Below are 65,201 nucleotides of genomic sequence, written 5' to 3' on the forward strand. Positions count from 1 at the left end.
CATGGCGGCACCGACTGAAGGCGCTGCCCTCAGCCTGGCAGGGACGGAGCGGAGCCATGGCGGCCCCCGGGTTCCAGGGTTGGCACAGACACACGACATGTCACAGATGAAATATTATGTAAATGACAACTTTATTGAAATACATGATAAAAAGCAAAGTATCATCATTGGTCTCCATATACTGAAATAATAGCAATAGTTTCTAGCAATTCCTAGATTTATAGGTGTTATATACTCTATGATATCTATTACATGAAATTTGCCATTTACAACTCATAAGATACAGATTAAAATATACTCTCATGTATTATTAGTAATTATACCGCACTATATATCATACATAAAACACATACCATATATTACATACAATACACTGCTACATAATACATTTTTGTAATAGTAATATTAAAAATTCTAAATTCCTTACTAATATTTTTATATTCGCCTCAAGAAAAATTCCAGTATTGCATTTTTCTAGCTTGTACTTATAATAATTAATTATTACTACTAATAATAACAGTTAATATATTGTACAATAGTATTACTCTATAATAAAGTGATTTAAATATAATAATAAATTTAGAATTGTTTCTAAACTTTTCCCCTATTGAAATCCATGCGCATCCATCCGGCCCAATCCTCCATCAAAGGCCTCCATAATCGAGCAGCTCTAAGGCTTCTGCAGGGAAAAGTGCTAACAGATACATTAATATAGATACAATTCAGAGATACAGCGAAGAGCTGCAGGCTCTGGCGGGAGCCCTGAGCCTCTGCCACGGCGCAGCTCTGAGCTCGGCAGCAAGGGGAGCTCTGTGCGCTGGCTGCTCACAAAGATGCTCGGCTCGCCTTGGCCAGCCCAAAGAGCATCTCCAGCAGGAAGCTTTTCTTCCCACAGGCCGCTGTCTGTGCTCCTCTAAAAGCCTGCCGGGCTCACCTTGGACGTCCTGCTCATCTTCTTATTCATTTAAAGAACCTGGTAATTTTCTTCTTCATTACTTTCATGGTCCTCCACATTTCCTTCATGTCCTTGTACCTCCTCTTGAACAGAAGCCTTCTCCGCTCGATTTCCATCCTGACCCTTCTCGCCTCTTCTCGCGCTCTCCTGGCTGCCTCTCTCTGCCTCATAGCTGCTCTTCTGCGCCTGAACCACAGGCCCAAAGGCAGGAGCAGCCCTTCAGCAGCGGCCAAGAAGGGCCAGTGCTGCAAGGCAGCCTCGAGCAGGGCTCCCCAGCCAGGGTCAGGCGGCTGCGGGGTGGCCTGCTCCAGCTCAGCCGCACGGCGCTGCACATCCTCGTCAAAGCCATTCACCACAGGCTGTGGGAACTGGAAGAGGAGCAGCACCACCAGGGCAAGGACTGATTGGTCCGCCATGCTCTGCAGGAGGAGAGAGACAAGGGCTTCAGTGGGGCTACCGAGGCAGCTTGCGGTGGGTGCAGTGAGGCGCGGAGGCGCAGGGATGTGAGGGCAGGAAGCAGAGGGCCCCAGACAGCCGGAGGGCAGCAAGGCCTGTGCCAGTGGCCCAGCAGCAGCCCCGTGCCCTGCCCAAGGCGCTCGCACGAGGGGCTGGCCCTGGCTGCAGGGGGGACAATCCAGCCCCGGGTGCGGCGCTTGTGCCCCGGCCCTGGCCCAGCCCAGCCCCGCCACGTGCGCACTCACCGCTTGCCGAGGCTGTGCTGGGGCAGCGTTACCTGCGCGGCCTTTTACAGCTGCCCCATTGTGACACGTTCCCCGATGTCACACGGGCCAGAGGCATCACAGCCGGGCCAGCCGCGCCCTTCGTCCCCAGCCCAGCTCAGCGACTGCGAGTGGGCCCAGCAATGGAAGCCCCGGCACGCAGCAAGTGCAGCCCCTCCGGGAGGGAATGGGCCCCCAGGGGCTCCCTTCACAAAGCAGGCAGAAGCCCCCGACCTCTTGTCAAAGAGAAACAAACATCATCAATACTGTTTAATAGACTCAATAATATCAACTAGGAAAGCACCAGAGGTGCTTTTGTGATTCCACTGGTTCTTCTACGCGTGGGCTGGGTGAGGGTGGCTCAGTTCTTGCTGCTTGACTATTCCCGCATTCAGCCCCTCTGAGACCTCTGTGAAACTCCCCAATTATCAGACATCCTAGATAAGGGACTGTAGCCAGACCAGCTCCAGGCTCCTCAAGCTCAAGAAGCAGCAGAGGCGGGTGGTTCCGGCAGGGAACTTGAGCTGCTTTGCACAAGAGTAGCACCCGTGTGTGAGCAGGGATTGGCCTCTCGTGTTGTACTGGAACGCTGGAGCAAGGGGTGAGAAGCCGGTGTCAAAGTGCATTGAGGTGCTCCGTGTGGCATGGGATACCCGTGTGCAGGAATAAAGAACACCTTTCCCTCAGAAGGGATCTGCTGTGGCAAGGACACCTGTGGTTTTCTCCTCCATGGAGCAGTTTGGATGCAGAGTTGGACCTGACATAATCACAGTGACACCTCCGAGCGGGGTGCAGCACCATTCCCCTCCTCATCCTTGGGTTCCCCGTGCAGAATCTCAGCCCCAGCATTCTGTCAGGGCCCTGGGGAGGTGGGATATTCCCTGAGGGGATTTCCCTTCTGTGTCCCCATTCCCCCTGTCCCTTAAGTCCCCGCGTTGAGTGGGGCACAGAGAGGATGGGGACTCCTGCCTGCCCCGTGTCCTGTCAGCGTGTCGGGCCTGTCCCAGGGCAGCCGGGCTGTGGTTCCAGTCCCGTGTCCCGCTGTCCCTGCTGTCTGTGCTGCCCTGCTCTCAGAGCCCTGTCCCTGGGCAGAGCCGTTCCCTCCCCGGGCACAGCCCCATGGGGGCTCCCTGCTGCGGCCTGGCCTGGCCCCAGAGCAGGGTCCCCCTTTGGGTGGCCCCGGGGTGGCCGCGTGTCCCCAGCCGGCTGTGCCTGGGCAGCGGCCTCAGCCGAGCGGGATGCAGAGCTGCGGGAGCCCACGGCTCTGTGCCGGCCGCACACCGGAGCTCCCAGCTCCAGCTGGCAGGGCCTCAGAGCCCGCCCTGTGCCCTCCCACACAGGCAGCTGCTCCAGGCCCTTGTCAGACACTGAAGTATTATAGTTAATGACTGAAACATTTTTATGAAGGACTTTTGTCTACTGGCACTGCGTAGCAAAGTTGCAACAAAGCTGCACCGGACGCTGCTGCACTCTTGATGGGTGCCCAGAGAAGCTGTGGCTGCCCCATCTCCTGCAAGTGTTGGAGGCCAGGTTGGTTGGGATTTGGAGCATCCTGGTCTAGTGGGATGTGTTCCAGCCCATGGTAGGAACTTGGGGTAAGAACTGGATGATCTTTGGGGTGCATTCCAACCCAAACCAGACTGTGATTCTGTTATTAGGTGGGATATCAGGAGGAGGTTCTTGCCCCAGAGAATGGTCAGGCACTGAACAGGCCCCTGAGGGAATAGTCACAGCCCCAAGGCTGACAGATCTCAATGAGCGTTTGGTTAATGCTCTCAGGCATCAGTGTGGGATTTTTTGGGTTTTCCTGTGCAGGGCCAAGAGTTAGGCTTGATGATCCCCATGGGTCCCTTCCACCTCAGGATAGTCTGTGATTTTGTGTGAGGCTTCAGTAGCTGCTCAGCAATCTCGCATTTCTGTGGTGTTTGCTGAAGCCCTTGGTGAAAATCTGCAGTTTTATCTTACGAGTTTGGTGTTCAAATCATTAGTATAATTCACTAGAAGTTGGGTCTGAGATGTGAAGGCTGCATCTGTACTTTCATTCTGAGTGAGGAAAGCAATTATATTCTTAAATCCTTTACGGAATGACTGAAAGTGCATTTTTCTCTGCTCTAACAGCACCTAAAATTGTGAATGGCATGGAAAAGACCAGATATTCACTCCAGCATTAGGACAGCCTCACACCAAGGCCCCATTAAAGAAAAGCAGTGTGTGCCCATCTCTAGCTGGTCCAATTTGACTTGTCCAGGCCCTGCCGGACTTCCAGAATTACACTCCACTTACACGCAAAAAGCACCGCGAGCAGCACAGCTTCTGCTTCGCCTCATGTTCCAATTTCAGCGTTTAAACCTTCCGTCCTTGACCTTTTTAATGGATATTAAGGGCTGTGAAGCTGAACCCGCCCTATCCCTCCCCCGTTCCCTTAGATCCCCTCAGAGCGAAATGGCGCCTGGGGCTGAGCCCGCGAGTTGCCACGGCAACGGGGAGGGGGTGGGGCCGGGCCGGCACGGCAAGGAGAGGAGCGTGGTGTCGCGAGGTCACGTGATCCTGCGTTTTCCCGCCCACGGCGGCCTTGGACCTCCCCGCTGCCCGTAGGCGCGTGATGGCGCCCCGCCCACGCCGAGGGAGCGGTATTGATTGGTCGGAGGGCGAAGGAGGGGGCGGGGCTTGCGCCGCGCAGCCGCGGTGAGGGAGGGCGCAGCCCAGTGAGGAGGAGGCGGCGGCGCGCGAGCGGCGGCGGCGGTTGGTGCGCGCGCCAAGATGGTGAGGGGGGAGCGCGCGCCGCTCCCTCAGGGGGGATCCGGCGGGATGGGGGGGATCCGGCTGGGAGGGGGCTCATCCCGCTGAGATAATGCATAGTTAACTGATTCAGAAAGATTCGGTAGAGAAATGATAGAATAATCAACAGAAAAACGCGTGATCTGACCTCTGAGGAACTGATTATGTGTCTGTGAAACGATTGATGGCTTGATCGTACGTGGTTGCTGCTTGTCTTGTAATGTTTCGAGCTAATTCAGTGAAGAGTGTTATAAATAAGAACGTCTGATTGTTGCTTATTGAGCTAATTCACCCGAGTGGTGAATTTGGACTTGAGCTGTGATTGCTGGTTGGAACAGACCAAGAGAAACATGGACTGGTGGATGAATGCTGTGGGGTACTTTGCATTAGTATTGGCTAATGGGTAAAGAAATGGTTGTGGAAAAGGAAGAGTCATGCTTGCTGCTTTTAGTAAAGGTTTGGGGAGGTGAACCCTCCTGTGGACGGAGCAGTTGCAAAGCAAATTTGATCAAATCTTAGGCTGTTTTGCTGTGTGCCTGTCTAGTGAAAGGAGAGTCGTGCTTTGAGGCGCATTTGGGAAATTGGTGTTTACTTGTCAGCCTGATGGTGAGGGGAGCGGGTGTCCCGAGGCGTATCTGAACAGGACGGTCCAGGGAGCAGCAGCGTCCAAGGGGTGGTGGCGGCCGGTGTGTCCGTGTCTGTGCAGCAATCCTGCCTCGGCTTTCTTGAGTTTTTGTTAAGCCAAGCGTTGGTGAGCTGGCTTAGCTCCGATAAACAGTCTGAATCTGATGTTACCAAGTGTTTTCCTTCAGATTCCCTCAGGGATTTGTGTTTGTGTAGCTGCACAGGTGTGAGCAAGAGCATGGCTTGTCTGCAGGGAGAAGCTGGCGAGCCCAGAGGATTGGGAGAAAAGCTTCCTTCACAAAAGAGGATTTCATATAAAATATAACCTCAGCTTTGAAATGCAGCCATGAATCCTGTTGGGTTTTTTAATTGAGACCTCCTCCTGGGCTAGTGAGAGTGGGTATTAGTGACATTTTATATGAAATACAACTTCAACTGTGAAATGCAGCCCTGAATTCTGTTTAGTTTTTTAAATATTTTTTAGGTTTTTTTTCTTGAATGAGTGAGACTGGGTATTAGGGATATTTCACAGAATCAGTTAGGTTGCAAAAGCCCTCTGAGATCATCGCATTCAACCTGTTTGGGTCAGAGGGGTCTACTTGTTGATCAGAGGGAGCCAAGAACAGTCTTTGACGTTTAGGGTAAACAAGCAAAATCAGGGAGGCTGCACAGGCAGTACCTGAGCTGTGCTGTCACAGCAGAGCCTGATTTCCTCTCCAGCTGTCCAGAGGAAGCAGAGTGATGAGACTGTGTGCCAGAATTTGGTCAAGGTGGAAATCTTTTCAGGAGCAACAACAAACGCGGGGTATTGGAAGTGGGGAAGCAGAGCCACCCGTCTGCTTTTTGAGGGAAATCTCACAATGTTGAACACGAGGAGACAGAACTGAGAGCTTAAATAGTAACATTCTTCTTATTAAAAAGCAGTGATTTGTCTCAATGCAAGAGCTCTTTATTAGAGCTTTTGATAGGTAATCTTGCACATTTTTTTTATCTGAGGAATTTTTTTTAGGAAACCTTGAAATACAGTTAACTTCGGTACAAAGGTCTCGATGCCATGGGAGTTTACAAATACAGTATAAACTGCAGATTTTTAGTAACTTCTTTATCAAGCTGGCATGAACCCCTTGGTTGTATGTATAAAATGTTGCTCAGGAAATGGCAGTGCTTGGCTTGGTGCAGTTCAGAAATTGCATGTGTAAGGGAAGATAACCTGCATGGTTGCTTGTGAAACAGTAACTTCCTTCCTCATCTTCATTGTGATGACTAATATGGTATCTGAGCATCTCTGCTGAGAGCTTGGTGTGCACAGGGGGAAAATGCTGCATGTTTTTTGGTTAAAATGTCTGAAACCCTTTCTGTGTGTGTAAATCTCAGAAGTTCAATTAATATTTTTGTGGGTAAAAATAAACAAGGACGATGTTCTTAAATATTAATAGTAGCTCCTATTATGTTAAATGCTTAAATTACTTTATCCCATATGCTGCCACTCTAAGGGACTCCCTTATTTCAAGGCCTGGAAAATGAAGTGTAAAATTTACTTTTAAGTGTAGAAGTGTAAAATCTACTTCTGAAGTGTAAAGTTTGCTTCTAAGAGCTCTGAGAATGATCCCACTTCAGGAGCAGTTAATGAAATACTCCTAGTTAACTGTGGCTTTGAAGAGGGAAATTAAAACAGATAAAAGTTCTGTTAATGTGTTTTGTTATTTTTTTAAAATCTTGCTTTCACCCATGTTTTTTCTGGCTTATGTGACAAGCTGCATGCAGGCCAATGTCAGTAGGCTTTATGCACAGATGTGTGTGACACAGGGATTTTTTTGTCTGTTTCACTTTCTAGAAGGATTTATCTCTCCCTTCCCTCTGCCATTTCCTCTTTGCAGAGCGAATCTCTGGTGGTTTGTGATGTTGCTGAAGACCTGGTGGAGAAACTGAGAAAATTCCGGTTTCGCAAAGAGACCAACAATGCTGCCATTATAAGTAAGTTCCAAACATGCCTGACAGAAATTGTCAGAAAATCCTCTCTCTCACCTCTTTTCTTCCCTGTGTAACGTTGCTGCTGTAACAGGTAAACATGAGTCAGGAGGGTGTTTGTTTTGTGAGCTGCAGCACTTCCAATTTTGTCTGTAATCTTAACAATCTTAAAACAATGCTGTTCTTAGGATAGAAGTCTCCATCTGCTCTTACCAGAGTATTTATATTTAATTATGGCTCAGAGTCTACCACTGTTTGTAAAATGATTTTGGGAAGTCATGGGATACACTGAAGAAGCAAAACAGAATCACAAGGACTGTAATTGTTGAGTGCTAAAAAGCTTCATGCATCCGTTGTATAAATCAATTGAAAAAAACATTGATCTGTGTTTTATTTTGATTTATAGTGAAAATCGACAAGGATAAGCAGTTGGTGGTGCTGGATGAGGAGCATGAGGTTTGTTAAATGAATTGTAAATAAGAGTATCTTCAGCCTGCAATGTATTGTTGTCTCTAAGGTACTGCCTTAGTTTCAAATTGTTATCAAACTCTTAATCTAATTTGGGTCATGAGCTTATTTAAATGCATGGTCACTCTGCATGTAAAGCACAGCACCATTAATAGTGAAACTATGCAGAAGCAATTGAGTTGACTAATTATTTGCACCAAAAAAAGAGGTTATTTTAAAGCTGTTTTAACGATGTAAAAAGCATCTTTGGCACCTGCTGGCTTTTTGAAGAGATTTCTGCTGTGTTTCCACGTAGATCTGCACATTTGCCTCTGAGCTGGTCTGCCATCAATTAGAAGCAGGATTGCTAATCCCCTGCAGACTCTAAATTTGATGGGTGGCAAAATAAGGTCAGCCCAGTGTGTGGTGTTTCTTAATGGTCCATAGGGCAAAATTAAATCCTTCCCAGGGATTTGAGCATTAACCATAGCTCTTGTTCCCTAGAATGTAGATGTTAATGTTACACTCAGATGTAATGGGGACTCTTTTTTGTTTGCTGAAAGAGGAAGGAATGAATTTTTCAAACTTTTGATCTATGTAGCTGATTTTAACTGACTTTATGATGTGTGCTTGCTTATTTCTGTTTAGCACTAGGGTTGGCAAAGCATGGTAGCTGCCAGCATAGCCAACTAGAGCCAAAAATGTTTGCTAAACTCATTATGCCTAAAATAGGGATGATTATTCATGTTAACATTAATTCTGTGTTTAGTCATAGGAGTCTGTTGGCACACAAGTCTTCCTAAACTGCTCTAGTAATTTGGGAGGTCCTTATCAGTTCACCTGTAGATGAACATCTGCCTTACAGGTGTTTCACTGCCCATTATTCTGCTTTAACCTTCCAGTGCAAGATACTTGCTCAAATATTGCTTGTGTTTAATGTCACCAGGGTATTTCTCCCGATGAGCTAAAGGATGAGCTGCCCGAGAGACAACCTCGATATCCTTCTTATGCTGCTGCCATTTGGATTTACTCACTCCTGGAAGCTGTTCAAAATGTTGGACTTCACCTTTTTAGGCCAATAATTGCTGTAGTGTGATCTTGCTGATCCTTTATTTGTGAAATAACCCAAGGATCAGTTCTCAGGCTGCACTGAACTGTTGTACCACTTGTTGAAACAATGACTCATTTAAGCCTTTCCTGACATTTTATTTCATTTTAGACTGTATAATGTTTGGGGAAGTAAAGCAAAGCCACGCTGCTGTTAATGTAAAGAAGTGAGTAAAACGTACCAGTTGGTGGCTACTTCTAAATATAGGAATCTGCCTGTGTAACTCTGGATCTGTTTTGGTACTTTCTCAGGATGTGGCTGTTGTTGTTTTGCTGCAGTTATTGATTCTGGGATATGATCCAGGGAGGAATCCCTGTTTTGAAAAAAAAAAAGGAACAAAAGAGGGTCAAGTAAATTACTCTTAGGAGGTACTTAAGTTATATGTGAAGAAAATACCTGTCCTATTAGCTTCAAAAGCCGGCTGGCACCATTCCCTGTGCCGTTCTGAATCTTTTCTTTCATGCCCACAGTGCAGTGGGAGGCTGTAGAACAGAAGTCGTGGCTAAAACTGTGGTTCAAATTCAGCAAAACACCTGAAACAATGAAATTCTTGGTCAGCAAAGAAAGAATTGGACTTTCATTAAGCCAAAACCACACTGGTGGATGTGGAAGTATTTTTACCAAGCTGGGAGAGGAATATTTGTGATGAGAGGGTGATTTTAGCTCTGATGTGAAACATTACTACAGAGACAGCCCTTACACAGAGGTGGGGCCAGTTCTGAAAGTCAGATGTGGAAGTGAAAACAGAACAATGAGTTTATTATTACTGAATTAAAACATCATCTAAAATGCAACACTTATTTGTGCCTGCATCAGGCTCTGATAACTGAGGATTATATCCTACTAAAATAATTGATTTCTTAGTTTCTTTAACCTCAGAAAAAACATTTATTGTGTATAGTTACAAGTACCAGCATGAAGATGGAAGAGTTTCCTATCCATTGTGCTTTATCTTCTCCAGTCCAGTTGGTGAGTGAACATTGTGATTGGTAGCTACTGAGTGTTGTAAATTTGGAAATATTATTTTCTAGGGAAGATAAAACTGAGTGCTTAGTGCTCTCAAGGAGATTTTCCTGCCTTTGAGGTTCACATTTAGGACACTTAAGATGTATGATAGAAGAGATTCTCTCTTTTTCACTTCTGAAGGCTGAACTGGAGTGTTGGTTTCCTGCTTAGCTGGCCAAAAGGTGTCTGCCTAAATATGACTGTTCTCAGTGTGCTCACCCTCCTCTGAAGGACAGGCCCTGGAGCACTCTGCATCTACTCATGGAGGCTTAACCTAATTTAACCTGTTTACTGCTCAAATCTTGGGGAATCCTCAAAACATGACCCTGTAAGGCTCAGGAAATGAGTGGAGAGAGACATCACCTCTGTTCCTGAGGGATTCTGTTCACCTGACTCTTGCTATTCAGATATTAGTGATTGGGAGGGGAGAAATTCCTCTCATCTCAGAAGAACATGGGAACCCATTTCTTTGTGAGGGTCTTAGAATGCTATTCCTTTCATTCTACCCAAGAAAGGAACAGGACTCTGTAAGAGGGTTAGGATGAGATATGAGAGTTTTCAGGGGGCCTGGATGTAGTGGGCAGCAGTAGAGGATGCTCTACTCAACTGCCCCTCAAACAGTGCTGTGAGGGGACAGTCTAAAGGACTATCAGAGCTGTGGGTGAAAAGGAGGAAAAGAGGGCTTCCTAACCCAGATCTGAGCATGTGAAAGTGCTGGGGGAACAGACTGTTCCAGGAGAAACAGACTCTCATCCTGGATCATCCCAAGTTTGCCGAGAGCAGTATAGAGCATGCTCTGCTTGTGTCACAGCAACCCTCAACATCAACTCACCTGCACAGGGCACGGTGTAATTTTAATAGAAGCCAAATAACCTGGGTCTTGGTTTGGGCTTACAGAGCTGAATTGCTCCTGGGCTTCCATCTGTGTTCTGTATTAGTGTAGCTTGCTGGTATTACTGGATTATCCTTGTTATCTCCTGGAAGAAGATTGTGCTGTTTTACCCTTCATTTTTCAGAGCTAGAGTAACTAGGTATATAAAAGAGTTTAGCAACTACTGAGCATATTCTTCTGTAGTTACCTGAGAATCTGTCTGTGAATGTCTTTAGCTTTCAGTTTGGATTTTTAAAAAAAACCTTAGTTTTGAAGTGTTGTAGTCAAAATAATGAAGCAAACCCTCTTTTTTCCCCCTCTCCCCCCCATAACTACAGGATGTAAGCCTGAGCAGCAGATGATGTATGCTGGAAGCAAGAATAAGCTTGTACAGACAGCTGAACTCACTAAGGTATAACTGGCTTTTGAAATAACTCTCTCCCCCTTCACTGCAGGTTGTTGTGTTGTGTCTTGCTTGAACTGATGGCAAGAAGGGTTTTGTGAGACTTTGTGATTACAGGGAACAGAGCCTGGTTTAGGAACACTAAACGAGGAGTATGTGTGGAGATTTCTATACCCTAAAACACCAGGAGGAACAGTGTTCTCTAAAACAAAAATATCCCTCAGTAGGATGGACATCTTTGTTGTGGGGGAGGAATTTACTGATGGGAAGAATAGACTGAAGCCTTAGTGTGGTGTGGAACAGATCAGTGTAGCTGGTTCCTGGGGCTGGATGCTTGCAGAACAGCCTGCAGAGCAAGTGACATGTGCCAAGTGATGAACAATTTCTTCCTCTGTTGGGTTCTTCCAGTACTGGCACCAGAAGAAATCACTGCATTCACCAGGCCTAGCTGCATGTATATTTTAGAAAAGAAATGTCACCTGTTTTTCATTTTGGAGATCTTGGAAATCTTTGCTTAATTGGCACCTAGACTCCTTTTAGCCTCAAGCAGTAAAGCTTAATAGAGTCAGTAGCTGCTTCAGGTTTTTCATACCATGTGAAATTACTTCAGCACTTCTAACAGCACTGTTCCCTTTAGGTCTTCCCTATCCTGCTGAGTCCTTTAACATCCCAGTAAAAATGTCTGTTGGACCAGTAAGAGAACTATGAATCATAGAATGGCTTGGGTTGGAAAGGACCTTAATGTTCATTCGTTCAAACCCCCTGCCAAGGGCAGAGACACCTTCCACCAGACTAGGTTGCTCCAAGCCCTGTCCAACTTCTGCTTCTTCCAGCTGTACCTTTTAAGAAAAGACACCTCTGTTTTAAATTAGACCTCAAGTTCACAGGAGGCAATAGGAAGGAAGCAGAAGATGGTAAAAACAATCAGCACAGCCCCAAGAAATCTTTTTTTAGATCTGTTGAAACTGCGTCTTGGAGGCTTGAGAACTGTAAGCAAGCTTACTGGAAAACAGTAAGCAAGAAGAAAGGAGGGTGAGAAGAAGGTGAAAGCCTGGGAAGTAGTTCAGTTGGAGTTCCTGACACCTCTGAAATGGAGAAATTCAGCCTGAATGGCTTTTGAATGCAAGTCCATGACTGGGTATAAAGGTTCCTGATCATTCATCCTCCTCCTGAAGCAGGAGAACACAGGCTGTCTCCAGTTGGGCTTGCCTGCTTGCTCTTCAAATATGCTTTATTCTTGCCTCTCGCTGAGCTGTGTTTCATTTTAACTCATGCTGAGACTTCCTCCTGGTGTGATTTTTGCACATGACTCAGCTGAGTTCTCTAATCAGTCTCCAGTGACTCGCATATTAGCTTGGCTTCTGTTAAGCTGTTCTGTTCTTGTAACACTGAATTTTGGGGTTTCTCCATTTTGAAGGCCTGTGAATTTGTAAAATTACCTGACTTCTGTCTGTGGGCATCTCATGGACTCCTGTGGGCAATGCAGAATTAACATTGTTTCTCTTCAGGCTACTTAAAAAAACCCCAAACCCCAGCCAGTTACTTGCCCAGGTGGAATGTAAAGAGTATATTGGTGTTTTGGACCTTGTTTTCTGCTTCAGAACTGCATTACAGGTTCATTTAAGATTTCTCAAAGCTTTGGGTTGTTTTCAGGTTGTTTTGGGGGTTTTGCCCAGAGATGTTGTGGCTGCCCCATCCCTGGAAATGTTCATGGCCAGGTTGGATGGTGCTTGGAGCAGCCTGAGAAAGTGGAAGGTGTCCCTGCCCATAGCAGGGGAATTGGAATGAGATGAGCTTTAAGGTCCCTTCTAACCCACCCATTCTATGCTTTCAGGATTTTGTTGGGGTATTTTTCCCAAGTTTCCTATTTTGAGATATTTTACAGGTAAAACAGTATGCTACTGGATATTACGAATTTATTTCAGTTCAAAGAAAAAATAATTGTGTGTTGGACTGAGCAAAATTGCTGAACTTTGGGCTTAAATCAACCTAGACATTAAATTAATTTGTGTTCTTCAAAATACCATCTTGCTGAGATAATGCATGTGAGATGGGGCCACTTCAGGGTTATTTTAAAATGTAGTACATGTGCTTTTCTCATATTCTTAAGGGACAAGAGTAAAGCCTAGAAATAGAAATTATGAGATTCTTATTTAAGTTAGTGATGTTCTTTGCCACTTAGTCTTGTATATTTTCCACTGATCTGGTGCTTTCAAGAAAGCACCTGAAAATTGTAGGTTGGTTTATCGCAGCTCAGACAACGCGTGTGGAAAGGTGCTGCTTGCATTGTGTGCTTATCCCTTTCCAGTCCCATACCCCAGGAACTGATGCAATGCCATTTTGTTTAGGTATTCGAAATCAGAAATACAGAAGACCTAACTGAAGAATGGCTGCGTGAGAAACTGGGCTTCTTCCACTAAGGAAAACCTCTGTTCTAAGTATTTATGTACCATCCTTGTGATACTGGAACCAGACATGAATACTTACACCCAAGCAATGCACTGTATTCACAGCTGTCTCCTGCAGTATCTCTCTTGTGCAGAGTTTGTGCAAAGAATAGCAGGTCTGTCTCCTTGAAGTAACAAATCTTTGCAGGTGTTTCCTTATTTGTACCTGCTAAAAGGGAATACTCCTCTGCAGGGACTCCTTTTGCACTCCTGTGACTAATATTTCTGTAACTAAAATAGTTCAGTTCTGGATTTATAACCGTGTACAAACATCATTTGGAAGCTGACGCTAACTTTTTCTGAGCTACAAACACATCCTTATGACACACATTAGCCGTTTTTATGCAGAATTTGTGTACTGTCACTCACCCGATTTTTTGACTTAATGTCTTCTCAATTTTGAAAACTACTCCCTGGAAGCATTCGTTTAGTATTAAAAATCAAAATCCTTGTACAGCAAATCCATCCATTTATCTTTCCATCGAGTCCATGTGAACTGTCTCAAATTCTTGGAACTAATTTTTGTCATTCCAGTAATTCCTCAGTTGCCTGAGTCAATCTTTCTAAATTTCAGGGCAAAGCTTTGACTGTCCAGTTCTCATGCTAATACAGTTTCACAGGAACTATCTGATAACTAAGGGCTGAACTACAACTCTGGTTCCTCTTGTACCAGATTTCTTCTTGCATCTCTATTCTGACACTGTTGAGAAGTTTACCTCTGCTCATTTCCTGTTATCTAAACACCTGGTGATACTGTGTGCCTTTCATTTGTTAGCTTTAAAAGGACTTGAGAATTTTACACTGCCACTTCTTACAAATTTGGTAAAAACTTTGTTAAAGAATCCAAGTAATATTTGTTCCTAGTGCCTCGTGCTGCAGTTGACATCTGTTAAAACAAAAAGCCAACCTCCTTTTCTTTGAAATTCCAATCATCTGCTCCATTTGTAGGAGTCAGGAGGTTAAAGCTTTTCATGATAATGAACAATTTATAAAAGCTTTTTGTTACGAGAGTTGGCCACACATAGCTTTTGAGTACTTTAATTACAATCTCTAACTTTCTTAATGGCTTTTTGGTCAAAATTACATTCCAGATGAAGCTTTTGCATAAGTGATCATTTGATTTTCATCTACTTAACGGTTCATCTCTTCGAAACAGCAAATCTAATGTGAAAATAGTATTTAACTTTTATAAATGACCAGTCTTTTTACAGGTCTGTTTTATATTGAATAGAGTAGCTGTCTGATGTGGGACACGTTCAGCCCGTGCCGTGGCAGGAGGAGCACTCATGGGACAGTCTCTCCCTATCTTGCTCGTGAGTGTTTGTTGTGCTACTGAACAAGTATCTGCGTAAGAGCAGCTTCCTGTTGATAACATACCTTAAAATACAGCTGCCCCAACCAATCTGCTCGCTGGGAAGGAATGCAGTGTTAAATTTGGAGGCCAGTATTTCATGCTGTGAAACCTTTGCTGAAAGTGGGGTTATTTTTCATTTGTCAACGTAGGCTGTGTTAGTGTTAAAACACTAATTCCTGCAAGATCACAAGGAATTTATTTGCAAAGGTCCTCAGTGTTGGCAAATCTCTTCTTAGTTTGATGTTATTGCTCATTTATTTGTATATAAATCTGACTTGAGAGGAGCTTTTCCAAATACATGTTGGAATGATCCAATTAAATCGATCTTTTGGTGTGGGAAAGAAGTGCTTGTAATTAAATTTCTGTGTTAACATACTGAACTGGAAAAACAATTTCATTTCCCTGGATGAAAAAATGTTGATTATGAAACTGTTGCTTGATCATTCTGTACTGCAGATCAATAAAAACAATGTCTTTTGTGACATACATTGTATAAATAAGACTTTGGCTTAAAGGATAGTGTCATTCCAAGCATCAGTCTAGAAACAGCTAGAATCTCTTTTGAGGTTTTTTTGAGATTGTACTAAAGGTGAGGCATGTCAAAGTACAGTGTGGGCAAGAGGGAGGCTGCTGCTTGGAATGTTCAGCTTGATTTGCAGTGGGGAAAAACTGGATTAATCGTGTCTGTTGTACTTTGTACACTGGTGGGCTGCCAGCAGCCAACTGCTGCCTGCACAGGTCTGCACAAAAATAACTGTACAAGAGGCCTGTGTCAGGAGGGAAAGGAGGAGCTGCTGCATGAAATGATTGAATTTGACCTTTCATCTCTGGATTGCTCCACCTTCTGCCAAGGAAACATTGCTCCTTACAGCTGAATCTTCAGCTGAGTTCTTCCACTTTACATGCTCTCGTGCCTCACTTAAGCACTTTCTGCCTTGGGTGCTGCCCCTCCAGCCTTGCAGGAAGCAAACAGATCCTCATGAGAGTGTTAAAGCCCAGTTTCTCCTGAAAGGTGCTGTTGATGCTGCTCAGCCCACCAGTATGACTCTTCAGCCAGCCCTGCCTGGCAGCTGTTCCTCCCTCCCCTGGCTGAGCTGTGGAAGCAGCTGCAGGTACTGGGAGGACGTGTGTGCAGAGGGTGTTTGCTGTTCCAGCCTTGTTTGTGTTCTCCTTGGTCTTAATGCAGTGTTTTGACACAACTGGCTGCTGCTAATTGTCCTGGGCTCTTGAGATGCAGGTAGTGCTAACACTTGATTAAACAAAGACATCATTATGTCCAGGTCTTTCCTGCACAAATAATCCTTGTTTTCATAACATCCTTTCCCCACCTTATCTGTAGAACTGTGTGTTCTGTGCTGCTGCCCCCTTAGGCTCAGTGGGAGGCAGATGAGTCCACATTCAGGCCAGTATGTTCCAGTTGGGCTTTGCTGGTGAGTTGCCCATCTGTAATCACACATTTCTCTTGAATTTTCAGACCTCTAAAGAGAGAATCTAAAGGACAACATAAATTAACCTAGGGGAGCCTTTGTAGCTAATGGTCTGAGAGTCAGCATTTTCCATTGGGAGCTCCTATTTTTCAGGAGTTAGTAAGTTGGCCATAAAATCCCTGGTCTGGAGTTAGAGGTCTCTCCAAGGGAGACTTCTGCCACAATTAATCAGGTTTGCTTTAAATATTGACTAGATGGCTGGGATACAGCTCTTGTAATCCTATTCATTGATGGTAAGCTGAATTAAAGCATGAGTTTGCATGTCAGCCCATGAAATAGACTTGTAGTGTTTTGAATATTTTTAACAAAAAATGTAAATGCTGGTATTTGATGGTTTAAGTGTATTTCTAGTATCATGAATACTGTTCTGATCTATTAAAGGAGGCAATAATGCAGGTGTTGACACCTTTTTCACTTCTCTAAAGGAGCATCTTTTGCATTTGTACCAGGATTCCATTTTTGTATCTTTAACTGTAAAATAGCTGGTCCAGAAACCATGTTAAACTGATGACAGGGGTCTGACTCAAACAGGCAGAAGGAAGAGAATTCAATTCCTTACTTCAGTGCATTCCAAAAATAAATATCATGCAACTTCTTTTTTATACATACATGTAGTGACTGTGAAATGGAGCCGTGGTGGGACATGAGAAGGGGCTCGGTGAAACTCTTGTGTTTGTTCTGTGGTTCAGACTCATCTTAAAAGGTTTGAGAGGTTCACGGCCAGATTTGAGAATTTGGCAGTTCCATGAAAATACCAGTAACCAGTACAATTTCCATACGCTGTTAAGTCTCTGCTACTTCACATTGCATGTTTACTTTAAACCAAATCTTTTTTTGCTAAGCATGGTGCTTGTATGGGTTTAAATAAAATGTTTCATTAAGAGGTGGTGTTGCCCTGTTTTAATTGCAAAGTGGTTCCTGTGTGATAGGGGAAATCTGGTACTGCTTGGTATCACCTTCTTCCTCTTTCTCAGCTTCCTGAAGTTTGCTTTGGACTTGTACCCTATCATCAGTCTTGAGTGCTCCCTCATTTGCTGTTCTACCTAAAATAATTCCTGTTTCCATCTGTATGATGGGGAGGAGAGGAGCTGCTGGAACACTGCAGGGAGCTCCTGTGCTCTGCTGCTTTGCACCTTTGTGTCACAGACCTCCCACTGCCTCCAGGTGAGGTGCAAGGCAGTGTGGGGCTCGATGTCAGTCTGGAGTGTCGCATAAAATTCCCTATTCCACCTCTTCCATGAGGCCAAGGCTCCTGGCAGAACCTGGAGCTGTGGAATACAATACAGAGAGCAGGTGCCCCCTGAACAGTGTCAGAGTAGCTGTCAAGGAGACAGAAGAACTTAGTACTTTTACCTTCCCACAGTTGTTGGCTCATCTCCTGCCCAAGAGACCACTGCATTAATTTGATCTAAGCACTCCTTTTCTGCCTTCTTGCTGTTTCATGCTGTCATGATCTTCGGAGATTTTGATTCTTCTATTGTTGAAAAAACTGCCAACTATAATGCAAGGAATTCAGCTTCAGCACCTGACATAGATTGTTTCTGCCAACACTGAAGAACAGCATTAATAGGCCACAGATTAGACATGATAGAAATAAACCCCTTTGCTCCCAGGTGAGAGAACTCTGTGAAGGAGAAAAGGCACAGCTGCTTCAGCACATCTGGCTCCTCAATGGCATCTCTGTCACTGAGATGGCAAAATCTGTTGCCAAAAGCTCGGGGAAGTAAAAGCTGCTGTGGGAGAAGAATGGTTCTCCAGAAAAGGAGATTTAAAAAAAGGAATAAATATCTCTCCCATGGGAGAGGGTCACCTGTGGGGTCTTTGGCATTCTCTGCTGGTCACTGAGTGTGCTTCACTAGGAAATGGGCAATATTTTATTGGTACTGCCCCATCACAGGCGGTAAAAACAACAGCGGAATAAAGGAAATTGCCAGGACATCCAGGGATGTGAAGTGAAGGGCAGCTGCTTCCATTCAGGAAAGGTCATTGGCTTCTAATAGTTACAATGGAAAGGTCAGTTGAGTGGTAATTAAAATCAAAGCAAGAGAGGGAGTAGGAATCAAAATGGGAAACCTCTGCACAGCAGGACAAGCCTGCAGTGTACCTGCAGCCTGAGTATCTCGCAGCTGGTGCTTTCCCTTCCAAGGTGTGTGAAGAGATGGCTTGCACAGGGCTGGGAGTTTGCTAAGGAGATCCCATGGCTTGGCAGGGTGTCTGGGAGTAATACGGAGGAGAGCTGTAGTTTGTTCTGGAGGAGCTGGAAGGGGAATCATAGGGTGGTTTGGGTTGGAAGGGACCTTAAATACTATCCAGTTCCACCCCTGCCATGGGCAGGGACACCTTCCACTATCCCAGGTGTCTCCAAGCCCTGTCCAGCCTGGCTTGGAACACTTCTGGGGATGGAAGCTGGGGCAATCGCTGTCTGTGTGTGACAGTGTGTGAGTATGCCTGTGCCTACTGTTCCATGGCTTATGGGATTGATTGGAATACAAGCTGGCTCCCCCAAGCTCCTCACAGGTGAAGTTCCTGCAACTTCCTTTTGGTGCAGCTTGTTTAGGTGCAGGTGAGGGGGGGAAGCCAAGCACAGGCAGGTGAGATTCTGATATGGTGCCATTGAGAGGCAGAATGGATATTAATCAGCCTTGAGAGGGAGGGCTGGTGGGGCTATGGGAAGGACATGAGGTGCTCCTTGGGTGTAAGAGTGGTTGGAATCTGTTTAGCTGCGCTCCTGTATGGCAGGGGTGAGGATTTAAGATGGTCCTCACCCCTTGGAACAAAACTGAAGATGTGGCAGGTGGGTCATCCCCTGCACTTGTTAGTTGGCACAGTTGTGTTGATGCCTTTTCCTGGTCTTAAAATCAAGAGTCAAACACGGTTAGAAGGGAAAAAGGGATTTTACCTTGGTATTTATTTTAAGGATCCTTAGGTGCACACATCCAGGTCGAATGCACCTCAGTGCCCACTGCAATGCCCACTCCCAAAAGATCTGGTATAACATTATAGGACTTACTAATTATCACATCTATCAAAAATTCCCCAATGAGAGGCTCGAATGATCCCCCCCTCCCCAAGGAGCCTTCCCTTGGATGGTTCTATCTTAGTTTACAAAATGTGTTCTGGAGAGGACCTTGGGGTCTGGGGCACACTGATCCCTAGCTACGAAGCTTCTAAAATGTTTAGTCTCCTAGCTGAACAAACAAGTCCAAGAATGTAGGCAAAAAGCACTAGGAATACAGAAGTTGTAAAAAGGTATAACAGGGGTTTAAAAGAAAAGGCAAAAATCATCATGGCATCAGTGTCAGCTGCAGTTTTGGTGATGTACTACAAGGTCTAAAAAAATTAAGCTCAGCTTCCTGTGGGAAAGCCTGCACAGAGGGGCTTATAAATGCTGGAGAGCTTGGATTTGGCTTCTACACATGTAACTCCAGTTTGGTTACATTCTCTGCAGGGGCTTCCCTTAGGGCAGGTAACTGCTTCTCTCTGGCAGCAAAGGAAGAGCTGTGGAGATGATGTCATTTGTTCCCACCTCCTCCAGAAGGGAACTGAGCCCAGGGAATTGGTCGTGGGTGCTGAGCTGGCCTTGAGGCTGATCTGAGCACACAGTTTAAATGATAACTACTGGGGAAGAGAGAATTTTTCTGGGATCTGAGAGGCAGCTCTGGTGTTCTTGAAGAGCAGCCTTGAACTGCCAGACATGCAGGTGTATAGGTTCCTACAGCATAGCAGGGAAAAGGAGTTGTAGTTCTAAAAATACATATCTGGGATCAACATCTTGGGGAATTGGCATCCTCTCTCGAGCTGCAGAGTAAGGGAGTGGACTGGCTTGGTTTGTGCTGTGTCCAAGGCATTGGAAATGTCAATTCTAGAATTTTTTAAATAAATGCAGTTCTAAATACAGTTCCTGGCTTTAGCTTTTAGTTTTTCCAATTAATACACATTTGCATCTGGCAGGTTTGGATATTGAAAGGTTGAGCATAAGGCTGAGCAGTTGCATACTTGAAGTTTTTTATTAACACCAAATTTTCATTTTGTGGGAAGCAGCAAAGGGTGAAATACTAAACAGTGAATATTCTCTAGTGGTGGTTTGGACACTGCTGGCATGTCATCAACCTGTTGAAGTGAGTCCACAGGAGGCCACCAAGTTGATCAGAGAGATAGAGCACCTCTGCTCTGACAAAAGACTGACAGAACTGGGATTGTTCAGCCTGGAGAAGAGAAGGCTTCCAGCACCTGAAAGGAGACTACAAGAAAGATGGAGAGAGAATGTCTACAGGGGCCTGGAGTACCAGGACAAGGGGGAATGGCTTCAAACTGAAAGAGTAGGTTTAGATTGAATACCTGAAAGAAATTTTTGACTCTGAGGGTGGTGAGGCCCTGGCACAGATTATCCAGAGAAGCTGTGGCTGTCCCATCCCTGGAAGTGTTTAAGGCAGGGCTTGGAGCAACCTGGGATAGTGGAAGGTGTCTCTGCCTAGGGCAGGGGGATTGGAACCAGATGATCTTTAAGGTCCCTTCCAAACCATTCTGGGATTCCATGATTCTAAGTTCACATCATTGTAAACTTGGGCACTGTTCCCCTCCCAGGTCTGGTAGGCTTTTTTTTGTATCTGCTGTTCCTTTGGGTGCTGTTAAGATGCTGTGATCCTGCATGGATAATGGACTGTCTGATGCTGTGTGTATGGGCAGCATCCTGGGCAGCCTCGCTGTGGTCTGTCTACCCTCCCTGTCTTTTCTCTAGCCATGAAGTGAAGGGGATGACTTCAATGCATTTGCACAGATGTGGTTAATCAGAGTGGCCCATTGTGTCCCACCGCAGGGGGATCGTCTCCTCTGGACTGTGCTGTCATGTTTCATTCTTTCAAGGACTGCAGACACACTCTGGGTTAGCCCTGTTCACCTCTGGAGCAGTGTGAGGTGTCTCCTACAGAACGTGATGGAGCTCAGCTGAAACTCCCCTGACAGCTCTCACAGCTCCTCAGCAGGGGACAGAGGGGAGACAGGAGCAATTATCATCCAGAGGGACTCTGAATGCAGAACAGATGTAAACACTGGGAAAACAGCACGTCTGTCTTTCACGGCAAATTTACTCCTGGGACGGGAAGTCCCATACAGGCTGTTTGAAAGGCACACACTGTTACCCCGTTCCTGCTGTTCTGTGCCATGAGCCCCATGAATGGAGCTTCTCTTCCCTTTCCTGCAGCCCTCAGCTCAGCAATTAATATAATGCACCCTTGAAATCCTTGTGCCAAACAGCAGCTGGTGTTGTCACCTCGTTTCTGGGGAAAACTGGAAGACAGCAGAAGAAAATGGGGCAGAAAACATTCAGTTGAAAGGGGCACCAGCCATCTTGTACTTTCAGTGAGCCTTAGAGGATGGAACTGGAGCAAAAATCAGGGGTCATTGTCCCCATGGAGCTGAAGAAGGAACAGGCGAGATCTAGCGTTTCTTCAAAATAATGTCTAATTTTAAATATATACTGTTGGAAAATGCTGCTTGATAATTGGAAGGAGAACGTGCCCGCCTTGCTCACAACTGCAGTCTGCCTGGCCATCTGCTCTGCCAGCAACAAATCCTGGATTGATCTGTGAGTGTGATTAATTCAGCAAGGACGGCGGGATCAAGGGATCAGCCAGAGACAATATTTATACCCTACCTCCAACTGTGAATGTGCAATTGTTTGGTTCAGGAGTACAAAACAAATTGTATAGCTGTATTACTGAGAGAATAGAAAAATAGAAGCGTCCACTCAACAGCCCTTCTTTCCTTGGATGGCCCCATTCCAGGGTCTGTAAGTACAGTTTAATATAAGCCCCCCTTCCCTGTCTGGGAGGTGAACAAAGCCGTTCTCATCTACAGAAAACTTCTGCATCTTTAGTGCTGCTGCCTCATTCCTGTGGTTTAGTCCTAAAATCTTGGAGGTACTGGCTCTGTGCCCTCATCCACATGGCCTGTGGATGTGGCGTGTGAGGCAGCCACTCCACCCAGCTCCCCGTGCCTGAGGTTACTGGTGGGAGAACTGGTGCGGACACAGGGACCGAGCAGAGCTGGGCTTTAAATATCAAGAACAACCAGTGGGGTGGATTTCTAGCACTGGTACAGCTTTGAGCTGATTTGATAATACAGATGTAGCTGGAGAGATCAAAAGCAAAATTTGTGAAGGAATTTAGATGTGGATGGAGGCTTTTGAAATCCAATTTAGTGTGATTCAAGTGTGTAAATACACATTGGGCCTGAAGGTGCCCTACTCAGGGCCACAAGGAATGTCTGTGGGAGAACAGGAAGACCAAGGTCAGAGCCCTCCACAGCTTATTTTTTCTGATACAAAGCTGAAGTTGTGTGTATCTTGCCTCCTTTTGGGCAGAAACAATAAGGATGTTAATCCCTGGAAGTGTTCCAGGCCAGGCTGGACAGGGCTTGGAGCAACCTGGGCTAGTGGAAGGTGTCCCTGCCCATGGCAGGGGGTAGAACTGGAGGATTTCAAGGTTCCTTCCAACCCATGCCATTCTGGGATTCTGGGATTCTAAGAGCTAAGGACTAAGGGTGACATTTTTGGAGTCACCAGTACTACAGCTAGGCTAATGCAGAATGTTTTGGAAAATACCCCTCTTTGTTATGAGCAGCCAAATCCTGAAATGAATTATAATTTTTTTTTTTAAAATACAACCCTTTTTCTGTCCACACACTGTTATCATGCTCAGAATTGTGCGGACAGCCATTAACTGGAGCACTACCCAGCATGAGAAAAACAAACCCTGTTATTATGAGGACAGGGTGAGTATTCAGTATTTAGCCTATTAAATGAAAACTGTTGCCATCTGACCGTGAATGTTGGAGGGATTGAGGCCATGGGGGGATTCTGTAACGAGTCATGGTGAGATGCCTGGCAGAGACTGTGTTTTGAAATTGGATTTTAAATGTGATTGTTTCTCTTGAGACTGGCTTTCATGTGCAATGGAATTTATAATGTTAATTTGTTTATGTGATCACTACTAAATGGGAGAGCCTAAGCAAGGATTCTGGAGGTGAGTTAATTAGTGCAACAGGAAAGGGTATTTGCCGGTGTGGAAGGGAAGTTGGGGCACTTACAAGTGCAGGGATTTGTTCATGCTGCTGATCAAAGACTGAACCAATGTCTGTTAGTGGATGAAGGAGGTAAGTGGGTGAGTTCTGTGCTCTTGCTGCTCCTGATGTGTATTTACAGGTGTGCAGGAATGTGAACTTGGCTGGACTCTGTTACAGATACTCAGAGAGTCTCTGCTAAATTCACAGAATCACAGGATGGTTTGGTTTGGAAGGGTCCTTAAAGATCATCTCATTCCACCCCTTGCCATGGCAGGGACACCTCCCACTATCCCAGGTTGCTCCAAGCCCCGTCCAGCCTGGCCTTGGACACTTCCAGGGATCCAGGAGCAGCCACAGCTTCTCTGTGCCAGGGCTTCACCACCCTCACAGGAAGGATTTCTTCCCAATATCCCATCTAACCCTGCCCTCTATCAATTTGAAGCCATTCCTCCTTGTCCTGTCCCTGCCTGTCTAAAAAGTCCCTCCCCCTCCTTTTTATGAGCCCCTTAAACTGTAGATAAATATTCCGTTTTTCCTTTCCTGAAAACCCAGTAAGCCAAGTCTATTAAAGTCAGCGGGATTTTTATTGCCAAGTTCAACTGTATTAGATTTCTCCTTGATATCTATAACTGAAATGACAGTTTTTAATGTCGAAGGATGTGGTTAACCTGTGCATTTCTACCGTGATAATTCAAAGAAATTGCTCCATAATCTTTCCTCACAGCTCTCTGCCAAAATCTTCCTCATGAACAGCCTGTAACACACTGAATTATGACTGATTATATGGCTGTTTTCCAATAAGGACAAGTACTTGAGAGGGATTTAAGATGAAGTGAACAGACACTGACATTTTCCCTGGGGATTCCAATCAGGATTAAACTCAGTGTGTCCAGACTAAGGGGAAAGTGCATTAAGAGCTGTGGGCCATCTCCAGAGCTCCTCTGTGCCTTCCTGACATTGTTTACAAAGTTTAATCAGAGAAAATACCCAGTCATTGTTTGATTTGAGATCCCAAATGAATGTGAAATAAGAATTAATTAGACCCTTTTCTACAGCATTTGCTTTTCACTTCCTTTTGTGTTATCTTACAAAAACCAATCTATGATACAAGAAATCCTTCAGTGCACAAATCTTTGTTGTGCAAGATTACAGCTGCTTCCGCATTTCCTGACAGGGTAATTGCAGTTGAATGGTATGCCAGCACCCGAGGGAATAAAATGCTGCATTCCTTGAGGCAGAACCAGGATTAATTGCAAATGCAAGTATGTGGCTGACACACCTTTTACTTCTGATACTGCACATCCCTGTTGCACAACATTTTGATGTACAAGAAATCATCAAGTACAGAAGTATCTACCTTGAATGGATCAAACTGCAGTGGAAAACCAGCATTCCCCAGCCCCAAGGTATAAGAGGATCTCTGCACCCATCCTCTGTTTCTCTACCTCCCGCAGCTCTTCTAATGCAAACTGGCCTCCTGGATGGCTTTGGAAAAGCCTGAACCAGAGAGTTTGAATGCTGGATGTCAGGTTTTCTAGCACAGTCAGTCCAATGGCTGTGGGAGTAAGTGTGCCTGTGCAGCTCAAGGGTACTCCAAGTAAGAAATAAACAATTTGCTAACAAATAAGGCTAAAGAAGCACCAAGTTATATGAAGAAAGCTAAGTTATTGCAGAGGAATTGCAGAAATTGTTGTTTCTGGCTCCTCAGGAGCGAGGGATAAGGAGTGGTTGGGAGGTGGCTGTGATGCACTGCCAGGGCCTCTCTTCCTAACCACATCCTGTCAGCCTGAGCTGGAAGGAAACCACAACAGGCTCAGCCTTTACTGATGTTCTCACTGCCCAGTGGTCATCTTGTCTATCCCTCTTGCAAAGCGATGGGAAGGCTCCTGGGACAGAGTTGGGAATGGCTCAGAGCAGCTGCCTGGGCTGCAGTACCCACCCCACACTCTCCTGGCCTTGTGTTGTCTTACCTTCTAATTAATCTCAGAATCAGACACTGGTTTGGGTTGGAAGAGTCTTCAAACCCCATCTTGTTCCAACACCCTGCCATGGGCAGGGACAGCCTCCACTAGAACAGGTTGTGCAGGGGTCATCTTCACTAAAATTTATTTTAAAATCTGTTTTCTGGGTTTCACATCAAAGTTTCATGGGGTATAATGACACCACTGTGGTTTTATTGAGAGTAGTTTGTGGACGAGATGAGTGATTTTACACCGAAACATCAACTTTATCTTTGCAACAGCTGATTTCCTAAAGACTGCTCATTTGCTACAGTTTTTCCTGTATTTTGGTGAAGGAAATAAAGTTTCTGCTCATCTCTCATTGTGACACTCCATTAATTGTGTATAAAGCTTTCCAGCAGATAACACCGGAAAATATTATTTCATTTGGCAGCTGTTGGTTTTATGGAAATCATCCCTCACTCTGCTCCAGAGGAAATGATTGCAGCAATGTCACCCTGGCTTGCCTTTACTGCATGGTGTCACTGCTTAAACTGAAACAACTTTTATGTGACCCTTTGGAAGGAGAGTGGGGTGATCTTCTCCTCAAACTCTTTTCTCATCTTGCTGTTTCCTTTGGGCAGGCTCCAAGTTGTATCGATTTGGGATTGTATGACCAGCCCTCCCTTCCCCCGGGCACACACAGCACAGCCCTCTCCAGCCATTTCTTCCTAAATTTGCTATTTCCCTTTTCTACAGATGTAGCTTGCGCTGACCAGGGAATCTCACATGGTCAGGTAGGGATAGGACATGGGGGAATGGATGTAAACTAAAAGAGGGAAGACTTAGATGAGGTATTAAGAAGAAATTCTTCCTGTTGAGGGTGGTGAGGCCCTGGCATGAGTTGCAGAGAAAAGCTGTGGCTGCCCCATCCCTGGAAGTATTCAAGGCCAGGTTGGACAGGTCTAGTGGAAGGTGTACCTGCCCATGGCACTGGGTTGAAAATTGATAGTTTTTAAGTTCCTTTTCAACATAAACTCCTGGAAAAGCTGGCAGTCCATGACTTGGACAGGTTCACTCTAGGTTGGGTTAAGAACTGGCTGCATGGCTGGGCCCAAACAGTGGCGGGGAATGGTGCTGCACACTGGTGGTGTCCCCCAGGGATCAGTGCTGGGCCCAGTCGTGTTTAATGTCTTTATTGATGATCTGGATGAGGGGATTGAGTCTGCCATTAGCAAATGCGTGGACAACGCCACATTGTGTGGGAGTATGGATCTGCTACAGGGCATGAAGGCCATGTAGAAGGACCTGGACAGGATGGGCTTAGACCAACAGTCTTATTCAAAGTTGAGTAAGAACAAGTGTCAGGTCCTGCACTTGGGTCTCAACAGCCCCATGGAGCACTCCAGGCTGGGGCAGAGGGTCTGGAAAGTGGGAAAGGACCAGGGGGTGCTGGTTGACAGCAGCTGAACATGAGCTGGGGTGTGCCCAGGTGGGCAAGAGGCCACTGGCACTTGGCCTGTGTCAGCAATAGTGTGGCAGCAGGATCAGGGTAGTGCTTGTTCCCCCGAGCTGGGCACTGGTGAGGCCACCAAGTGCTGTGTCCAGTTCTGGGCACCTCAGTTCAGGAAGGACATTGAGAGGCTGGAGCGTGTCCAGGGAAGGGAATGGAGCTGGGGAAGGCTCTGGAGCACCAGGAGCGGCTGAGGGAGCTGGGGGGGGGGGGCTCAGCCTGGAGAAAAGGAGGCTCGGGGGAACCTTCTGGCTCTGCACAACTCCCTGGGGTCAGCCAGGGGGCTCGGGCTCTGCTCCCAGGGAACAAGGGACAGGACAAGGGGAAATGGCCTCAGATTGCATCAGGGGAGGTTTGGATTGGTGTTAGGAAAATTTTGTCCATGGAAATGGTGGTCAGTCATTGGGAAAAGGTTGCCCGGGGAGGTGGTGGAGTCCCCATCCCCGAGGTGTTCAAGGAACGCCTGGACATGACACTCAGTGCTCTGGTCTATTGACAACGTGGTGACAGACACAGGTTGGAGTCGATGATCTTGGAGGTCTTCTCCAAACTGAATGATCCTGTGATTCTGTGCTTCCACGACTCTATGCCAACCCCTCTCACACCGCGCTCCGTTTAGCGCGATCGCGCTTCCTCCTCCCACCCTTCAACGTGAAAAACCCGGGTTTTTGTCCCATCCCCTCACACCCCCGTCAGGAAATGGCGGCGGCGGGCGGGGCCGGCAGGGGGCGCTGCGGGCGCGGCCATGGCGGCTGCGCGGCGGCTGCTGAGGCGTCCGGCAGCCCCCGCGCGGCCCCGCCGCCATGGCCTTCACGTTCGCCGCCTTCTGCTACATGTTGGCGCTGCTGCTCACGGCCGCCCTCATCTTCTTCGCCATCTGGCATGTGAGTACGGGCACCGCGGAGCAGAGGACCGCCCGGGGAAGGGCCCCGGAGAGCCGCCAGGGCGTCCCCGGACAGCCGCCGAGGGAGCGGGGGAACCGCATCCGGAACCGCCCTCGGAGCGGGGATCGGCCTCTCTGCGGATAAAATGGGTTTTTATATACGGGCATGGAGTGGTAGGACAAGGGGCAGTGGCTTCCCGCTGACAGAAGACAGGGTTAGATGGGATATTGGGAAGGAATTCTTCCTTGTGAGGGTGGTGAACCCTGGCACAGATTGCCCAGAGAAGCTGTGGCTGCCCCATCCCTGGAAGTGTTCCAGGTCAGATTGCATGGGGCTTGGAGCAATCTGGTCGAGTGGAAGGGATCCCTGCCCGTGGCAGGGAGTTGGAATTGGATGGTCTTTAAGGTCCCTTCCAGCCGAAGCCATTCCATGATTCTGTGATTTGCTCCTCGAGCCTGGCACAGGGAGAGCAGCCAACAGGACCCTGCCTGAGACGAGGTGCTCTGAGGGAGGATGTGATGCTTGGCAGGACATTTGTTGTGTACAAGTGCCTTTTGTACTTCATGCTGCATCTTTGTCTTTATTTTTATGTCAAGATAAAGACCGGTGTACATATTTCGGGTTTTTTAAATGGATCTTTTGGAGATATACCCTGCTCTAGGTGATCCTGCTTTGGCAGGGAGGTTGGACTGGAGGGTCTCCAGAGGTCCCTTCCAGTCCTAACAGTTCTGTGGGCTCAGCATTTACTTTGACAATGAGGAAAAGTATCTGTCGGCTTTCAAGCTTGCTATTGCTTTTTCTGGATTAAGGAACCCTATGCCGGGTTCCTGCTGGTCACCAAGAGAGTCCTGAGTGAGGTTTGGGGTCTGCACAGCGAGGGAGGTTAAAAACTGGTGAAGGGATGTAGGAAATTCATTGTGGGTGGGGAGATAAAAAATTGGAGAGTAGTCAGAGGTTTCTGAATATCTGAAGAATCTTCTGTTTTGTATATGTAAAACCTGTTTCACGTCTGTCTTACCTGTGAGTTTACGAAGGCAGAAGTTAGCTGAAATGTTACTGAGAACAAAGGTAGCAGTTCTGTGCCAAAATGCTACTTTTCATGAATAAAATACACAATTGCTCCTGGGGAATCAAAACTTTCATTTTTTTTCCTCTAGATTATAGCATTTGATGAACTGAAGACTGATTACAAGAACCCCATAGACCAATGTAATACACTCAATCCTGTAAGTAGCACACTGAACGTTTTGTTTTGCTAAATAAATATGTGTAAAGTGCTTATTTTTGGTGGTATCTTGATGCAATCAGCCTGGGCAATAGAATTGCATCTGGGTTGAGAAGCCCTTGCTGTTGGTAGAGGTTCTAGGGAAATTCTTTGTCTGATTCTTTACTTTCAAGTTGAATATTCTGACTGTTATTAATCTGATGGTGATCTTGTCAGCTGTCATACTAACATTCTTTCAATCTGCTTTCCACATTTTCGGCACAAAGACAGTTGAAAAGGTCAAAAAGATTAAAAGAGTCAAAATTGCATTAAAGGTGTGTACTGCTTTTCAGTTTCATGTTTTTGAACTTCCCTTTCATTTTGTTAGGAACATTTGTAATACTATTTAGCTGTTTTGTTTAGTCTGCCTGTTCATCTGCTCGTTATTTGTTCGTTGGGGTTTACAACAACCTCATGGATTTCCATATTTTGTGCCAAACCAATTCTGCTTGCTTACCCAGCAACATGGGGAAAACTGTTACATGCCTGTTAGGTGTCAAAAAATAACTTCAGGCAGAAATAAATTGTGTTTTTCAGGACAGATTTACTGAATTCAGATTAGAGGAGAATACCTGGGGTTTTTTTAAGCATTGACCAAGTCAATTCTGATTCTTTTTTGAGGATTTAGGTGAGTGGAAGGTGATAGCTGATATCCTCACTTCTCTGTTCTGTGTTCCAGGATCAGGGGTGTGTCCCAGTGTCCTCTCTCAGATGCAACTCGGACACTCCTTGGCTTAGGAAATGAATTTGAGGCAAACTATTTGCCTGCATCTCTTTCAGGCCAGCAGCATCAGGGAGGCTTGTTAAAGAGCACAGAGGTTGATCCTGCAGCATTTTGTGCATTTCTTATGGCTTTTCCTTTGTGTGTGCCCAGGCTGAGGGAGGATGCAGGGGCAGCACAGTGGCGTGGCCTGAACTGTAGCTTTAGCGTGTTTTAAGTAAAATATGCAACAAAAAAAGAATTTACTGTAATTGGCAAGGGGGTGGGGGGGAAGGAGTGTGTAGATATACAGCACACAAATGAAAGTGAGTATTTCAGTGTGAGGAGGGTGGGGAGGAGGAGAGGAGGTTTGCTGCTAGGAGAGCTGTGCATCTAACAGTTTCCCTTGCTTGGTCTGTTCCAGTCATCTCTGCTGCAGTGTGGGAGAGGCCAACTCTCATTACATCGATGCATTATGACCTTACTGCAACCTTTGTAGTGTAAAAATGTGCATGTTTAACCAAACATTAACCTGCTGCCCACGTGCATGGAGTGTCCTTTACATGGCAGCTTTGTGATCTGAAAGTCTGAAATAACTTCATATTTGCTGTTCCTGTGGAAGCAGATTAGTCCCCACAAGTGAAGTTCAGGCTCTTGAGGGGATCTGGTACATGATACTGGACAAACAGGCAGGTGTGCTGTTTTCCTGTACAAAGAACCAAAGATCCTGGTAGGAATTGAGGCACCTTAGTGGAAAGATTAGCCTAAAATAGTAACTCCTTAGTACACTGCTGATTCCTTCTCTTCTCTGCTCCTGTTATAGTCGTGTCTTTTCTCAGCAACCAGATCCATCCTCCCTCACTTCTGTGATAAATATGGTAGGGTCTGATGTAATTCATTTTTCTTTAGGACAGGCAGGGAGGATCAAGTGGGAGAGATTGGAAAGAGGCAGGTATTCTGGTGTGGGAGTAGGGTATAATAAACAAGAGAAAAGAAAAATGTATTTTGAGATGTGTAGGTAAATAAATACAGATTTTTCAGGCCTGGTGAAACTGTCTGAGCAGGCTGCCAAATGCACTGTATGGTGGACAGGGTGGTTGTTGTTCTGCTATAAATGATTGCCATGTGTAAATGGTAAGTATGCAAAGAAGGATCTGGATGAAAATATTTACTTGAAACATTTTCTGTATAACAGCTGAATTTTGGTGGTGTTGGTGCAAGTTTGCTTTGTTTGATATTCTTCATTTAGAGAATTAGAATATTGTAGCAAAGTAGGTGGTGTGTTTGTTGGTAGCCTTTAGATTTCTATAAAGATATTTTGGGGTTTTAAGAAGAAAAAAATTAGAAACCACTGAAACTTTGATGTAATGATCCAATGCAATGTTAATCATATTGCACAAAAAAAGAGGGCAGAGTATGTTGTGTGTGTACATGCGCGCACACATAGACAATTTAAACCTCTGGGTAAAAATGGGGTGTTTTCCACGAGGAGAAGTTTTACTGGGCCTGAGTTTAGAAGGCAGAACCTTTACAGATCTGCTGCTTCTGCTCTGGAGCCAGGCTGGGAGAGCTGGGGGTGTTCAGCCTGGAGAGGAGAAGGCTCCAGGGAGAGCTCCGAGCCCCTTGCAGGGCCTAAAGGGGCTCCAGGAGAGCTGGAGAGGGACTGGGGACAAGGGATGGAGGGACAGGACAAGGGGGAATGGCTTCAAACTGCCAGAGGGCAGGGATGGATGGGAGATTGGGAAGAAATTCTTCATAATGAGGGTGGTGAGGCCCTGGCCCAGGGTGCCCAGAGAAGCTGTGGCTGCCCCATCCCTGGAAGTGTTCAGGCCAGGTTGGAGGAGGCTTGGAGCAACCTGGGCTAGTGGAAGGTGTGGAACTGGATGGGCTTTAAGGTCCCTCCCAACTCAAACCAGTCTGATTTGTTTGATGCTTTCTGAACCTGGTGATAAAACAGCAAATAGCAATGTTTTGGGGTGACTTGTAGAAACTGAACTCCTGTGTTGGGTGTGAGATTTTGCAGCTCTTTGCATGTGTTTACTCTCTGTACCTCTCCATGTTGTTCCTATTAACAACACTAATACACGCAGCATTCCATGCTTCCTGTGATCCATAGTACCTTGATACTGAGCTCTGTGGGCTTCTGCTGGAAGCATGATGCTGTAAAGCATGCACAGTGGGAACCTGTGAGGGAAAACTGCCCGATTCCCCCCAAACTGTCCGTGCAGAGCAGCTCCTCTGTGCAGACCTGTGTGTGTGACCACGTCACCGTTGGTTTGGTTGGGTAAAGCTCTGCCTGGGGTGTTACATTTTGGGAATAATTCGACTTTGAAAAGTTCTGGATCTGTGAAGACCAAAACAAAGCTGTAAAACAGGAAAACACAAACATCTTTTTGCCTATAAACTGTTCTGCAGAGCATGTTTTCTACTGATATTTCTCTGTTGCATGAGCAGAAATATCTCAGTGATCTCTTCTGAGTGTCACGCATAAAGCGTGGAATCTGTTAATTTAATAGAAGCAATAAAAAAATACTGATCTGAGCAGTTAATCTTTTAAGTTTTTCTCCTTGGTTCATGAATATCATGTGAAAACAGCAAGGCACATAGTGCTGGCTGCTGCTTTCACATTCCACAGTCTTGTTCTTGTTAGTGTTGGTTTTAAATAATATTTTTAAGCAATCGCTCACCTCCAAAGTAGCTGAAATGCCACGTTTTGCTCTGTGTAATCGAAACTTCTAACTCATCTTTTTCTTTTCCAGCTTGTACTTCCAGAGTACCTCATCCATGCATTCTTCTGTGTCATGTTTCTCTGTGCAGCTGAGTGGCTCACACTGGGTCTCAATATGCCCTTGTTGGCTTATCATATTTGGAGGTAATTTTGGCAAGTCTGTTATGCTCAGTGAATTGTTACTCATTCTCTGTTGCTGTGTTCTATCCAGTGTTCTGTGTCTTGGGAAAACACAGATGCTTTCTGGGAAAGTTTAGGTCATGGCTGTACAATAAGAACCATCACCTGGCTTTCTCGGGTGTTTTTATTTTTTATTCCCTTGTGCTGTGCAAGAATTGAGTTGTGTTGTGTGCGTTAAAGTCGCTGACGTGTCAGAGGTGCACTGAGACAATTCCCAGTGTGGAATGCCAGTGGAAGTGGCGATTCCATTCTCCTGTATAAGACATTACATTTCTCTGTAAAGGGTGTTACTCCTTGTCTCAGTTCTGGTATTCCGTGGTGGGTGGGGGGCAGGACCCACATTTCCCATGGCTGTCACCTCACACCTGCCTGTGCCTTGTTCCAGGTACATGAGCAGACCTGTGATGAGTGGCCCAGGGCTCTACGATCCTACGACCATCATGAATGCAGATATTTTAGCCTATTGCCAGAAAGAAGGATGGTGCAAATTAGCATTCTACCTTCTATCTTTTTTTTACTACTTATATGGGTAAGTTTTCCTCTTCAGTCTGAACTTTTGGCTCAGTGCAGCAGAGAAATACTGTCCGTAGGAATATGTTCCTTCCAGTGCTGGAAGGGAGCCTAGGAGAGCTGGAGAGGGACTTTGGACAAGAATGTATAGTGATAGGACACGTGGGAATGGCTTCCTACTGCCAGAGGGCAGGGTCAGATGGGATATTGGGAAGGAATTCTTCCCTGTGAGAGGGGTAAGGCCCTGGCACAGATTGCCCAGAGAAGCTGTGGCTGCCCCTGGATCCCTGGAAGTGTTCCAGGCTGGGTTGGAGGGGGCTTGGAGCAACCTGGCCTAGGCAAAGGTCTCCCCGCCCACTGCAGGGGTTGGAACAAGATGATCTACAAGGTCCTTCCAACCCAAAACGTGCTGGGAGTCTGTATGATCATCTGCAGTGCCAACTTTCCTGAAAAAGAATCCACATTCGCCACTGATCCTGCTTTAAAACACAAATCCTAATTTGGTCAGAATTACTATTTCGAATCTTTGTTCCATGACTGTAGACAGAAAAACTCCAAGCTTTTCTTCTGTTAAGCATAATAAAATAAAATAAAATAAAATAAATTCTTGTTTTTATTAAGAAGCTGAAACATTGTTTTCAGAGAAAAGTATTTGATGTAAATGTGATTTTGTTGAAGTCAAAAGTAGAAGTCATTGTGTCACATCTTCAGTCACAATCCACATATCTCAAATGGACTTGTTCCTTATAACATACACTGTTAAATATGTAACGCTAATCAAAATGATGCATCTTAATATTTTTATTTTCTTTTGCAGCATGATTTATGTTCTGGTGAGCTCTTAAGAAGACATTCAGCAAGCTTTGTTCCAGTTAAGTGCATGCAAAAGCCACAAAAAACACAGATTCTTTACAGCAAGAACCTCTGACCAAGATTAAATCCGGAACCTGATGTTTGCAATTGAGTTAGAAAACAATGACTCCCCTATTTTTAAAATATTTCCACATTTTATACTTGTGGAAAGACTGTTTTCTTATATTTTACTGGGACGCTGAAATTAATGAATTATGTGTAAATTAATATAAAGATGACTGGGGTTTGAAAAGTTTTGACTTTGCACTCCTTAAGGAACAGCCATAACCTTCGAGTAGGTGTTGGTTACTACTAGCCTTAGTACTCTAGGGATTTGCTGTAGGATGGGCTTTGTAGTGGCTCACTTGGACTTGTGTATCCCACTCTTTACATCAGCCCTAGCTCCAAGAGCTTGGGAAGGACTGGAATGCTCTGTGTTTTGCCCGTAGGTGATGTTGGTCTTAGGATATTAATTCATGGAAACAAATGCAAAAATAGTTCTATTTTGGTTTATTTTTTTTTTTCTATCTGGTTAATCTTTCCCTGTATGTGCATGGTCCAGAGCCTTCTGTATCTTCTCCAGACATTACCCCTGCTTTAATCTCGAGCCTGTGTCATTGTGGTAGGAGAAGCTGAATTGTCCATGAAGGAATGAATTTAAATGATTTTTTTAAATGTCTGTGCTGTCTGATTAACAAATGCACAAACCTCCAACGTTTATCGAGTCCAATGATGAAAACATTCTTGGGTTTAAGAATAGTAAATACTACAGATTTTTCAAAGCAGAAAGTGAGATTGCGAAACTGCCCCGCTGTTCCTTAGTGCAATAAATGATAATAAAAAACAAATCTCAAATTCAGCAACACTTCTTTTTATCTGGTGCCTTTTGTTTTTTTAAATTCAGTAGATCCTTGCTGTGTTCATCAGTCGTTTTACAGTGGATAATTGCATTCCCTTTAAAAATAGAACATGGAATTGAGTTACCTCTAGAAAAGGGAAGCTCTGATTTCCTGCTTTTTTTCATGAAGTTAAATAGCAGACGGGGCAGGGGAAGATGTTTCAGATAAATATTGCATTGTAAATTGTGACTGTGAACAGCTGCTTAATTTACGAGTAATAATTAGGAATCTTTTTCATTTACCTGTGCTGGAGAACAATGCAGAGTTTCCCTGTTCTAGTAAAACTTTTTTTTTGCATAAACTGTGTATTTGTTCACTTTGGGTCTCTTGGGTGCTAGAAGCAATAAAAGTTGTGTGAATGGCTGCACTGGGTTCCACCAGAAATTCAGATATTCCAACACTGGCGTGTTGGGAAGTGGCAGTGGCTGAGGAAAGGAATATGAAGCAGGGCAGGTGTTGAGTATCTGCCTGAAGAGTGAGAAATTTGGAAATTCGTGTGTTACAGATGTCCTGAGTGGGCTTTGGCATTTTAAAAAGCTCTGAATGGCTTTTCTGTCATCAGTTCCTTTTTGAGCACTTTTATAGCCTGGTCGGAAAGATCACAGAATCCCAGAACGGTTTGGGTTGGAAGGGACATTAAAGCCCATCTCTTTTGAACCCCCTGCCATGGCAGGGACACCTTCCACTGTCCCAGGCTGCTCCAAGCCCTGTCCAACCTGGCCTCGGGCACTGCCAGGAATGGGGTAGCCACAGCTGCTCTGGGCAATCCTGAGACAATGAGTTCTGCAATGGAATTGCTGTGTGTAAAAAATAGTTATTTTAACAGTTCTGCCAGACTTCACTTAGTGACCCTCAACTCTTATTTTTTAGGACATGGTGAAAATGTCCCCCTTTCCACCTTACCTGTGCTGGGTATGAATGAAGAGACTTTACTCATGGCATCTGTCAAAGTGGATGTCTGTTTGATCTGTGGGTGGAAATCCTTCCCTAGCTTTGGGACTGTCCTTTCTCCTCCACAACTTTTCCCTTTTCTAGGCTATTATGACACAAAGTTTGGGTTCCCAGGGGATGTAGAGTGGCAGTTTCTAGTTTTTTTAAATATACTGGGGGTAAGAGAATTCAGACTGTGATAACTTAAAATTCTCTTTCCTAACTAGTAATAGTTCTGACAGCTTATTCTTTTGTACATAAATTTTTTTTCTCATGTTTCCTTGCATTTATTGAGCATTTCCCATGCCCTTACTGCTCAAGCCTTCAGCATTCCATGATGATTTTTTTCCTCATGCAATCATAATTTTTAGCTTTTCACAGAAGAATTTTGAAAGGCTTTTTTGGAAACTCACAAATATTGTTCCTGTTGGATCATTTTTATTTTTCTGCTGCTTGGCTCCTCCAGAGATATAAGAGATGACTTCAGCCTGTAGAAGTAAAACTCATTAAACCTTTCTTATGTTTGTATATTTATTAATCTATTATGGAAACGAGACTGGCTGCTTGTAGCCCTGGCTCTCCTGACTTCTAAAGAAATCTCTCATTCCCTTGGCATTTGGGCTGGTTTGAGCCAAATTTCACACTGGAATAAACAACGCAGGCCTGGCAGCCCAACTGACAGCTGCTCCTGCAGCCCCTCCAGCTTTGCCCAGGAAGATTTACCAAAGTGTTTGCACTGTCCTGCTGATGAGCTTTAGCTGAACGTGGGGTGCAGATGAGTATTCCCAGCTGCCCAGTGGTGTGGATAACACCATCCATGTCCAGCAGAGTCAGCCTCATGGCCCACTGATGTTGGAGTAAACCTTGTGTGATGCCTTGCTGGAGTACCAGGCCTTTGGAATTCAAAGTGTGGAGCATTGTTTTTGGAGTTTCAGGAGGCAAAAAGTTATGGAGAAAATAAAGAACATTTCTCTTGCCCTCAGCAAGCTTCCTGCTGAGTCATGTGATAAATATTTAATATCTGAAAACCATTAGTTGCAAGGATTAAGTACTGAGGCACATTTGGAGCAGGGTAGTTGCTGTAAATGATTCTGTGCTGTGGAAACTGGAAAAGTCCCTGCTGTCTGCCAAAGGGCAGGGAAAGGAATGGCAGTAAGCACTAATTAATCTGCAGAAATCACCTTGTGCTCAAGTGTCTGGGTTCAAGCACGTTAAAAGATAAATTCTGAAGTTCACAAAGCAGGGACTTATTCAACTCCACCCCCCTGGTGCTGTGTGGAGTCTCATGTCCCAGCTTTTGACTTGAGAAGGTCCCAAAATTTATCAAAATCCTGAACTTTATCAAAAAACCAGGAGCTGTTTCATCGTCCTTTTGTGAATGGATACAGTGAAACAGGAGGGCTGGGGACTGTTAGAGGACTGTTCCTGTGAGATCCTCCCAGTGCACAGCTGATTGATTGTTTACTCTTCAGTGGTGGCAGCAGGCAGAAGGGCTGTGCCAGCTCACCCACGCAGCTGCAGCAGTGTCTTCCTGCCACAGTCACCTACAACCCCCCTGCTGGCTTTGTCACAGAGTCTTGGTACAACACCTCCTGCTTTTGGAATGAGGAGACTCCTTCCTAAAGATCCCTCAACACATTGAGCAGAACCGTGACATTTTAGAATGAGTTGTTATGAGCTCGTCAGGGGTGAGAGCTCCAGCTCGACTTGACTTTCTGAGGGTGTGAGGGTGTTTTTAAACAGCTCCAGAGATACAAGTTTTATCCAGCTCCGTTATCCCAGCAGGACTCTTCTATGTTATTACACGGAAAACCAGCCCATCAGGTGTGCAGGGCACCAGCAGAACAGCAATGGACACAAACACACTTGTACACATATTTTTCAGGCAGTGATTATTAAAGTCACCAAAGAAGAAGATGCCGCATATCTTCTAGGATTTCCTTCCCCATCCCAATACTTTACACGTGGATTTGGAAGGGAGCAGCTGTGTCACGCAGGCAGTAGCACTGAGGAAAGGTCAGGAGAGAGGTGTCTTGTCCAGTTTTCCACAGAGACACAAAGATGCCCGTGGCAGGATCAGCTACCGCGATGCTGATCTCAGCACCGGGTCCTTTGTTGCCAGGTGTGCAGCCAGGTTCTCCCGGAAGTCATGGAGGAAATTGTACTGCTGGAAAAGCACAACCAGGTCTGCAGTGAGTGCTCTGTACTCGCAGAAGAGGCACCACCTGTCTTAAAAAGTCGTTTGACACCCCAGGATGTAAGCTGCACCCTCTGGTCCATTTGTTCTTCGTGTGCTAACTGTACATCCTTTGGGATTTTTCACTGTCAGACACAGATTCCATGGATTTTGACTTGGATCCTGTGGTTCCCTGTAACGGCCATGGGTGATGTATTTCCCCAAGGCAATGCAAAACATGGTCCTTAGAGGTGGGAGTTGTCAGAATTCAAAGCTGCTTTATTTTGAATAATGGAATCATTTAGGTTGGAAAATCCTTTTAAAATCTTTGAGTCCAACCATTCCCCCAGCACTCCAAGGCCACCATTACCCCATGTCCCCAAGTGCATCCATATGGTTTTTAAATCCCTCCAGGGATGGGGACTCCACCACTGCCCTGGACAGCTGTGCCAGGGCTGGACAACACTTTCATTAAAAAAACTTTCCCTATTATCCAACTTAAACCTTTTCTGGTGCAACTTGAGGCCTTTTCCCCTCGTTCTGTCACTAGTTCCCTGGGAGGAGTTGTTCCTGAAAGCAGGAAACAGCTCAAACCCCAGAGAGCAGCTGTTGGAAAGACAGAGGGATCTCTCTGGGAAGTGAAGGAGGGGATTGGCCAAGCTCTCGCTGGTGTTTGGACCTGTGTATCACCTGCTGCAGCCCCATTACCTTGATGGTCTGTATGGCCCCTGATCCTCTCAGGTTCCTGAGGCTCTCTATCACCTGCTGAGGTGCCAGGGTATCCGAAAGCTGGAGCAGGAGACAGGCAGCCACTGTAAGGGAAAGTATTTACACCTGGATGCTGCTGAGCACCTCTGACTGTGCACAGCCCCAGGTTTGTCCCATGAAAACCACCCTGGCAAAACTATCCGGGTCCCAGATCTATTGGATCTCTTGCAGAATCCTATTTCTGAGCACTGGCCCATCTGCCTGCTGCTCCTGCTTAAGCCTATGGGCTTTGGAAATAGGTGAAAACCCTCCCACTGTTTTCCCCCTGCGTTCCCAGCAGCATCTGGGATGCAATTCCTAGGCTTTTCAGGAATGAGTGCCAGTACACCCAGTTAATTCCCCTTTGTGTCTTCTGGCAATATCACCACCCCTTCCTTCTGGGCACACACAGTAACTAATGCTCCTGAAAGCTTTAAGGGGGAACACTTAGATGAAGAGAGATACAGAGGAATTGGTTCATCTCCTTTCTATTAACCAGGCTGCTCTTGGTAGTGGCAGCTTGCATTGCATCCACAGTGAACCTTCCAGCAGAATGTGGCTCCATGGGTTTGTGGGATGGGTTAGTCAGGCAGGGAGACAAGTGCTTACCGACACATGAGCGTCCGAGGCCACCATAACAGCTGGGAGAGAAGAAAACATCTGGTTGTAACGAGCTGTAACAAACTGCAGCACCCAGGGACTCCCCAGCACATAAATTTATGGACACAGTTCTTGCCTTAATATAATCAAGAGGAGCAGTGGTACAAGAAACTCAGAACAAGAATTTCTCCATATTTTCTATATTCTATTTCGATACCTACAGGGATATCTCCTATTTATTCTTTGGACCTTCTATGTATTTCCACGAAAACTTCAATTTGAAAGTTCCCCTTCATTCCTGGTAATAGTCCCAAAGGCACAGGAGGACAGGAAAGAGCACGAGGATGGACTATCTCAAATTTCTTTACATCCTACTCCAGATTAAGGGTTTGAGGATAGTTGTGAGGAGAGCAGCAGGCTTCTGTGTCAGCAGGAAGACCAAGGACTCAGTAGATGTCTGTATAGGAAGCTGTCAGTGGCATCACTCAGGGAACGTGGAATTTGGAAAGCTCTTCCCCTTTATTCTGAGCTCAGCTAAATAAATTCCTTTAAACCCGTTAATGGAATTTAGGAGAGAATTTTGCACTGCTGGAACCCACTGAGTCCCTGATAAATAGTCCAGGGTCATATTACAGAATCATAGAGTAGTTTGGGTTGGAAGGGACCTTAGAGTCACTTCACTCTGCCCCCTGCCATGGGCAGGGACACCTTCCACTGGATCAGGTTGTTCCAAGCCCCATCCAGCCTGGCCTGGAACACTTCCAGGGATGGGGCAGCCACAGCCTCTGACAACAGGCTCCCAACTCATTCTGTACACCTGATACCCAGGTAGGCTGGGGGCAAGGAGCCCTGTGGTGCCACTCAAAACACACTTTAAAACTCTTGCTGGACAGAGCAAGGGGAAATGGGACATTCTAATCTTGAAACAGGACATTCTGGTATTTCAAAGGAAGAATTCTCTCCAAACAGGTGCAGGAAGAAGAACAAGCAGACTTCACAGCATGAACTAACCCTAAAGAATGCAACTGCCATTTCACACTGTCCTGTTTCCCCTGCTCATAGATCTGGAGAGAAGCTGGCATCCTTTACAGGAACGTGGGGTGATGATGGGGAAGCAGCCAGAACCTACTGTATCATTGTTTTCTGCTTATTTTCCAGGCAGCTTCTGAGCTCTTCCAGGATCTTGCAGCAGGTGGCAATGTCAGGAGCATTCCCATCAGGAATGGGATAGTGGTGCACGCAGATGCCGTGCTGTTGGTAGGTGTCGATCAGGTTTGGTACTCGGTATTTTGAGAGTTCTCCTCTGGTACAAAGCACAAAGATATCCTGGATCCCACAGTTCTTTAGTTCTCCTGCCAATAGATTAAGACACTTGCAAATAAACAAAAGCCTATCAAGCTTAAGGATAAACAGATAAGCACCTTGGTACTGAGTCTCTTGTTTAATCTTTGGGGCTAAGACAACAGGAGTGAGCAATTTTCGTTTGAGCGTTATTTCCTTCCCCTGAGTCTCTCCCACATTTCCATTCAGGTAATCCAGGAGAGGAATTTTCTCAGTCCAGAGAGAATCCTGAGAGAAGTCTCACTGGAGAACATACCAGCAGCCAAGACAGCCTGCTAAGTATGTTTCTGTCTCATCTCCAGTTAAAATCACAGAATCCCAGGATGGTTTGGGTTGGAAGGGTCCTTAAAGGCCATCTTGTTCCACCCCCTGCCATGGGCAGGGACACCTTCCACTATCCCAGGTTGCTCCAAGCCCGGTCCAGCCTGGCCTTGGACACTTCCAGGGATGGGGCAGCCACAGCTTCTCTGTGCAAGGGACTCCCCACCCTCACAGCCAGGAATTTCTTCCTAAGCTTGACTTATCCAAACACTGTGGGGATTTGCTATTAGTCTCTGCTCTTTAGTGCTTACAGCTGAATACTCAGCACAAATCTTTACGTAATTCCATCTTTTCTATCCCAATTTCACTTTTCTCTGGGAAGAAGGAAGACTATGAGTTTGTAATTCATCTTGATCCCAGCTGCTCTGAAGATGCCTCATGAGTACTGTACAGCTCCAGCCTGGTAGCATCCTGACTATTTATTCCATATTCAGAGAGAAGCTGCAGAGGAAGTGGCACTGCACATTTAAAAGGGATCTCCAGTCATGGTGATGACTCTGACAGGATATTTCCTGCAGCTGCATGTTGTTCTTGCCCTTGACACAAAGAAGACTCACCTATATCTTTCTGGAGATTTCTTCTAACATCCTTAAACCTGCAACCTGAAACAAGTTATGAACAACAATTACCACTCCAGGTAAGTGACAATTATGGGATGGCTGCTGCAGCTGAAGAACAGAGTACAGGCAGCCTCCCCCCAAAACCAAAGCAAGCAACAAAGCCACACCCTGAATAAAACACAGTTCTTGTTTTTTCAAGTAGATCCCTGGTGCAGAAGACAGTTTAGACACCATTATCTGCTTAATACTGTAACGTAATAGGATTAAAGAAAGAAATCTGCCCAAGGTTTTAAGATGCTTTGTGTTTTCCAGATGAAAAGTTTTGGATATTTTAAATCAGGATACAGCATAAACCATCGTCCCACAAAACACAAAAATCATCCTACAAATAAAAGGGTTGGATAAAGATCGTTTAAGAGTTGAGTGGAGAATCACCATGGCTGCAGTTTTGGTAGTTAAAAATGCAGTCAAAGCTGATATGTTTATTTTTATAACATTAAAAAATGTGATCTTGCATTGAGATGTTCTCTAGATTAGCTTTGGTGTTTCCAAAACACATATTTCAGTGGTAGATTACAAAAGAAGTCACCCACAACACAGAATTTTGGGGTACAAGGTATTCCTCCTCTTCAGCTTTCAAATATGCCTGCAAATTTCAGTGAATGCTTCTTACCTGGAAGGGAACATAATCCCAGGAACTCTGAAGAGTAGAAAGGAGACAAAGACAACCTATCAGAAAATAAAAAGTAAAATAAATAAAAATCAGAAGGGAAGATTTTGATTATTTAAATATATAAATATCTTCAGAGGAGGTGTCAAAAGGATGGGGCCAGACCCTTTCACAAGTGTCTGGTGGGAGGATGAGGAGCAACAAGCACAAACTGAAATATGGGAAGTGAAGATGAGGAAGAATGTTACTTTGAGGGTGACAAAATCACAGAATGGTTTGGGTTGGAGGGGACCTCAAAGATCATCTCATTCCAGTCCCCTACCATGGGCAGGGACACCTTCCACTAGCCCAGGCTGCTCGGAGGCCCATCCAACCTGGCCTTGGACACTTCCAGGGATCCAGGGGCAGCCACAGCTTCTCTGGGCACCCTGTGCCAGGGCCTGCCCACCCTGTGAGTACAGAGCCGAGGCCTGGAACCGGCTGCCCAGCGAGCTCGTGGAGTTTCCTTCCCCGGAAACATTCAAAACGCACCTGGATGTGATCCTCGGCATTCTGCTGTGGGTGAGCCTGCTGAGGCAGGGGCGTGGGACCAGCTGGTCTCCAGAGGCCCCTTCCACTCCCAGCCACATCCACTGACGATTTCCCAGCACAACTTTAATCCCTTTTCATGGGCACCACCGGGCCACCCCCACTCTGGAAGGCCACCAGAGCCCGTCTCGGGTTTCCTTCGCGAAGAGAAAACCCTCTTGTTGCTCAGGAGGGGAATTTAATAGTTTCCTGAGGGAAAGGTCCCCGCGAGTGTCGCCTCACCAGGAAATGTGGAGCGGACTCGGTTCCTCCTCGGCGGCCTCATCATCTGAGGAGGCGAAGCCGTCGTCTGGCGCCGCGGCGGGCTGCGGGGAGAGCAGGGGGCTCACCGTGGGGCCGGGAGCCTCGGCAGGACCAGGACCCGGATCCCGACCCCTCAGCGGTTTCACCATGGCGCCCTCTCCGCCGCCGACCGTTCGAACTAGCCCCGCCCCTCTGCCCGGCGCCCAATGGGAAGCCGCGACTCAGAGGGTGCGCGGAAAGCCAAGCAGGCCTTCCCCACGGCTTCATGAGAGAAGCGCTCTGATTGGTGAACAACGAGGGGGCGGGATTTAAAGCGCAAACCGACGCGGCGGCTGCGGCGATCTCTGCGCTGATTGGCTGAGGCGGGGAGGCGGGAGGGGGCGGTCTCGAGCGCCGGGGGCGGGGCTCCGTGAGGGCTCCGGGGAGGGGCGCGGGCGGATCCCCCGCCCCTAATTCCCTTTTAAATCCCTTTGGGGGTGTGTTCATAACTATCCCGTGCCTGATAGTCCCGCTGCGTCTTAAAAGTGACAGGGCAAGGGGGAATGAATTCGCAAAGATAGAAGGCAGGGTTAAATGGGATATTGGCAAGCAAACTCTTCCTTGTGAGGGTGCTGAGGCCCTGGCACAGGTTGCCCAGAGAAGCTGCGGCTGCCCCATCCCTGGCAATGCTCCAAGATCAGCTTGGATGGGGCTTGAAGCAACCTGGTTTAGTGGAAGGTGCCTGCTGATGGCATAGGGTGGAACTAGATGGGCTTTAAATTCCCTTTCAACCCAAACCATTCTGCAATTCCATGATAAAACATGGGAGATGGATGTGAGCCTTCACTCACAGCGCACGCAAGAGCAGGGATGATCTTGAGCGGGTGCCTTGTGGAGGTTTGGGGTGGTCAGTTCTATGTGCAGAGAACATAGGATTTTCTAACAGTAGAAAATGAGCTGTTTCTGCTCTTTTAAACCATGAACTTAATGTCAAATATTCTTGTCATGGTACTGCTTTTAATTGTACTGTAAAAATAGCTTTTTAAGGCTCTTGCATGGAGTTTTTATCTGAAGTTAGCTAGCATGAAGGATGGCTCCAGGGAGGAAAAAATATTTTTGGCTCCCTCTTTTTAAGAGCTGAGCTGTTGTCTATGCTTAGGGCATTCCAATAAATCTCTTTTTGCAGAATTTCTGGTCTATTCTGTGAGTAACTCTGGCCGTTAATTAAGAGGAAGAAATAAGTAAATTAACAGTGTGGGATTTTGTTTTTTAAAGTTATATTAAGGCATTTCTACAGCCCGTGTTTAGACATAGAGCTGTGTTGTGAAGGAGCCAGACACAAACAGTGAGTTTTGGCATCAATCTAGAGGATAATGCCATGGAGACTTCCAAAGATGTTCCAAGTCAAAGGAATGGCTGGGCACGAGTGGTTTGAGTTTGGTGGGAGTCCCAGTAGGACCAGTGCAAGATCTCCAGGTGTGGAGATTTTAAATTTTAGTCCTACATTAGTAACTTTAGTTTTACAGCTGGAAGTTTTATTGAAACCTGCCTGAGAAGGATTGTAGGAGCAAATTGCTTGGAATAGCAGGATTTAGGATGGGTTCAGGGAACGAAGAAACAGATGATGAGAGGATCAAGGAGAAGACGAGTTTATTAAAATGCACAATATGATAGCAGAGGTACAAAAATTACATTACTGAGCATAATGGGGAATTAAAACAATCCAGATGTTGCAGACTGTGATGAACTATGGGAAGAAATGCATCCAAAGCATTGAGGCAACATGAGGACAGCCAGTCACTGTAGCTGCAAACATGATTTTAATACCGCAGGAAAGGCACAAAGGAGCAGGTATGTTGTTTTTCCTTTTGTTTTTAGCTGTGCTCCCATTAGATATTATGTGCAACACTTGTACTCTGATAAAAATGTGAAATTCGCTGTATTTTTTCCCCCCGTGATTGATTTTTGCCTACTCAAGAGAAAGTTATTGCAGACTTGAACACTGGGGATTGCACCTTTATGGAAGCAGCATCATGAGGCTGATAAATAAATATAGAAAGAGCAACAATGGTAATGCTCCTGATTGTTCTTTGAAAAGATCAAAGGAATTCTCAGGAATCTGGGTGCCTTCATGTAGTGGAAATCATAATGTTCTTGCATGGAATCTAAAATGATGATAACGGCTGTGGCAGAAATAAATAGGGATAATAAGTGTGAAATTTGAACTAGATATAGGAAAAAGATTGGGAAAAAGCACCCCAAATCTGAGCTTGAGGAAGTCCTGTAAGTTTCCTTATTATTATCCTTGGCATTTTCCAGAATTAAATGACAAATGTTATGTTTATTGGCTGGTTACCTATCAGGGTGTTCTGTTTATTTCCTAAATTGAGCTGTTGCTCAGCACATCAAATTGGGATGTGCTAAAGCTTGTCTGTGGTGCATTTTGTAGGAAAGACTAACAACAGTTAGTTTTCTGCCAAAAAGTCTCCTTTTGACAAATAAAAAGGAGAGCATCAACATCAAGGCTTTACATTCTGGAAGTCTTTGTCAGTTTATGAACTGGGGGCCTGTGTGAAGTGAATAAAAATAGTCACAGGCATAGGGTGAAATATGTAATCTGGAAGATTTAATTGGTGAAAGACATGATTTAATCAGAATTTTAATTGGGCTTTTAGATCATTGGCTGGGCCAGGACCTGCTGTCAGATGTTCTTCTGGCTACACCTGGCTCTTGTGTCTGCCTGCACCAACCAAAGATGAAAGTGAAGAGCTTTATATTCCAAGTTCATAACTTTTCATACCAGTAAAGTATTAAAATTCCAATTGCCAGACAAGTACAGCTAAGCCTAACCTGGTTTTGCTGTCCCTGGGTCATGGGAAGAGCCCTCATCCCTGGGGACAGTGGAGTGCTGCAGAGATGAAGCATCTTCTATCTGCCATTCTGCACTCAGGTTGCATGGACTAAATAAATAATTGATTCATGTCAGGTAAAAGCTCGGCATAAACGTGAATGTGTGTGGCAGAGACAGCCAGGGAGTGGTGTGAAACAAGGGGTAGAGGAGCTTGATGGTGCATCCTCTTAGGTGAAGATAAACCTTGAACAAACAAGCTCTATAGATATGTTCTTTCCCTGCAAGGAGATCAAATCAGATCTGAAACGTCCAAATCATCAAAATAATTTGAAGAATATTGGTAACTGATAACTCCAGACAATCATCTGTGATGCCAAAGACTTGTCACTTCTCATTTCATATCTCAGTTTCTGGAACTTTTAGTAAGACTAATTAATTAATGTGGTGTCCCAGGTCTCTTTGGGAGCACTCCATCACTCTTATCACCAGAACATCCCACAAGGAATCATTTTACTTTTCCAGGTTGTTGGTTATGGAGGAAAAACAGTAACAGGTGGAACAGAGTTTCAAGATTTTCAAGCATCTTCTCTTTTTTTCCTCTCCTTCCCTTTCACTTGTATCTTTGTAGAAAATGGAATCCCTACATTGTCACTACCTGAAGTGAATGTCACTACCTGAAGTGACAATGAAGATATGAATGGAAAGTTCTTGTTATGCGAGATAAAATTGTGTAATGTTTTGAGAAACAGTTGTAACTTGAGACAGAAAAGAAACTTCTAGAATGGCAAGCATGCTTTTAGGAGTTTCTATAGATTTTCCTCATTGTTGGTTCTTCACCCACACTTGAAGTTTGTTGGGGGTTCTTAAAACTGTGCCAAAAAAACACTGATAGAAAATATTGTGAATAGTGATTGCTCTGAGCCAAAATATTTGCTGAAGGCAGGTTCTTTGCAAGGTTTGTTATTGCAGAATAACAAGCAATTGCCCGCCCGCTCCGAATTGTTTGCGGAAACTTTTTATTTTTCATGCGCATGTGGGTTTCTCTTGCTTTCCATCACTACCCAAATACATTGGTGGCAGTTACAGGCACTGGATTTATGGATTGTTTTGCCAGGAGAGCACCATGCAGTTGGAGTTGCAAGACAGAGAGAGGGATGGAAGCTCTGTCCAGCCCTATAAATCCTCCTTATCTCTTGAATTAAAACCAGAGCTGAGTTTTGGCCCTAAAGCTGGTGTTGAAAAACGGTGTTGTAGGTAAATGAACTATTTTTAATTGACCAGTTTATAATGGTCACAGGCAATTTTTAGTGGAGATGCACTTCTACATTTCTAGGCAGGGTGCAGCATTGCTGGCATTGAGACTGATGATGTATCAGGATATTTTGACTTGTAGCGTTCAATAAATCCCTGTTTATTTTGAATCAAAATGAAGCTTTTTACAGCTACAAAAGAAGCTCTTGTGCTTTCTGGAGTCAAGAATTGTACCATCCTCTGCAGCTGATATGAGATGGTTGTTTCTTGTCTGCTCATTTTTTATCACAATTTTCCTCTTTATATATCCATATATATATATATTTAAATTTTTTTTCCCCTGTCTGTGTTAAATACAAAAACCCAAGTGTTTAAGAAAGTATCTGTAATGGTACTTTTTGTTCTGTTTCCATGACTTGTTCCTTCTACTGTGGTCTGTATGTGACCTTGAAGAATCTGTTTTAATAAAATGATTCTTTAAAAACAAGATTTTCTCTATGCTATGATTCCTTTTGTATTTCAGGCTGAAATTGTCTGTCAGAAAAAAAAAGTCCGGAAAATATTTGTACCTTAGTTTTTAGTACAGTTTGGTTTGATTATAACTTGCCTATGTGAGCCCTACCAGAATACAAGTAATAATCAGTAATTCCAGTACCTGAAGAGAACCTGTAGGAAATATGAAGATGGGCTTTTCACAAAAGCCTGGAGTGACAGGGCAAAGGGCAAGGGCTTCCCACTGCCAGAGGGCAGGGATGGATGGGATATTGGGAAGGAATTCTCAGCTGTGAGGGTGGGGAGGCCCTGGCACAGGGTGCCCAGAGAAGCTGTGGCTGCCCCTGGATCCCTGCAAGTGTCCCAGGTCAGGTTGGACATTGGGGCTTGGAACAGAATGGGACAGTGGAAGGTGTCCCTGCCATGGCAGGGGGTTCAAAAGAGATGGGCTTTAATGTCCCTTCCAACCCACACCAGTCTCTGCGATCCTCACTAGTTTTCCTCTCTCCTAAACAGTAGAGGGCGATCTTGTATTAAAAATTTAGGCTTTATCCCCATCGAAGCCTTTCCCTCACGAATTGTTGTCAAAAGAATGAAGGTTTTTATCTCTAGAAACATATAGGATCAGATGTCCGTATTATTCTGTGTAAATGTTATCTTTGTTAGAGATACTCGCGGTAACGATCAGGTTTTACACCACACAGCAACGTTGCTCTGCAGTAAGTGAGAATTACTGAAGTAAAACCAATACGATACTTAATGAAGCAAATAATAGAACTCACTGCGCAAGAACACTGTAAAAGTCTGCTTTGTTTGAGTAATATTCAAGAAGACTTTAGAAATTAATTTTTTTTACTTAGGAAAAAAGTTATTATTTGGTTTAGTATGTTACATGAAGATTGAAGAAACAGCATTCTAAATGTATTTTGTGTTTATTTCAGTATGGGAAGTGTCTGCCCTTCATCTGTGTACACGGAGATGCCTGACTGCAAATTGAGGTGCTACACCAGTCTCCAGTGCTCAGGTGGGGAGCCCTATTTACACAGACTGTGCTTATGCCTGAGCAAAAGCTCAAAGATTATTGCTTCAGTTACTCAGACACAAAAGATATGAAGCACATGACTAGGTAGAGAGTTAATATTATATTATTTGGTGGTAGAATTTTTAAGCTGTTTTTTTAACACTTTTATTTTGTATAACAGTTTGTCTCCCTGACATGTCACCTGGAGTGCTAAAGCATTTGGTCCTTGTGAAGGAGAATGACTGAACTATTGCAGATGGCCTGGCTTGATAAACTTCTTTGTCAATTAATCTGTTGCAAATGCCCTCAGTCTTCTGAATGGGTTTTCCTCTCGCAGCCCTGTGATAGTTCCCCATGGCTCCAGGATGGAACAATCCTGGGCAGTAAAGAGATTGAGATAATGACAATCCATGGTGACAGCAGGGCTGGCAGAGCCAGCCTGGGGGAAGAAAGACACGTACTTGCCAATAGAAATACCTCCATCCTTTGGGAATTGTAGCTTGGGAATCAAAGCTGACCTCATAGACAAGAATGATGGAGAACAAGCTTTTGATTTATGACTGGATGAAGCTCAAAGTCTGCCCTTCTGATCCTTCTTTACAACACACCTTTTGTATTTTATATGAGCTCTTTCACTTTATTCTCAGAATGTTATCTCCTGGGGTATCGTTTTTAAGTCTTTCAGTGTTGTAATAGTTCACTCATCTCCTTCATAGTAGTTGGTTTTTGTTTTTTAATGAAGCTAAAATCCCCTTTTAGTATCACAAGTAAACTGTCATTTATATTTAACTTCACTGATCAGCTGCTTTGCTTTTTCTAATTCTTTTTTTGTTGTTGTTTTCTGAGTTTCATGAAAGCTAAACCCATATTTACCTTCTAGATTGCAGCTAGGGAATCCTATTTGCATTCGCTGGTGCCTTGGTTGCCTCAAGTACTTACTTGCACTTGAATATGAAAAAAAAATTGCATTTTTGGTACTGGACTTTATGGGTCAGATCCTTAGTAAATGTTGAGCTCTGCTGAGTTTGATGAAGCTGTGCTGCTTTTCACCACCAATCTCTAATTAAGGCATCCACTATAATGATTGTAACACTACGTTGCTCTCCTGGGAATTCTGCTCTCTGCTACCTGCTCACTTTGCCTTAGAGGCTTTAAGCAAAACTGTGAATTCTCTGAAAGTTTTAAAAATATGAATCTGGGTCTAAATCTTCTGAGCTTGTTCTCGTGCAAGTCATCCATTGTCCATATTTTCCAAATCTTTGCTGTGCCCTCTGTGCCAAGCCATAGAAAGGGCATAAAAAGCATTTCTGTGCCAGTTATAGATGGGAAGGATTGTGACAGCACAGGATCAAGTGCAGCTCTCTGCAAAGGAACGTTCCGTGCATCAGCTCTGTGGTATCTGCGTTTGGGGTGTTTGTATTTCCATATATCTGTCAGTCTGTCTGTCATCTGCCTCCCTGTCCCCCTGACTTATGTGGCTGTTGATAAATACCCTCCATTGGTGATTAAAAGGAAGTGACCTCATCAGTTTGTCTTTTCAACCACAAAGGTTTGGTTGTAACGTGGCATTCCATCCTATTACTCTGGTTTACACCAAATTCAACAGCTTGTGGCCTGCAGATACTCAGGATAAAGAGCAGAAAGAGACTGACCTTGACAACCTCATTTCTCATTCCTTTCTTGTTATAGGTAATATAGCTGAAAATGTGGTTTTAATTATAGTACTAATGAAAACTGAAAATCCAGACAGACACTTGACAAACTCTGGTACGCTTTATATTACATTTGTGCTAACTACAAAGTATCCAGCTGGGTGTAACATTATATCTCTTTTCCTTGAGCATCCGCCTGACTTAAGCTGTATAATTAATGTGTACTTTGGCTGCAGGTCAGCTTACAGTTGGCTTTTTAGAATTTTTACATTTTTTAAGATGTTGTAATGAAACGAATATGTTTATTACCTCTGTGCCTGCATTCCCCAGAGGGGTTTAATACCTGTGGAGGAGCACTGGCTGGGAGAACTTGAATAAAATACCTCTGCCAGCTGAGCCTGATGCATCAGAAGCCTGTTTTCAAAAGTGGGTGTAAGAAACAGAATCAAAGAATGTCATGTCCACAGATGTGTTTAACTTTGATTCACCTCCTTTGTATGGTTTGTTGATTTTAAGTTATGACACCAATACACAATTGCCCAGAGTAGAATTTGTGAAGGGATTTATTTCTTTTCTTTTTTCTTTGGAAAGAATTTTGTTTTCAGAACTCACCAACGAGAAACTGATGTTCTCAGCTAGAGCCAAAAACACTAAAAGCAGGTTCCCTGCCAAGCTCCACCAGTGCACCTTCATCCTGACCTGTCTTAACTCTGCTATTCCAGTCAGGCATCTGACTGCACCAGCATGTGCATGTAATCGTGTTAAATAAAATCCCAGTTTTCATGATATGGACAAACGCTCTCTTGGGACAGGACTGAAATTAGCTTTGAAGGAATTTTATTCTGATGTAAGGCAAAGCTGAAGTTGGGTTACAAATGATAAAAATCTGAATACTTGCATTACACTGCTGTTCTCAAAGACCTGCTGTGGAACCTGAAATTTTTCTTAACAAAAGTATTAGTGTGTTTCTCATGCAAAGCTTCCAAAAAACATTTCTGACAAAAAAGGAAATAGCTGCAGCACCACACTCACAGCAGGAACCACAAGGTGTTACTCACAGAAATGAATACATAATGATTTTCAAATGAACTTTTCTGGCATGTTCCTGTGGCCAGTAATGTGTTTTGATGTTTGTGTGAGTGCACAAAGCTCATATCTCCATAACCTATCTGCAGCTGTGCTCTAAACTTGTTTGGGGATACAGATCATCTGAGGCAAGTTTGATTTTTCTCTAACAGCCTCAGATTATTTCTGCTTTCTGCCAAACATGGATTTGAAAAAAAAAAGCTTCTTATGAAAAATTATTCATGAGCAGCTTTGCTAATGTTTAACTGAGTTTTGAAAGACAAACTGAGTCCAACTGGTCAAAGGTCTCCCCAAAAGACTCTAGCAACAGGTGATTGTTTTTAAAAACTGCCTTTCTAAAAAGGATTGCTGGGTAGAGTTCCTTAAAGGCTGTAACTTGTTCTGGAAGAAATTTTGGAAGACATAATGCTAAAGAGGTACATTTCCTTTGTTCAAAGGAGGGTAGTGGTTTTGGAATTAGCCGTCTTCTCCTACATTTCTGTTTCAAAAACACTGCGAAGCCTTGCACGAACTCAAGCTCTGTCAAACTAAGAGCACAGTCAGACACAGCTTCTGTTCCAAGGGCCTGTGCTCTGCAGAGGCACCATGGGCAAATCCCAGCCCAGCTTCTCTCACAACCCCTTGACTGGTTTTCAGTATCTGCCGAGTGCCCATTTGGCATGAGGGTGATACACTGGCATCAATTAAAGGCATTTCCCATCTCAAAGAGGAAATAACACCTGGTCTCCAGTTAGTGAACAGCTAAAAAATGAATTAAGCCAGATGTTGCTGAGCCCTTAGTATTGACACACATGGCAGTGTAGCCTTTAAAGTGTCCCTCCTGTGGCCTCTAGTTATACTGAGTTTTTATTTCCCTCCTATAAACATCATGGAGAATGATTAAGCAACAGTACCCCATTTGTATCCCATGTTATGCCAAGAATAGTTCATGGCTGCATTGTTTGTCGAGTGACAGTGTAATGGGTGGGTAATGTTGTAACACTTACTTGTTATTCCATTAACTGTGCTAAACAGACTTATAGGACAGAAGTACCTGCAACAGTTTTGTGTTTAATATTGGGCATTATTGTTCTTTGGCTTATTTTTTCCCTGTGTTAATTTGGAGTCTATTTCTCCCTCACCTTAACCATTCTACTGATTAGTCCCATTAACCTCAGTGGAATTACTACCACGAGTAATGCTCTGTTAGGTAACACTGGCTAAGGATGGAGGTACTGCTTTCTTAGCCTTTTCCCCTGTCAGTACCTGTAAGTGATAAATCCTCATCAGTGAGCATGTTAAGTGGTTCTGGTGTGGAAAAAAGCAGGAGCTGAATTTCCTGGAGATGGAAATATTGTCCATTGCTGCAATGAAGTCTTCAGTCATAAGTGTTCTGCATTTGTATATTAACATCCTGGGATAAAGCTGTTCTGGAAACACATGAAAAAGTGTTAAATTTTCTGATTTGCTCACTCATACATAACCATATTGTGGTATTATGCTTGTCACATGCTATGTGTGGTTTGGATTAATCGTGTTTTTTTGAAAGCAGCAAATAGAAGAAGGAGGGTCAGCATGACAGTACCTTTCAGTTTCAATGTTGGTTTGTTGACACTGACGAGGTGTTTGTGCATGGAATTTACTGGGGTAGATTTCTCAGATGGAGCAATGTTTATTATTTAACGTTTCTGAGGAAGGGCTGGAAGGAAGTTGAGAGAGTTTTCTTTGATGGGAACAATACTGGAAAACAGTTAGATCTGTCTGGAGTAAAACCAAAAATCTACATAGTTGTCTAGGAAATGAGATGTACCTATGCCTGTTCCTGGGTGTTTTGTATTTAGATCTTGGACTTACTTGAGCTTGCAGATCTGTGGAAGCAGATTTTTAAAGTGCTGTTTGTTATTGGATGGGTTTCCTGTCCATATGGGGCACTGTATATGTGAATGTACTGATGTACCTGTCTACATGTGTGTGTGCTCAGCTGAAGTGGGGATGGTGGGGCTGCTGACTGGCAGATGCACTCAGTTGCTCCATCCTCTGGCAGCAGTTTCACTCTCAAATAACACCCTGCAAAGCTTTATCTGCAGATATCATCAGCTACTCACAAATGGACTCACGGAGTGGAGGCAGGATGCAGTTCCAGTTAAATTGGAAAGCACAGTTTGGGCAGCCGGACAGCTTCCTTTTGACCACACAACTGAAGGAGATTAAAAATTGGAATTACCCCAAAGTTCCCAGCACTGGCTGCATGCTCCATGGTACAGAGAGAAAAACATCAGAGGGAACATTCCTGAGGAGTTTACAGGCTAGATTGCTAAGTGTAGTATTTTATAGCAAATGCCATATTAGCTTGAGCCTAGAATTTTCTCTTGATCCAATTTGTGCAGATTGTTCTCTCCTAATTTACATTAATTAATAATCATACAGTACTTGAGAAAGAGTCATGTGAAAAACGGCACCAAGCACCTTCAGTTCTAGAGCTGTAACTTTGGGGGACAGAAACATAATGTTCCTTAAATAAAACCGTGGTCAGGAAAACATATATTGACATACATTATATATGTGTGTACATATACCTGCACACACCCCCCCGCCCCCCCATATCTATATCTATATATCTATATATCTATATATCTATATATCTATATCTATACACTTTCTTTCCTGAACTGGCCCTTTTATGTTTTGGAGCTGGAAGATAACAAGGTTCTCAAAACATTAATCCTGGAAGTATAGTCATTAATAATGGATCTAAGGATAGGATTTGGCACTAAACACTAACCTTGGTTCTAGTGAGGGTTTATAGAAAGCTATAGAACCGATTTGACCTTTTTAAAATTAGGGAAAAGAGGTACTTTAAAGTAATAATCTTCTGTCTGCAAGACCTAGATCACATAAATTGTGAGAGCTATTTTTCCAGCTGTGAAGTGCAGTGTACATCCAGCATGGCAGCAATGTATTTCTGATATATTTCTGATACTTGGAATTATGCTACACGTGGTGGCCCTGAGCTGTGTGTGGAATAGTTGTGGTGCAGCCCGTGGGCTGGTTTGTACCTTGGATGCAGAGATTTTATGATGGCCAATACTCTGAAACTCGTTCAGGCAATAAATTTACTTGCCTTTGAGTTTACAAGGCAATAAACAGTTGAGGCCTTTGACCTCAACATTTACCAAATACATTTGCAGCAGTTGTGTTTATTGACAACTATTTATAGGGAAGTATTTTATATGGAATTTCACATGTGAAAGAGAACAGCTTAATTTTGCAGCTTTTATTCTTTCTGATTTCCATCTTCACTTCCTGTCTCCTTGACTTACTTTAATAGCTGAAGTTGCAGGTTAATGCTGCAAAATACTCAGCTATTGACAAAACAGTTAATTTAAAGCTTTGTGACAGATTTTTAGATTTTCCTCTATTTGTATTTTGGATGACTGAGATGAAGGTATACGTATGCTACATTTTGCAAGGCATTATATGAGTTTATTTTAAATTCTGTCGATTATCTTAATAGCTGTTTACTAACTTGAAAACATTTACCATGTTTAAATGGGAGACGGTCAGACCTGAAATAATTGGAAAGCAGAAAGGTAACAGCAACTTTCATCCCTCCCTGATACTGTTAGCTGAGCTCAGACCAGGTACACCTGAGTAACTGTTCCCAAAACAATCCTTTTTTTTTTGGAGTTGGCACTTCTAAAATTTTGTTGGCGCTGGCCCAGCCAAATCCTTGAGTTAATGTTTAATTTCAGGCCTGAAGCACGGGACTTCAGTGTGACTGCTTGTAAGCTTAAAGGTAAGGACATGCTCAAGTTCCTTGCTGGAAAGCAGCCAGCGTACTTTTTATCTCACAGCATCATGCCTGTAAGATACTCATTTCAATCTGGTGAACTCTGATTGCCTGAGTTCTTCTAGAAAAAGAATTTCAGATCCTGCAGAATTACAGCCATTCATGTCTAACTAGCTCACCAGATTCCTGCCCCATGTAAGTTGTTTCATGCCAATTTGCAGCAGTTGAGGATTTGCTGCAGAGTTTTGATCAGGAATTCTTTATGCCTTTGTGTAATTGGACTTTTTTCCTTACTGCTGAGGTTTTAACATTAGTATCTACAGGCCAAGTGCAGCAACATTTTGAAATCTGTTAGAAAAATCCTATTTAACCAGATGGTCAAACTCTCAGGTGGGTTACACAAAATGTTTAGAAAGTAGTGTCTTAAGATTCAGTAAATCACCATAAATGGGTCCACTGTAGATTGTCATCCAATATTGATTTTCATTCATGTGACATGAAAAAAATGGGCTGATTCTCTGGAGTGGGTCTGTCCACACAGGAAAAGGTTCATAAACAAGATGTTTTATGTATTTGGTGTGTTGAGTGTTTAAAGGGGTAAGAAATACAATTTATCAGTGCAGCCTCAGCTTGCTTTGTGAATTATGCTTACAGCCTATATCCCAGATTCACACCCAGGAGATCTGTGGAAATAATAGGAAATGTCAGTGGCTCTCACTGAGGTGGTGACAAGTTGGAGTTCTGTTGGGGGACACCACTTTCTTGGCCCCTCTGTGTCTGCTTGATGAGGTGGCAGTGACACTGGGCTGGAGTTGAAGTCCTCTGATAGGACGGTGTGGGGGGAAACCATTGCTCTGTTGGGTTGGGTTTTGGACGAGCACCAGAACCCTCTCAAGGAAATCCCATATGGGAATGCCTGGGAAGCTGCCTCAGCGTGGATGTTTGGCTGAGCTTGCTGTGAAGTGTAGAGAGGGAATAGGGGCCCTCAGTCTATAGGGATGGATGTGTGGAGCTTTGTTAGCACTAAATATGAGTCAAAGAAGTAAAATGACATGGAGAGGACAAGGGGGGAGGGACATGGCACGAGCAGCCTGACTGTGACAGTGTGAAGGGCAGCTCCAGACCTGTCAGCACAACTGAGTGTGGAGCAAGCCAAGAGCCTGGATGCTGTTCCTGCTGCTCAAAGACTCTTTTGCACAGATCACTGCTGAGGCCTTTGTAAATCCTGCCCCACATGTGGCCAGGAATGACCTGAGGAATCTTATGCTTACTTGAGCCACCTTATAAATTAAAACGAAATTAATTTGATTTAATTTTAGTCCATTTAAAAGTGGGAAGGCACTTTGTATAACTTAGTGGTTTACATGTTTAGGTAGCAGCATCTGCCTTCACTGTCGGTGTGTGTCTCAGCCATTGTCCTCCGCAGAAATGCTCATTTCTAAAAAGCACATTTCTATTTTATTTAGAAGAACTTCTCATTAGCTTAAAATCACATCTTTATCTGCTTTGTCTTCCTTTGCGTTTGAAACAGATTTCCTATTTTCCTTTGCATACATCTGTCCTAAAGTATTAGGCTTTCACATCCTGGGTGGAGGAGTTATGCTCAAGAAGAGCCTTTGGAGGCCAGTGGAAAGAAATCCCCACAAATAAACACCCTGAAGGAATTACAACATCATTCCTAGATCCCACTGGCTGCCCTCTGGGATCGCTCCGTGTTTCTGTGAAAGAAATCACAAAAATGCTGTTCTTTGTGGCCCACGAGGATTTACTCAGAAAAACAACAAAAAGGAAACTTAAAATGCATCAAAGAGTATTCGTGATCATAATTTGCTGTTGACTCTTTTCTGATAAAACATGTAGATTTTTGGGGTTTATGTTGAAAATATCTACTTTCTTGGAAATTTTTGGCTAAATCCCGAAAGACATTTTATGCTGAATTTTTTTTTTTTTTAATATTCTTAGGATTTTATTGATTGAAATTCATTATTTTCTAATGGAAGTTTGTCAGAAATGTCTACCTTTCCTTGATATTTTCAGCAAGGGGAAAAGCACTATTTTGTCATCCTTAATAACCTTCTAATATTTTCCTGCTATTCAGTACTTTTTGGCTTTTATATTTTCATTGCGACCCAAAATTTGGGGGATGAGGGAAGAACTAGATACTCAAATAGCTGGAAGAGAACAATAAAAGATGCATTATTGAGATTTCCTTTGGGAAGCTTCCCTTGCTGACTGGAGCTGAATCCCAGCTGCCAGGAAGTGGTTTGTGGATGGCATTGGTGCTCCAGAGGAACTGCAGCCCTGGAAGGTGCCCAGAGGGAAGAACATTTATGGGCAGTGCCTGCAGCTCACAGGTTCCTGCCAGCCTGTGAACAGCACCCTTGTGTTATGGACTTTACACTGATACTCCCTTTCTTTTCCAGGACAACTGGCCACCAGGAGTCACTGCAAGGTCTAACAAACCTTTGCCTACTAATCCATATTACTTTTCCTTGAAATCAAGGAACCTTATTCCTAGATTTTTATTTTAAATCTCAGTTGGCATCCTCAGAAGAACCCAGATGCTTTAAGTGCATGTTGCACTGATCTCTGTTACAACTTTTTAACTGTTTTTGATTAGCAACACTCCTCTCACTCTACTAGAAATGCTTTAATAAAGGAGACACTGTGTAAATCAAACAAACAAATAACCCACAAGCAAACCAAAGGTTTGTCCATTCTCATTGTGAGCCCAAGCAGGCTTTGGTCAAACACCTGAAATCTGATGTGGAAGTTGTTCTGATATCAAATTGAGATCTTTTGGCATCCCTATAAAATTTTTCCCAAATCTGGCCAAGCTGTATGGTTCTCAAAAGATTTTAGTTCACAGATGTTTAGTAGAGGCTTGTTAGGGTTTGGCAGCCACATTCTCTGTAGTTTTCATCTCATAATTCTTTTTCTTTGCTTTTAGTGCTGTCTCTGAAATACATGGTCAGGATAAATAATAGGAAGAAGCACTAGATGGGAATTCCAATGGACAAAATGGGAGGGAAGTAGGAAGTAGAGGTATCAGGAAATAGCAAATTATCTGAGTGGAAGCTATTAATTCTGTTCTCACATATCTGTGTGAAGACAAACTTTTTACCCCATGTGACATACTTGGATGCTATACCCATAGGAATGCCTGTGAGGAAATGGATAATTCCTTATTAAATGTGGCGTTTAAGGTCATGTACAGGATAAAGCCTGGGGCTGCATGTAGAATGGAAGAATAGAAAGAAGTTGAATAACTGCTTGGTTTTGAAATCAGTGAGCATCTCTACAGAGAGCACTCTCCTGGACAACCCTAATTCTCTCCTCACAATGAATGAGGTGGTGGGTTGGTGGAAAAGAATTGTGAATGATCACATAATGGACACCTGACTCAAAAAAGGGCTGAATGAAGTTTGTGGGATTTCCTAACTTTTGAATTCTTGGCATAGCATTGTCAATGTTATTTTTATTTTAAGGCAGTGTTTGGATGTCGCAAATAAAAGCAATGCCTTCAAAGCCTGCATTCTGTCCTTAGTTCCAGAGAAGCATTCCTAATCTTTGTCTGAATTAGCCTAGAGGGGCTTGTTTGTCAGACTTTCAGTCAGTGACAAATTGTTCACAGCAGCATTTTAGAAAACAAACCTCATGCCAAGTTTACAAACGATCCTCCAAGAGCTTGGGACAGTCACTTCCACACTCAGAAGACATTTCCATGCAGAACTCAGGACGTGAGATGTACAGTAACGTTGCTGGGATGTCCGTGTGGATTTGAGTGGCTTTCTTCTGGAAGCTGCATTTGTATTTAATGCTTGAAATATTATGAAAAACCACATCCCATTTCCCTGGTAGTAAAAGGGCCCAGTCCTTTGTCAGTGTAGCGGGAGCTCTAATGAGGGTCCTGGCTCAGGGCTGCCATCTGTAAAAGAGTTAAGCATATTCTGATCGTTGTTATATCATTAAGGGTGTACTTAACCCCACCGACTTAATGAGGAACATACAGCCTTAAAGGTAATCACATACATAAGTGCTCTGCTGAAAAGGGATTGATTTAAACCTGATACAACTCTGTAACTCATCCTGTTCACCGAGTACCCATTCCTTGCTTATCTACAGGGCAGGTGTACACCTTGTGGACATGGCTTTGAGCAGTAGAAGCGTGGAGCTGAGCTGCTTCTCCCAGAGCTGTAGTAGCAAAATATGGCTGAAAAACACCTGTAGAGGTTCTTGAGGGTACTCAGCTGTGATCCACAAGCTGCAGTAGTGCTCACCTAGAGGATTAAACCAGTTTGCAACCTGCTCCTTCTTTTCAGGTAGCAGCTCAGGAGCACAGAAAGCGTGCAGTGTTGGCTTCCGGAGTTGTTTGGATAGTGGAAACCAAAAATCGTGACTCCTGTTTTCCTTGTGGGGTTGCCGGACTTGCATTCCATGAGGTGCATGCTGCCAGATGTCAGCTCCTGGAAGAATATCAGCAAGGTGTAGGGTGCCACCTCTGGAGAAGTTCCTGTGGCTTGCACTCTGCATCTTCCCAGCTCTCCCTCCAGAAAGAAGGCAACAACTGGGAACAGCCTCATCAAACAGATCCAGCACACATTTGTGACTTTGTTTTTTCCAAGGGTATGCTGGGATTCTTAGAGGCTTTTCTGCATGTGTGGAAAATTGAGAGACTCCAGGAAGTGCCATTCCTGCTATTTGTACACCCCGAATCTTGTAGGGGAAGGTCAGAGAAAATGATCCATCCAGCCTGAATGTCTGAATACTACTCACCTAGTTTGCTTCCTTGCCAAGATGGGACTGGCTATACCTACATTTTTCCTGACAGTTTTGTGTTTATGTAAGTTTTTTCTATCATTTAAAAATAATGATTGACCTTTTTTTAATAGTGTCTCAGAACAAAGGTATGAAATTTTTATCCTGTCTGTTGATTCAAGGGTAGCAAGCATTGTGTTACTGTATGTTGATTGTATCACGAGGCAGAGACACATTTGGCCAGCAGACTGTGAATCCTCACAGGAAGTGGCGCAAGGGTTTTCCAAACCTCAGAATTTTATGTTGAAAATAATTGTCTGGAAGGTAATAGTCCCCTAGAATGGACTAATAGCCTGTCAGGTTTCATGTTTCCTTGAGTCACTTTCGAATTCATAAAATGGTCTGAAATACTCTGATCCAAATTTGGTGCTCAAAAATGTCAGCTTCATGTGGGGTGAAGCTTTTCACTCCAAGGTTTTATTGGAGGAGGATTCCTGTTTACCTTTCTCCTTTGGATTGCTGGAGAGAACCAGGTGAGTCAGTTTGTGTTTACTGTCAGTAGAAACTTGGTGAAAATCCTAATGAGGTTGGTGGTGCTGTTAGTGTCCAGCTGCTAAAATAGAGATGTTGTCCAACTAAACTGGATTGATCCAGATCCAGAATGGTATTTCCCTGGCAAGGTTTAGCATTCTTAATGCAAAATGAACCCTCATAGCAGGGCCTCTTATACTGTAGGGTTTGTATTTTAATGAGGTAGATATTTAATCAATTTTAGGGTATACTGGTATCTGCCTTTTGCACATGTTTCAAATAACAATGAAATTTATCCGCAGATGAAGTAATTGAGGCATAGCCCGATTTCAGAAGGGTGCACAGCCCTTACTGCAGTGTAATTTGAAGAGATTGGGGATCAATCAAAATGTTTTAAAATTAAGAGTTTTCTGCAGCTGGGACACTCCCAAGTTGAGCTACTTTGGTTTCAGTTTATAGCTCAACTTTTTTTTCCCCAAGTCAAATGGTTTATTGTACCCAGGATTTTTTAACTGTCACATCTGAAAATGAAAAGTATCTTTAAAAACCCTGATATCCTGTAGAGATCTAAACCCATATTGAGCTGTGTGACCCAAACATACCCTGGACTTTAATGGCAAGAAGTTTAAAATTGAAATCCAGGTCCACATTTCACATGAGTTCCTATCCTTGTATGTCAGAATTTGAACACATATTCAGCTAAAATACATTGGAATTTGCCTTTGCTTAACTGCTCTCACATGAGTTACAGCTCTGGCAATTTTTTTATTGCCTCTAAGCGTGATTTTGGTGATTGTTTAGACAATAACCCTTATCCTTGTGGTGGCTCATACCACACCATTTGGTTTATATCTTATCTGTAAACTTTGGAGTATTTGAAATCCAGATATGGATTGTTGGGCCAGAACCATGGCCAGATTTTCACAGTGTTGCTTTATGAATCCTCTTACTTTTGTAGTGAGTTTTCAAACTTTCTCTGTAGAAGGGTATTACTAAGTTTTCCTCTGAGGTCTGGTTTCTGATATATTTTCTTGCAGTAACACCACATTTTTGGACTGGGAACTGTTCATTCTGGGTATAAAAGAGGACAGCTTTGGCCATCAAGGTCTCATTCAAGACCCATGGAGTACAATGGAGGTATCTCATTGCTTAGCAGGGCTTTGTATGTGGGTGAAGAACAGAATGATCAAGTCATAAAGAGTAAAAACTAAGACAAATTGCATTTAACTGTAGTTAAGCCATTTGTTTAACTGTGCCTCACAATGATGTAGGTTGTTTCTGTGCTGAATTCTGAACTTTATAGTTGTCAATTAACTTGGAATCTTTCTGCTAACAAAGAATCTAATCTGGCTAAATGTCAACTCTTAAATGCATTGCTCAGATATTCCTAGGTGAGTTTCATGAGAAAATTCCATGGGGGTCATTACAGGATTGGGTCCTGCATTGTGGATCCTGTAACACACATACAAATGAAACTATATTGAATGAATTACATTGAATAGGAAAGCATAGTTTAGTTTTAATGATATTTTCAATGATTTGGAACAAAACACTTAAAATGTTTCAGTGGGGTTTTTTTGCAAGTTTTTACATGGTTTTCTATTAAAATTTTCTTTCCCATTTGAAAGAAGTTGCTTGGCGTCCTTCCTATTAATTCAAACTGCTGGGAAACAGTGTTTCAGTAGGAAAATCTTAAATCAGCAGTGCGCCATATTTTTCAGAATTCCATCTCTTTCAGAGTGCACTGCTGAGTGAAGTTTTGTCAGATATAGAATGCACATTTTCAACATTCCTTCAAAAAGTGTTTGTTTGAGGATGATGTGTGCAATTCAGGGATAAATTATAAATTACATCTTTAGATCTTGATTAGCAGTAAGCATAAATATCAGGTTCTGTAATGGGACATAGCAGCTGGCAGCTAGTGTGACACTCAGTGCTTATCACTATTTCTTTCTCTCCCTTGAGTTATTATTTATTTAGTTTTGCTCCCTCACCTGCCTCTTACTCAGCCCACAATGTTCCACACAGGTTACACCACGGAGCAGGTGGGAGCCAGGCTGGCTTGGGGGCTCAGATTCCCTCCCTCTCCCAGTGGTGGTCCTGCTCCTCTCCTGCCTGCTCAGAACAGGGTTATCTTTTTGAGCCCTTCTGTGCTGCTGAGACAGGATAAGAGATGAAATTTGGGGTCACTCCTCTCTGGATACATTCACTAAACCTTACAGTTCCCGATGTGCTGGTGGCTGTAGTTTAGAAGGACTTGCTGTGAGCAAAATTCTCTTTCACAGTATTATTTGCAGGGTAAATTACAGTGTAGTTAAGTGGGGAAAAACTCCAAGCAAACCACAACAAATTATTTAGCAAAATAAGTATTTGGAAAAGTGTTCTAAATTGTCCCCTTTTGTGCAGCATTAATGGAGTTACTTGGGGAAGGTGAAAACACATTGTCAAGTCCCTTCAGCTTTGAAAAGGAAAAGAGGAGACGTTTTCCTCATGTGAAATATCTGACAGCAGCTACTGATCCCATACATGGGGAACACAAGCATTGGAGATGCAGTGTATTAGAACAGAAGATTCTCTGTGTTTTGTCTTTTCTATCAATAAATGAAAATAGAAGTTTGTGGTTAGAGTATGGCTTTAAGTGCATAGATAAGAGCCCAAGTAAATACCAGCACTCCTCCATTCCTGAGGGAAGTTGGTGGCCTGCCCATATAATTTGCTGATAAAGTCCCATCTGTTAAAACAAAGTCCTGCAGCACAAGTAATAAATTTCAGGCAAAGACCATGAGAGGTTGTATCTGCATGACAGTCTTTGCTGAGCTTTATTGTAAACCAGAAAAAGCATGTGAAACTGAAATAAAGATTATAATATTGGCTTTAAGTTAGCTTTACACTTTCGGAGGGCAAATGAGAAATCCTGCTCCACTTTATTTCCCTGGTAAATAGTGTGGCATGATAAACTGTGAGGAGAATAAAGTCATAAGGAAAACTCTGCTTCACAAATGACATACGTAGAAAAACAGCAGATGTCTGATGAAGTAAAGATCCAACTTATTGCCAAGTCTTTGGAAAACAAAATTAATTTCCTTTCGTCTTTGATAATGATGATGTAATGTAGTTAATAGGAAGAGCCTGCCATGCTCATGGAGTTATTAAAGAAGAAATGTTAGACATGCAGCAGGTCAAAAATATGGGTTTACTTACCAGGGCCTTTTCCATGAGAGCATTTATAGATGTGGAGGAAAAAGAAAGATGATAGTGATGTAGAATGTTGCTTTTTGTCTTATGTGAAGCATAAGATACATGTAATGAAAAAAAACTTGTGGATGTCCTCTTAAGAAGTTCAGAATTCTAGTGGTCAGTTCAAAGAAGAAAATTATTTTTGTTAGGCAGCTTTTCCTTTTGAGGTATTACTGCAAGAAAATCAAATATTTTTCTAGAGTGAAATTTAAATATAAAGTATTTACACTGATTTTCCCTGATAAGGGTTAAACCAAGTAAAGACGGTGGGTAAGTGGACATGGTATTGGCTAATTTAATGGGTAGAAAATATCTCATTAGCCACAGCATATATTTCTACTAAAAGTTAAAAATCTATATTTCTATTTCACTTTGGTGTGACTTCATGTATCTCAGCTTATCCAAAGGTTTTAATTCAACCCCTGTGCTTTGGCTTCCCTCTGGGCCTGGGTCCAGAGGAGCTTTCACTTCAACACGCAGCAACAAAATAGGTTTGATTCTAACAAAACAGTGTAGGAAATAGTTGCGATTGTTTATTTGCAATACCCTTTTTTAGTCGCTAGATGTCCCTGCCTGCTGGGAGGAACCAGGGGTGAGGTACCTGGGAAACCAACAGGTGAAGCTCAAACCAAGGCTGGGCAGAGTCCTTGCGGGCATGCAATCATGGATCATTTAGCCTGGAAAAGCCCTCTAAAATCATCGAGTCCAGCTATTAACCCAGCACGTCCAAGGTCACCACTAACTCATGTCCCCAGGTGCCATGTAGGGAGTTGTCCTGTTTAGGGATATTTTTGATCTTTGTGTGCACTTAAATGGTAGGAGAGGTAGTGCTGGAATGTACTTTTACCAGAGATACAAGATGAAAATCAGATTTGTTAATGAAAACTTTTGAGGAGCTACTTATTGGAATAGATGAAGCAATCAAGCTTAGTTTGGCACGGCCTTGGTGACTCAATCTCCTCCCCAGTGATAAAAAATACAAAGTGTTTTTACTGTAACTATGAAGGTGCTATTTAAAAGTGGAGTTTAATTGCTAAGACATGAGAATAACTACAATACACATACATATATATACAGGCATGTTTGCGTATGTGTATGTATCTGAGAGATCTCACAGTCCTGCCATCGTTGGGACTGGTGTTTGTTTTTACAATGTCCACGATAACAATCTCAACAATAAAGTTTTACGTCATACAGCAGATTTTTTATTGTGTGACATGGCTGGGAGTAGCCCCTAATTAAGCAGAAAGCTAGTGTTGAAGGAGATTTGCATCTATTTCTAAAATTTCTCTGTTTCAGTACAAAATGTACACGTTTTGATGAATCTGACTGCTAAGCTCCACCCTGATGTGAGCAGACACGATGCTGGAGTCTTGTTCTCATGGAGGTTGTAGAATTGGGTTTTGTCTTTCCAGTAACAACCCATTTGCTACAGATGGAAGCCAGGACTCCCTTTGTGGAAGGTCAGCTCTGAGGAGAGCTGGGACAGATGTTGTTCCCTTGTCAGGACAGCTTTGGGCTTTAAATATTTGACAGTTGAGTGCAGATCACAAGTACAGAAAGCAGAGCAAAACACAGCAGAAGTGATTGTGGTTTCCAATTAACAAGTGAAAAATAGTGCCAGAGTTGAGTGTAAAATACCAAACATAACTCTCCAGAGAAAAAGCACATGTGACTGAAACAGTTCCCTTCAGCTGAAA

At 43.9% G+C, this 65,201-nt stretch overlaps 3 protein-coding genes across 5 annotated transcripts; 2 read left to right on the plus strand and 1 right to left on the minus strand.

The window, feature by feature from the left end:
• The first annotated feature begins 4,353 nt into the window (after window positions 1-4,353).
• On the plus strand, window positions 4,354-17,049 carry GMFB (glia maturation factor beta). The gene is made up of 7 exons (XM_042047449.1): window positions 4,354-4,437; window positions 6,954-7,050; window positions 7,451-7,500; window positions 8,438-8,487; window positions 9,486-9,568; window positions 10,814-10,887; window positions 13,227-17,049. Exons 1-7 carry the CDS (start codon window positions 4,435-4,437, stop codon window positions 13,296-13,298), a joined length of 429 nt encoding a protein of 142 aa, XP_041903383.1. The 5' UTR covers window positions 4,354-4,434; the 3' UTR covers window positions 13,299-17,049.
• A 10,373-nt stretch (window positions 17,050-27,422) lies between these two features.
• CNIH1 (cornichon family AMPA receptor auxiliary protein 1) lies at window positions 27,423-34,664 on the plus strand. Of its 2 annotated transcripts, XM_042047670.1 has the most exons (6): window positions 27,437-27,565; window positions 28,723-28,791; window positions 29,057-29,104; window positions 32,289-32,401; window positions 32,823-32,966; window positions 33,765-34,664. In XM_042047670.1, the coding sequence occupies exons 1-6, from the start codon at window positions 27,485-27,487 to the stop codon at window positions 33,790-33,792; spliced, it is 483 nt and encodes a 160-aa protein (XP_041903604.1). In that variant the 5' UTR covers window positions 27,437-27,484; the 3' UTR covers window positions 33,793-34,664. The 2 variants fall into 2 exon arrangements, with proteins under 2 accessions (XP_041903605.1, XP_041903604.1); XM_042047671.1 differs by lacking the exon at window positions 29,057-29,104 and having other exon boundaries at window positions 27,423-27,565.
• A 2,839-nt stretch (window positions 34,665-37,503) lies between these two features.
• CDKN3 (cyclin dependent kinase inhibitor 3) lies at window positions 37,504-43,073 on the minus strand. 2 transcript variants are annotated; one of them, XM_042047673.1, is made up of 7 exons: window positions 42,854-43,073; window positions 42,047-42,102; window positions 41,371-41,415; window positions 40,281-40,503; window positions 39,161-39,192; window positions 38,513-38,616; window positions 37,504-37,792 (listed from the first exon to the last, which is right to left on the minus strand). In XM_042047673.1, exons 1-7 carry the CDS (start codon window positions 43,021-43,023, stop codon window positions 37,709-37,711), a joined length of 714 nt encoding a protein of 237 aa, XP_041903607.1. In that variant the 5' UTR covers window positions 43,024-43,073; the 3' UTR covers window positions 37,504-37,708. The 2 variants fall into 2 exon arrangements, with proteins under 2 accessions (XP_041903607.1, XP_041903606.1); XM_042047672.1 differs by having other exon boundaries at window positions 37,504-37,795; window positions 42,854-43,070.
• Window positions 43,074-65,201: the final 22,128 nt, after the last annotated feature.

The sequence above is a fragment of the Corvus kubaryi genome, unplaced genomic scaffold (genome assembly GCF_017639235.1).
Source record: "Corvus kubaryi isolate FWS band 111438036 unplaced genomic scaffold, C.kubaryi_AGA036_p1.0 66, whole genome shotgun sequence".
Lineage (NCBI taxonomy): Eukaryota > Metazoa > Chordata > Aves > Passeriformes > Corvidae > Corvus > Corvus kubaryi.

Coding starts and splice junctions, on each gene's coding strand:
- CNIH1 (XM_042047670.1), top strand. CDS start 27,485: ATGGCCTTCACGTTCGCCGCCTTCTGCTACATGTTGGCGCTGCTGCTC. Junction 29,105..32,288: donor GAGTCAAAATTGCATTAAAG/GTGTGTACTGCT, acceptor TTTCTTTTCCAG/CTTGTACTTCCAGAGTACCT. Junction 32,967..33,764: donor TTTTTTTACTACTTATATGG/GTAAGTTTTCCT, acceptor TTTCTTTTGCAG/CATGATTTATGTTCTGGTGA.
- GMFB (XM_042047449.1), top strand. Junction 8,488..9,485: donor CTGCCCGAGAGACAACCTCG/ATATCCTTCTTA, acceptor CTCAGAAAAAAC/ATTTATTGTGTATAGTTACA. Junction 10,888..13,226: donor AGACAGCTGAACTCACTAAG/GTATAACTGGCT, acceptor CATTTTGTTTAG/GTATTCGAAATCAGAAATAC.
- CDKN3 (XM_042047672.1), bottom strand. CDS start 43,023: ATGGTGAAACCGCTGAGGGGTCGGGATCCGGGTCCTGGTCCTGCCGAG. Junction 42,103..42,853: donor AGTCCGCTCCACATTTCCTG/GTGAGGCGACAC, acceptor ATTTTCTGATAG/GTTGTCTTTGTCTCCTTTCT. Junction 39,193..40,280: donor AAGCAGAAAACAATGATACA/GTAGGTTCTGGC, acceptor CTTCTCTCCCAG/CTGTTATGGTGGCCTCGGAC.